Below are 72089 nucleotides of genomic sequence, written 5' to 3' on the forward strand. Positions count from 1 at the left end.
GAAAGCTGAAAGATTGACCTTTGAATTCTGTAGTGCCATTTCATCAACAGTGAGGTTAAGACATAATTGCTTACAATACAGGAAGAAACTCTCTATCAAGAAAATTAAAATTGAGTCATTACAGAGAAACTGAAATTCTAAGAAAACAATTCTTTCTCCTGTACCTGTGTTAGGCACATCTGTAAGGGAAGAAAAAAGCAGGGTGGACCACCTAGGTAGACTACTTTAATTTGGTAACTGACATCTTTGAAGAGTATTCTTCAAAATGGGTTCTCGAGATTGGTAGGCAGGAAAAGTCTTCTTTTCCATGTGTTGTGTCTACTCATGAGAGGAGGATCAAAAATTTTCATTAATAAAGGCTTTAAAAGCTCTTTTAAATACAAATTTACTGCACATGAGTAGTTGTGGAAAGCTTGAAAACCATGAAAGTAACCAGTACAGAAACTAGAGCATGACATTTATTATTCTACTACGTCTTTTTTTTAACCCAGCCTTTTGCAAGTATCCAGAGAAACAAACAGTCCAATAACAAGGTTCTCTTACAGTCATGTACACGTCTGCATAGCAAAGAGTGATGATCTCTCCATTTAAAAATATGTACAATAATTCAGATTCAGATGAATCAGAAGTAGATAAAAGTGTTGGGATAGAAATGGGTGCTCAACACTGGAGAAAGACAAAATAGCTTAATAGAAGTGAGGGGAAGAGAAGGTGATGAAATATAAATGCCCAGCTTTAAAAAGTACAAAAAGAAACACACAAGTATTACACATGCTTATTTTTATCCTGGCTGTGTTACTTGTGTTTATTTCCACATTTCTTAGCTTTGGCTCTTGAAGTTGTTTCTTGTCTTTGAGACAAAAAGATTTTTCCTTTGTGCTTAGAGGGTGTCTAGTGTTTCTGAATACTATCGAACTCTATTCAATAGATATATTTCTTTAATGTATTTTTTGTTTCATTTGAAATATGCTTGCCAGAAGCAGAGGTTGGTATATTTATAGACAGTAATTGGGCAGGAGGTCAAAAACATTATCTAATGTAAATTTTTTCATCTTTAATTAAATTCCATTTGCATGCACTGCAGGAATAGCTACAAAATTAAGTTAAATAGTTCTGTATTTTAATGTTTATTAGTAGAAGGTCATGATGACAACAGCCCCCTTTTGCAAGATTAGCAATTTTAGTTCAGAAACCAGTAGATGTTTTTTATCAGTTTCAATTCTTATGTATGTCCAAAGTTTGCCTTTTTATCAAAGCACTATAGTGCTTGTTGATAAGAAAATTAGCCAGCTGCCTCTTGCTCTTTCTTCATGAGATTATACAATTCTTTATCATCATAAGCAGATACAATGACACATTGTAGGACAAGAACAAAAAAAACTTAAATGTAACCCTTTATCATATTTCTTATTAGATAAGCAGATTAAGAATTCAGACGTCAAGATTTTCTCCAGTGCGATTTTCTGACTGTGAAAAATTACTCTTGAATAAAATCAAGGCAGGCAAAATGTAGGGCCAAATCCAGCTTCAATACAGTAAACTATATCTTATGATTTCAGACTAGAAAGTGTGGCTTTACTAGGAGTACCATGTATCTCTAAATCTAGGAGTGAACACATTTCATATTATAATTTCTAAGTGCTCTACAATGTAAGTGTTTTTGTTTTGTTTTCTCTCTTGTACCTTCGTCTAGAAGGATTGAGTGTGCTTTCCCCTAGCAACAGAACTTACAGTGTTAGAGGTAACATTACTAGTATGTTTGGATTTTACATTATAATTGTTCCATAGGAAATGAGCCTTGAAAGATCACTGAAAAACTGTCTAATCCATACCCTGCCCCAGGTAGTGAAATCATTCCTATCAGGTATTTGTCTAATTTGCTTTTTCAAATCCCCTATTTTGGAGAGTCTACAATCTTCTCTCTTAAACTAGTGCTGAACTTAATGTTGGCAAATAATTTTTTTGATATCTGATACTGTACCTTCCTTGATTTACTTTTACCTGCTATTCCTTGCCTTAGTCTCATGACAGGGAGTTTATGCTTTTCTCATTTTCAGTTGTCTGATCTTGGTACCCTCAGCATACTCTTACCCAGACTAATCAGCCCCGAATACCCCTGTCTTTGTTGTCATCTATCATTACTACCATTCTGCACTGATCTCCCACTAGTTAATTCTGTTTTATCTTTTCCAAAAGAACGATGACTTTAGTAGGATAAAAGGCTCTAGTATATGCTTTATCAGCATTGAGCAGTCTAGAGGACATACTTCAAGTGTCTTTCATGCAGTTCTTACCAGTCTTTTTCTTCAATAGTGCTTTGTTAAGCCATGCCTCAAGGTTTACTCTGATTTTTACATTCAGACTTATTTTCTTCTGGGTCCTTTTAGCTTAAGTATCCACACTGTACACATATGGGATAAATGTCAGGATCTCTTCCATTTTAAACTGTCCAAACATTTCTCCATGTAAGTCTGTTTGACTGAGCTAGGTACTCTTCCTGTAATATTCATGGAAACATGGAATCATAGAATGGTTAGGCTGAAAAAGACCTTAAAAATCATCTATTTCCAACTGCATTGCCATGGGCAGGATCACCTACACCAGGTTTCACAGAGTCTCAGCCAGCCTGGCCTTGAACCTTTCCAGGTTCCATGCATCCATGACTTCTCTGGGCAGTAGTATGCATTGGTCTGCAATAGGTCTTGCTGCTTCCATATTCCAGAGTATGTCTCCAGTGCTGTCCCAGCAAGTCTTTCTTATTGTGAAATCTGGTATGGAATGACTAGATTAAGCTTCATAACAAGATATAGTCTAATAAAAAAAATACTGAGTCAGAAAGCCGCTGACCAGAGTAGATAACTGATCTAGAAAGGCCTATGGACTGAGAAATTGAAAACATTCAAATTTCTTGTAGGAGGTACTAGACATGTCAGGGGTTATAGAATGCTGCATTCCAGACTGTTCAAGAAAGGACTAGGAGCAGGTGGTGGCAGTGACTCTGTTGCCCAGACATGAAGAAATCACTCTGGAAAGAGATCAAAGATGTTACAGATATTTTTTACTCATGCTGTTTAAAAAAATTAAAATAAAAAAACAATAGCTGACTTGATGTAGTGCTGGAAATGTCCTGTACAGTCTGTACATGGTGCCTCCCAGAAGCTCATCATGACAGTATGATTCCATGAATTTGTAAAGGCTCAACTAGGACCAGGTCATAACTGCAGAACTACTGGCCTGTCATCCTCTAGATCATTTTTCTTCAGCTTCTTGCTTCTCATTGTAGCTCTTTGCACTTGTCCATATTAATTGGCATCTTATTTATTTCAGTGAGGCTTTCTAACGTCACAATCATTTGGCATTCTAGCCTTGCCCTTTAGAAGGGTATCCTTCCCAGCCTGCCAGCTCATGCAGACTAACCAAGATGCACTGAAGATCCATCACTCAAGTAATTAAAAACCAAGCACTGCCAAAACAAGAACAAGCCCTGCAATAACCTCTCCAGTTGGATAAAATCTCTTTGTGAGGAAACAATTTGTTATATACACCTCAATATTGTATTCTGCCTAATTACATTTTTCTTTGCATCACTCTTACAGATATGTCTATGCAGGTAAATAGAAGACAGGGAAAAATCCCAAGCAAATTTGAATAATAATGGATTATATAATAATATATAATAATAATGGATTGACAAGTGTCAACACTGCTTGAGGGTGCATCCTTCCACAATAATAAGGAATATGCTTCCAGATGACCTTCCCCTTGCTAACTCTGTCCTGTGACAGCAAGCCATCAACATATCAGTCACTTTGGAGCCTGGGCCATCTCAAGTGAGTTCTATGTACTGAAGTTCAAGTGTGATTCCCTTTATTCCCTATACAACTGAGAGTTCTGTCTCTCTTCTTAAGTCAGAACTTCTTCAGGCATTTGATTGTGGACATAAATTTATCCCATAATGAATTATGGGATGCAGAGGAATCTTGGAATCGCACAGGACTTACTAACACATGTTTAGAGGGGAATAAAAAGTGGAAAGATCTAGGTGAAGGGAAATATGCATGAAAAGAATAATATGGAGATGAAAAGAGATGGTGGTGATTAAATAGTTTTGTATGCTTTTCTGCCCATGTCTTGTGCCTAACCACTGTCATCTGTACACCTTTTGAAATTCCTTTCTAGCTCTTTCCTTGGATGATCAATTCTATTTCATGTGTCTGCATGTGTGTGTATCTCAAGGTGAGTGCCAGCCCCTGGAGTGGATTGCAGAGGCCTGTGGTACCAGCACCTGGAGCGAGTGAGGTCTGGGTGCCGGCAGCTGGACTGGACCCCAGCCTGGAGGGTCTGTGTGCCTGGGTGCCAGCAAGGGAGAAGAACAATGAAGCTATTGGTGCTGTCTGTGGTGGTGGGAAGGACAGCATGTCAGTGCTCAATGGCCAGCTTTGTCCACGTGTGGTGTACACACATGCTCTGTGTGCATGTGCCTGGTGGGAATGTGCATCTTCAGCCTTGCCACTTGTTGAACCCGGGACATGGAGCTGCAGCAGAAAAACTTTTCTTGGACTCAGATCTGGACTGATAATTTAGCCTAGAAACAGGCACCTGTGGACTTTTGCAATGCATAAACCTACCCAGCAGTGGATGAACTTCCTTTGAAGCTAAAGAAACTTCCTAATTTACCCATACTTATACCTTGACTGAATTGTTGTTAGAAACAATCAAAGATTAAATGAAATAAAATTCCCTGCAATTTGATAATGCAGATGACACCCCATGCATATGATATCACATTAGAAATATCAAATAGAACTATGACCTCTCTATAAACTTCTTTTATTTTTTTGTAAAGTCAGTTAATAAACCACAACATCCAATAACCAGGATTGTAAGGAAAGCTGAGACTAAAGTATATTGTTTTCAAGAATTGGTTACTGTTTATCTAACTCTTCACTCCCTGAATGTCAATTCACATAGGATATGCATCTGAGAAATGTACAGCTTCATCTGTTACAGCTAAATCCTGGCAATATTATTCAATTACTTATGTCAGGACTATTTTTTTCCATGCTATAGCCACCTCTTTTCTAACATATCTTAGATATGTTTGCACTGGTCTCATTGTCTGTACTGTCTGAAGAAAGCTGACACTCATCTGCACTTCAACTGTTTTGTTCTTCATTTTAATTGGGATATTGTTACTGCTTCTATCTTTCCTCTCTCTTTTTTCCTCACTATTGTTCTGGCTGACATATTACTTGATTATGTTGTTGTTTTATCTGGCAGATGTCTTTATCATCACCATCCAATTAGAGGACAGTCAACGAGGATGTATGGAGACTACAGACTAAGCACAAACTATATTTGAACTATAAAATGCTTTCTGCAGCACCCACAGAATATCTCTTTGGGGCTATATCACTGCAAATACTAAAGCCTCATATACAGATAGAATAGACCTCTGAAAACTTCAGGTATTTCTCTGAGATTCTAAAGCCATTGTGTTGTCACCTAATTTTTGAAAACAAGCTTTGAATATGCAGAACATTATGTAAAAATGTTTACATAAAATTACAGTGTTTTCTAGTATTTTTAACATCTAGCATCCTCTATTGCAATAATTTCAGGAATTTTTTAGGAATTTTTCCTTCTAAGAATATTTGCCTAATACCTTTATTCCTACATTGAACCAACCAGTCTTTTCACTGAGTTTTATTTCAACTTTGGAATTTATTATTCTAATCATTAAAAACAAAATATATGAAAAATCTTCCAACCTGTTCCTTGTAGTTCCAAAGGTGTTCAACATTTTGCCAGAGCAAGAACTGAATCTAGCATCTTAAAGTACACCGGCTTGGGGAAAATATGCCCTCTTTGTGGAGTTTCCTGATTCTTCTAATTTTGTGTTGTGCATTACATTGCTCATTAAAAAATCTGGTTAATGACATAAATCCTTAAATTATGTTATGTAAGGAAAAAATAACCATTAAATCAACTATTCAACCTAATAACTGTTGTTATTAGGTTGTATGTATAGCATTCTATAGATGTATATAGTGCTACTTCTCACTGTAGAAACTGTATGAAGACAATGTAATTACTACATACATAAAGAACTGGAAAAGCCTGAAAATGAAAGAAAAATGTGCTTATCTCATGCCATGACAAGCTTACTGAGGCTTTAAATGAATATATATATTTATAAGATTGCCTTTGACAATTCACAAGATCTGATTATGTGGCAGGATGCTCTGACAAAGGATTTGATTATATGGTGCACTGAGCTGTGGCTAGTAAATAATAACCTTCAATGTTCATGCTTCTACTTGTTATTGTTAGAAAAGTGGCACAATATTGAAAATTAGTAAGTGCCATAAGGAAATCAATTATTGAGGCAGGACAGTATGTACCATTTGGAAAAGGTAAATAGGATAAGCCATTCTATTTCTCCTGGAAGGAATTTTATAAGTGGCTGCAAGTGAAGTGTAGATCCTTATGCATGAGTCATAAATGAGTCAAAGGGAACAACACAGGAAAACTTTTCATATATTTATCTAAAAATCAAACAAACAATAAACAAAATACTCCAAACAAAACAGGTAAAACCCTCACTCAAACCCATAAACCTTCTCACCACTGTCCTAAACAATAAATTGTAAAGGATAGTATCTAAATGAATGACAGAGTGAATGTCTCAGCCCTGAGGGGTCTCGCCTTACTGTCCCTTTCCCTTCTTCACCCTGTGGTCTAGGATCACATTTCAACTCAGCCCAAGCCCCTCCAAGACCCTCAGACTGATCCTGCAGTGGGAAGGGACTGCCCAGGGAGTTGTAAGATATGAATAAATGTTAAATATACTCACAACATAATATTGCAACCACATTCTTTAGCATACTTAGGCATGACTCTTACAGAATGATTGGAGCGTAGTGTCTGCAAAACCTGTTGACTTCAGGTGGACCAAAATCCTACAAATCCTACAAAAATAAAGGAATTATGTTACATAGATGGAAACCTTATACCATCATGTCTTATCATGTCTCATCATACTTTACTTCTTACTTACTTACCCACTAGAAACTCATTTGGCATTCTATTCATACTACAGAATATAGCAAAGACACCAGTCAGGAGTTATCGTACATGCTGGTAGACACCATAAAGACATGGAAACCACAGAAGCAAAGAATGACAGGATAATCTGAGTTGGAAGGGACCCATAAGGATCATCGAGACCAACTACTAAGTGAACACCCCATACCTGTCACTTCTTAACAGTTATCTTGTTGAAATGAATAATTAAAAGAATGTGTTACCCTTGTAGAGTCATAGAAATATAGACCAGGCCTGATTGGAAGGCACTTCACATTATCATCTCATCCAGTCTCTTGTGGCGATGGGAATCTAGATGATATTGCACACTGTTCATTCACATCTCATATAGCTGAAATATTTAGAAATACAGATTTAAGGCCCAACTCTTTCGTTATGCATAAAGCTACAGTACAGACTCATCATTGCCCCATACAGTTCTGCTTTTGCTATTTCTGGTACTATGAAAACATGTCGGAATATCCAGTTTCCCATTTCAAAGTGTCAAATTGTATCTTGTTAGAGAAACAGAAAACTTGAATTTACAAATAAATTAACACAAACCAAGTGGGATTAGCAGCTCAGATAAACCACATTTTTAAAGGACATATTTTAAAACAGTGGGAATACATATTGGCATGAAAAAACATATTTGAAATCACAACTGTTTAAAAAGGCCTTTACAGAATTATATTATTTTAGGGTTTATGATTGATATTTATTCAGTCTAAAACCAAGGTGTAATTCACAAATATGCATTAAATATTTAGCCTGACACAACTATATTCTGAAGAAAATCAAATCAGTTTGACTGTTCCAAATCCACAGAAGTTTTTGAAATGTATCTGCTGTCTCATCTCTGTTTAATTGACAAGTTTGATTGCTTCCTCATGTAGCCAAGAGTTTGCAGCAGCCTTTTGAAAGCATAGTTGTGCCATTTTTATTTCATATTTGGGCTTGTGCTGTCTAATAAATGATGGTAAGATTAAGTGAAATGAAGGAAATCATTTTAATCAGGAAATCTTGCTAATCTCTTTCTGCAAGGATAGTTCTGTCTTTACTTACTATGTCCAAATGTGGTCAGCTTCCAGGGCTACCAGTTGAAGGTTTTATTATGAATATGGCCTTGATCTTAAGATCCTTAGATCATGTCCTTTAGTATATGAAAACACTAGGCAGTTCGTAAGAAAAAAAACCAAACCAACTTAGTGTTTGCGTTTGTCTTGGCATGTGAGAAAAAAACAGTGCTATATATTTACTCTTTTTAAAACAGGATACAGTTTATGCTTTAGCTTATAGTTTATATACATATAGGTTTTAAATATTTGGATATGGTTCTATTATCTCCCAGGAAAATAAATGTCTCTTCTACTGCTGGATGAGACAGTATGGTGATGATGGGACATTGCTGGATGATGTCAATATGCACAAAATAATGTTTCATGTTTGGAAAGCATTGCAGATTGATGCTAATGGAAAGTAATGGGAAGGAATCCATACCATTTTTTTTTCCCCTCTTCCAGATATATGTCAAAAAATTGTAGATTTTATTTTCCTTGCTTCTTATTACTTTTTTTACTTTGTTTGTAGGTTTTTGCTTTTAAGAAAAGCATTTGTATACAACATTATTAATTATATGAGTATAAAATGCTTAGATTACACAACTAGTCAAAATTGCTACCTCATATTGCACTTATCTCTATCAGTTCTTTCTTGTTTTTGGAACAGGTGAAAAGAACAGTATATTTCTGCCCTGATTTCATAAATACAGCCCACATTACCATATTTTGAAGATGAAAGCTGAAATAATGACATACCAATTTTTCAAATACGTGCCATGGTGCTAGCCATTGTTCTGAACCTACACATTGCTCCATATTGTAGTTGTGCAGATATGTATAGACTTTGGGAAAAATAAATTGTATGATCCAGAACAGATTGAAAGACCTGCCAATTGGAAATGACAGGAATGTGTATAATATACTATTCTTCAAAAAAATTAAAACAGGCATTCTAATATTCGTGGTCCAAATTGTGATAATTCAATTTAAATTTTTAATTTTTTTAAAACAAGATTTAATTTTTTTAAATAACCATTTTGAACTTAAAGAATGAGACCTTCAATACTATGTAAATAAAATATTTTATTAGTTTCAAATATTTTTTTCACATTTGTAAGTGAAACTCTTTCTACCCAACAGTTTGAAGAGCAAACACAAGCCTTCACTGTTGTAGTATGTTTGAATTTGGGGAATGTGAGTAGAGGCTTAATTTATTAACAAGCTTATTAAGCTCATTATTTGGCCACTTTCTGAGAAGGAATAGATCACATTTCTGCTTTAAACTAAATACCAAATTTTGAAATGCATTGATTAATCAAGTATAAGTATCTACCAAGTTATCAATATACAAAATGTATAACCAGAATTTTCTTACCTATGAAGGTGAGACTCATTACTGCACATGAGTTGACTAAAAGGTGGAGCATTAATAACTGAAAAAAACCCCCAGATTTGTACACAAGCAGTAGAGAAAAATGTTTGGTTACTGATGACCAGCACACTTCATCCCTCAGTTCTACCTGACCATTTTCCAGTGTCTGCTTTGAGAACCTTGGAGCATTAAAAAAGTCTCACTGAGACATTTGGGCTAATGCTTCAGCTACACACACAAACTGATGAGGTGCCCATGTAACGTGCTACATATGCTGGCTACTCTTGCCCAATACATAATGGATAACTCTACATGCCTACTTTTTGACATCTCCAGTTCATATTCTTGACATATCTGGGAAGAAAGAGACTTTTAATCCCAAAATTTACTTGAAACTCAGCAAGATATTAACTCAGGGAGTGATAAATAGACCAATAATCATCAATGTAAGCACATAAGCCTTTTTTCTTAGCCTAAATCATAAAAAGTGTCTAATCCAAAAATTGTGCATGTTACCCAAGCTTGAAAAACTAGAAACAGACATGAATTTTTGCCTTTCCTCTTGAATCTTGTTTTCAGGTGTCATAGGGTCAGTCATGAAATAACAGTATAACAATTTACAAACTAACTTTATAAACCATGTTTCCCAAAGGAATACTATTACTTTGATTTCTATCCAAGTTTTATTTTGAATATTGCAAAGCAAATTGTTTTTGAATTCATAGCATAAATAGAATGGAAAAGAAGTCACACAGTTTATGAATCATGCTGTGAGCATATAAAAAATCCATTTGAAATCAAGGAGAAAGACAAGTGCTTAGCATATTAGAAAATCAGACATAGAAAGTGCAGCATTATATTGCATTTTTGGATAAAAATAATATTTTTCTATTCAAAATCAGCCTGCAATCAAGTTTCAGTGGTTGCCATTGAGGGTTGGGGAACCCCTAAATGTTTGCTAAATCTGCGGTTGATCAGAATCAAACATTTAAGGCACTGTATTAAATGCACTGGACATTCGCAGTGCCTTATTTTCATTTACTTATTTTTGTTAGAAGTGAAAAACTGAGATGTCTTGACAAGCCTGATGTTCTAGAGAATAGAATAAGGACACTGGAATAAAGCAGCAGGGATTTGCCTGCCTTTTATACTTTCATGTGAATGTTTCTTAAACTCCTATTTGTTCTTGCAAGCTGCCAGGAAAAATTCCACATATCCAATGTTAAGAAAACTCACAATATATTCTCTTTAAACATCAGCAATCTTTGATTGTAGGATTTTAAATGTTCTTTCTTTCTTTCTTTCTTTCTTTCTTTCTTTTGTTAACTTTCGAGGTCATGATGGCACTCCTGGTTAACATTTTACATTTTGATATGATTTTTTGCTGGAATTTAGCAGAGTTTAAGTGTTCTGCACTTGCCAAAAAAATAAAAATCTGCAGCATATATGATTTTTTAAGTAATGTGCTAGTATTGTCAACATCAACAGGAGAGTGACAATGAAATATAAAACAAAAGTGCAGACTTTTTCTTACATGTTATCTTGATCTACTACAGTATTGAAAATAAAATGACAATATTTTACTTGAAATGAGGAAACATATGTCTTTATAGGTGATGGACCAAAGCAGTAATAATTTTAATCACAAAGGATGCTTAAAGAGCATGATCCCAGACAAATGCATCAGAATCTTTTATTGTGTTACTGGCTGAGCTTTTTTAGGTAGATTATTGTAGTGAGAGCAGATGGTCTCAGTTTATGCCTTTTGTTCTGCACAATTATTGATGTGGATGCTAATATGAGACAATAAGTGGGCTATTTTTTGTTTATAATTGACACTAAATGGGTAATATTGAGGAAGCATTATGACAAACTGACAGATTCAAATCCATGTAGTCCTTACTAAAAATCATGCAAGTTCAGAATGCTGTAGCAAAATTACCACCATAATTATCCACATACAAGAGAAACAGAACAAAGAATCAGTAGGGGAAAAAAAAAAAAATCTTTAAATGGTATTTATGGTATGCAAAGTACCATAGACAGTACAATTTCAAAGAGACAGAGGTGGCATTTGAGCACCCATTAATTTTCATGTACTCAGAGCTGTATATGCACCTTACCATGGGCACGTGCCTTTCCCATACAGTTGTTTCGGTTCTCATGTTTACAAATACCTGCTGGTAGACACAGGGTCAGTCTCTGCGAGCACCAATTTAATTTCCCCCAGAAAAGAACAAGATTTTGCCCTATCAGGGCTGCATCTCCTTTGCATCTAATTAATTGCAAAATGAAAGCTGTCCAGCCTTGATAATCAGCAGTGTTATTTACTTTTTTATTTCAGAGTTGTTAGTGGTGAGCAAATAGGAATCAGGAAGCCTAAAGATCTTCTGTGCTTATTTGTTTCCCAGACCAGTGCTTGTTTGTTTGTTGTTTTTGTTTTTGTTTTTTTTTGTTTGGTTTTTTTTTTAAGTTTCAGTCTTACTAGGAGTGAGAATACATTCCTTACAGGTATAAGGAATAGAGTTTTGGAAGGTTTTAGGATCAGGTTTAACTAACATCTGTCAGAAATGTCATTGGGAAAACTGATCCTGCCTGAGGCATGAGAGATGGACAAGATAATCTTTTGAGGTTCCTTCTAAGCCCATTTTCTGTGATAATATAATGTGGTAGGTTTGGACCAAGAAAAAAAACCCATCAAATTCAACTTGGAATTTGAAGGTTTGAAATCCTGTCTGAAATACCTGACTTGGAATACTTAGATCCACACAAGTTTCTGCTGGTTCAAAATTACTGACACAGATATGAAGCACACATATAAATTTGTTACATGCACCCTAATTTTCACCTTAACCTTAGTTTTAAAATAGACATAAACTACTTGGAATGGATCTACTTTGCTTTTAGCAGTTTGGAATGAATAAAAAAGGGGTCTTTAAGCACAACTGATGTGAAATCCTGATTGTTTTCATATCAGCAGAGGTTTGCTGTTGCTGATAGATTTTTTCTCACAGATAAGTATTCCTATTAACAAAAGAAATGGTGTTATTCTACATTTTATAATGCAGATGGGTAATAGAAACTGTACAAATTTATAAACTCTAAAAGTAATCATAGGGGATTTTTTTCCTTCAGGAAACAACCTCTTCTCAATATATTTCAAATTAAGATAGTCAATTAACTCCCTGAGAAGAAAGTCAGGAGCCCAATTTTTAGCACCAGGATGTTGAAAGATGTTTGGAAACCACAAACACACGTGAGTAATTTGAGATGTACAAAAACCATTATAATAATAGCAACAGTATTTTAACATAATGTTTCTGTCATTTTGGTAAATCACTGAACCTGTTTCAGTGTTCTGAACAGTATTTTCATTAAGATAGATTATTAACCTTGTTTACTTTAGACAGAAGCTCACAAAATATAATTTAAGAGTGGTTTGGAAGAAGATTCATAAAAGTGTAAAATACCTTATTTAATATTTATATAGAACCTTCTAAATTCAAACATCCTGATCTATTCTGTTGAGAGGAAGTAATCTTTACTATAACAAACGCTTATGGCAGACACTGTGTAAGCATCACAGGAACACTTTGCAGGCTTCTAATACTCATTCTTTCTGGCAGCTGGACACATTTAGACTTCATATTCTTAAGACAGCTGTATATTCTACTAATTCTGTCATTCTTGTATGAAATTATTCCTTAATGATAATGTGCATTTACATCTAAAATCTCATCTTAGGATATTATACATTTCTGTGTTATCCTGAGGGGGTGTAAATAGGCAGAGCTTGGTTGAGTTCACTGGATGTTTGTCAATATGCATCTGTTTGGTAGATGGTTGCTTATTTTCAAAGCAATATGTAATTTAGGAGGATCAAAATGGGTTTTGTAAATAAATAATATGATATTTGCCTTTTCCTCAGATGACAGCTAAAATATACACCAAACATGAGAATGTTTATTTTTTATGATGAAAAATTATGTATGGGATTCTAGAGAGAATTTAACTAAAATTGAAATGACACTCTTTAGTTCTGCTGCATTCAGCTTCTGAATGATCCATCCCCAAGGTGAAAATTTCTCATCAGGGGAGATGTTATTTGGCTTTTTATTGATTTTGTTGTGACTTACCTTGTCCATATCTCGGTCTATTATTCCGTTGACCCTTGCATGAAAGCTTTCGGTAGAGAAAGAAGTTGTAGACAATTGTATGCTGTCTCTGATTTTAGCAGGGATCTGTATGCTTATATTTGTAATGAGTTCTTTATATCTTATTCAATTAAAAATCCTATCCCTTTCTTGTTGTATTTGCTTTCCTTACTTCGCTGGACTTTTGATTTTTAGGTCAATGTGCATGCAAATATTAAGATAAGTTATTATCCAAATACATTTAATAAATATGATCAAACTTTTTTGTAAGTTGAGGCTGAACTGTAGATTAATATCATTCTTTCTGCTGCATGAAGAGGAATGGGGACTTCAGGGCTCACCAGAGAATGTATCTGTCTCACTCACAATATACATGAGGCAGCCTTATTCCCTTTTTTTAATCTTTAAGGAAGATACTTTGTTACTCTGAACATAAAAAAAGTTATTTAAGAAAACAAGTCAGTATAATTTGATTTTCAACAGCTGGAAAAGCTGTACTAAGCTTATAAAAAATAAAGTTTCTGAATTAGTTTCAGAATTACATACTTTACATCTTAATTTTCATTTTATCTGACAAAAATTGAGAAACGCAAACCAAAAGTGGTCATTCTGTGCTCATTTTGATGAATTTAATGAATTAAATTATTTTTCTTGCATAGCTCACATTTAATAATTCTGCAACTGATCTAATGTGCTGCAATCTATCTGAAATGAATGAACTCAAAATGCAGTCATAAAATATATTAATTTTCTCTTGAGGGCAACTCTGTTGGATCAAAGTCCAGGACACACTAGAACACCTTCAAAGCGAGATACAGATACTATGAATTCCTAATATGTCTGTTTGCGACAAATCTTGGTATTCCATTATAAAATCTGGGCACTAACAGGAATAAAAGAAAGCCATCAACCCCAGAGGAATAACACTTCTGGCTTATGAAAGCTTTCTAACCAAACATCAAGAAGCTCCAGATGAGGATCAAAGCGTGTTAATAAAATCTATTGTCTTTCTGTCTGTGTTTTAACATCCTGACACCTTATTCAGGTAACACTATGCTTTCAAGGCAAACACCTGTTTTAGAGATCTTATATTTTATTTTTCTAATATAGTCTGGAAATAATTACCATGTTGTATTACATTGAAAACAACAAGAAACATGTGAGCACGTATTATATCACATATACACTTGAATATCTGTAAATATTTTCTGTTTTGAAATCACCATATATGTTCACTAAAGTCTCTGACCACTGTCAGGCAATCTGTGTACTTTTAATTTTAGATATTGCCACTAACACCTAGAAAACTACATGATGAGCCCACTGAGGCAGGTACAGAGATCCTCTGGATGATCCATGTATGGGAAGTGATAACCATCAATCATCCTTCACAGACAGCACTGCACATCTTTTTGAGTATTGTTCAGACCTGGGTCCGTGTGGAGGAGGAAGGCAGCAGTTGCAGCTTACCCTTGACTTTGTTTCTTCCACTAGAATTGAAATTTTTCTCCTGTTTCTGTCAGTCATCCTTTTCAAAGCTGCACATGTTGCAGATGTGTACAGTCCTTGGCACAACTAGAGAAAGGATTACTAAGGTGGAATGGCAGCAGACACTTCAGATAACATCTCAAAAGGCATTTGGGTCTAGTGCTGTGGCTGGCATTCCAGTAGATATGTGATTAGCAGCAATTAATTGGCAGTTAAACTCTTACACAACAAAAGGAGAAACACTGTCAGGATCTGAGATGGCAATTCATAATAGCTTCAAGAAACCTGAAGGATGGTGAAGAAAGAGAGCCCCAGTTTTACAGGTTTGCCCAAAATGCTGTTGCCAGCCTAGGTCTTTCCTAAGGAACCCGTGGCATCAGTTTCCAGAGAAGAGCAGGCCAGCCTAGCAGCCTACCACCAAAAAAAGAAGAGGGTCTGTTTCTCACATTGTGTCTCTCCCCCACTGCTGCCAACCACTTACTTCCCTGATCTGTTTTACACCCCTCCAGTCCTCATCTCACCAAACCTGTTACTGAGCCTGCCCAACACAGTAACTCAGGAAAAATAAAGAGGACAATTATGGAATTAATAACTGAATTGCATTTGTAATGTCGTGGAATCAGAGAATGGCTAGGGCTGGAAACCTTAAAGATCACTTATTTCTAAACCCCTTGTCATGGGCAGTGACAACTTCCACTAGACCAGGTTACTCAGAGCCTCATCCAACTTGGTCTTGAGAACTTCCAGGGATGGGGAGTTCCCGACCTGTCTGAACAACCTGTTCCAGGGCCTATAGTGCAGAATTTCTTCCTAACAGCTAAACTGCCTTCCAGACAGCCCAGCAGGTGTTGGGGAGGGCAGTTCCAAGGTCCAGAAGGCTTTATGGAGGGTCAGCATGATGTACATAAATGAGGCTGTGCCTTTCCAAGAACTGTGAGGGCTCAGATGCTCTGAAAATCTCACTGAGTTGACTTCTCAAATAAGATAGAAAACAGCAAGAAGAAAGAGGGGAACCAGTTCCAGACTTGCAGATAATTTCTGTAGTTTATACAGCAAGAGAATTTACTATCTTACATGAGTCCCCACAAGCAGAAATAAATCAAGATATTAAAATATAAGTAAATTTTATTAATAACTAATTTCCTAATTATTATTTATTCATATTTGTAATCAGATACATAAATATCACATATATAACATTTACATGAGGTAGTATGAGGTAATTAAAACAAACTTGTAGTCCTTGGAGCCTGAAAATCAAATTAAGTGTCTCTATTTTCACCCTACCTTATTTACCCATTTGCCCTGCTTCACAGAAACAGTTTGCCACAGGAAGGATGCAAACAACAAAGCCTATAAGCATTGAAAAATATGCTTAATCCAGCTCCAATGTAGGAGATTGCAATCAGAGACAAATTCTAATGGGATGTATTACAATTCTGTCTTTACTCCCAAGTCATTGGTGTAGTGCCCAGCAATAGGGGAACAGTGTGCCTATATCACCATTTCAGAACAGGGTCTGTTGCATCCAGCATTTCACCAAGGTGTCATCACACTGTTTCTGGCCATGATTTAAGACAATTTATACCCTGAACAATGTAAATTGGATTTCCTCACTGGGAAGAAATATTTGATTTTACTAAAAAATTATTACAACAGACTGTCAAAAGCATTTCTTAGTACTGGCAGAGAACATTCTATTTAATATGATTGTGTAGAAGTAATTTGCCTTTTAGTGTTTTGCTTACATTACCAGCCAAATACAAATATATTTTGAAAAAATATTTTTAAAAATATGTCAGCTTTGATGCAAAATTTATGCCAGAACAATGGTGGTCTTGGGCAAGTACCAATCAATTACTGTAATTTCTTTTGGATTCCTGGTGTCCCAGAGGTGTTCATAGAGTGCCATAGAGAAGAAAAAATAATCATAAAATATAGCATTTGATGAAAATTACAAAAATGTGGAGTTTTCAGATCTCACTTATTAATGTTTTACTATGCCCCATTTTTCTTCCCTATTACTGATCTGTCTTATTTTATTAGCATAAATTAAATAAAATTTTGAATGAACATATTTGCAGTAGTTCTCCAGAGCAAACAATATGAAATCTGCCAATTCATTTTGTAAATAGGCCTTGGTTACATTTTGCACTTACTCCATATTCATACTCCTTTAAGAGGATTTGCAGATGGCAAACTACATACAGATTGTTGAGAAAACTCTGGAATTATCATCCGAAAATATTCCCATAGTCACACATTCTCATTGATACTTCTGCATATTCATAAGCTTTTGGGAATTTGCACTGAGCACTTAATGCATCTCATCTACCTCTCCTTCCTCCCACCCCAACCTGCACAGAGACTGGATTGTCACTCACTTCCATTATTACAAGTACTCTTGTGCCTCAAGAATCTGCTTTGTCTTCAGCAATCATATGTTGCCACGCTTAGTACATTGCACAAATGTTTATGTAGACAACACAAAAACCTCCATGAGCATTGTCTTCTTTACTAAAGACAAAAATTTAACAATTTGAGAGAATTGAATGTGTATATAATTGACACGGTTTGAATGTTTAAGCAGGGTGAATGGCTGCACGGGAGAGAAAAAAAACCTTCCCCTGTAATTGTAATTAGTAATATACTATTGAGAATCAATTGCTCAAAAATGAACCAATAGTCTGGGAAGTAGTAGAAAAAACTGGATGCTCGGGAACCTGTTCTGCACTGATATTTTCACAGATGTCAGTGCCCTAGCTCTCTCTACTGCCAGCGAGATGCCCATGCGTGTAATGTTATTGTTATTTCTGGATATGTCATCACCTTATTAGGTGCGCAAACAATGATACACTTACAAAGGAGAGTCACAGAACTGCACTGTGCATTTTCAATCAGTTTTTACCTTTGAGTGTTGGGGGGAAAGGAAAACATGTATCGGCGTGGCAAAAGTTTCATCACTGGTTTAAAGTGAAATTTATGAATCTATGCTTGGTGAACCCCTCTCTTTTTGAGATTTTTCTTTCAAAAAACCCAGCATAACTTTAGAGTACTGACAAAGGGAAAAAAATGTGGCTGATTTTACAAAAAATGTGGCAAATTAAAAATTCATCAACGTTTTCAAGTTTTCCTGCCATTAATCTTGATGTTTCTGTGAAGGTTTGTATCTACTTCCAACTCATGCTTTCTCAGTTTGCATACTATCAAATTCAGATCACAAACATTGCTTGTAAATGAGGCCTGGAACTGTCAAGCTCTTAAATATATGTGAGATTTTATGTAAGTGTCCCTTTGCAGGTGGATTGCTCAAATGTCAGAGTTAACTTTCCATGTAAACAATTTCAGGAGGAGGGCCCAAAGAAGTGTTTGTGCACCAGATTTATATTATTTTTTTTCTGCACCAGCTTGGTGGATTGCAGACTAGGCTTGTGGACTTCCTGAGCAAGTGTTTATTAAGGAAAATATCAGCATAGCTGAGCATGGATCTGCAAGAGTAATAAACACATTAGCTTGTTCAGCATCTTTATCCTCTTATTTAATATATACTTAGGCATCTGAATGAAAAGCAAGGTTTAAAAATGCCAGTCATGATCATTTATTATAGAACACCAAAAGCCAGCTGCCTAAGAACTTTTCAACAAATTTTATTCAATATTTTATTGATTTTGCAATAAACATACAGTTGATGAAACCAATGTAGGCATATTGGAAGATGCATGTCTAACAAATCCTGCAATAAATTTGCTGATAGGTAACACATCACCAGTCAGCTTTTAGAAAATCTGCAGTGGGATAGAATTTCCTGTGCATAAAGGTTTATCTCATTTAGGACCAATAAGCAACAATGCAGTACAAATTAATCTGCACTTCTACCCTTCCATCTGATGCCCACTATACAATAACAGAGGCTAAACATTGGCTCTTCAGATATTTTCCAGATGCTTGGAATAAAGAAAATGGAAGATTACAGTGGCTGAAATAGGCAATTTATCTATACCATCTAACTTCAGTCGTATACTAAGTGAATTAGGAGCAAAGACTATTTAATGACAACTTCAGAGAGTGATGTGAAATACTGGGACTGCTCTCATTACCAGACTCAGGTACCCTGGAGAGCTCCAGGGAGTTCTGATAGCAGAAGGTGCTCCAGACACTCACTTAGGTGTCTCGATCAGATGGGAATATCTACTGTGTCAGCATCATCAGTTGTGATTCAGTAAATTTCTGTTTATTATTCGGGTGTGCTCAGGTGTGTCTTGTGCTGTTATATGAGCTGGCAAACAGCTCTGTTCACTTGGAACAATTTGTGGCTTCTGAAGCACTCCCCTGCAGCAGTCTGCAGCTCTGTACGAGCGACTCTAGGATCCTGCTATCTCCCTCAACTTGTTTTAATCCAGTGTCAGGTAGGAAGACACTTTTTTAAAACACGCAGTGTTTTAAAATTTTTTTTAAAATTGTTTTTTAAATTTTTTTTACCTTTCTTTTTCTTGGGGATTTCTCCTTGCTCATTCTGTTCACTTTTTCACTTCTAATACTAATTCACTTCTAATACATAATTGACATCTATGCGTTGCTGTGCCAATCCTCCTTGAAGAATGTCTACCTAGCCTATCCAAAATTACTTCTTCATTTCATTTGACCATAGTCATACAATATTTTTCCCTTTTCCCAGTGCAAACATAGTAATATTTATCTCATGTATTGTTTTTTTATTTATCAGAGCCTCCTCTCCAAACACATTAGTAGAAATTTTTGCAAATTCATTCAGAAGATTTTTATATTTGCTAGAAAGAGATAAGAATTCAGATGAGAATGAGATCATCAACTCTATCTGCCTGTTCTGAGGTGACAAAACACTGCCAAAATAGTGAGTTGGTACTCTCAAACATTTCAGCTGTTTTTCTTTAAACTCATTCTCCAAGTTCAATGCATTTTGACATAATCAAAAAAAGAGTATTAACAATATCCTACCTTGGAACTGAAGTTTGGTAATAGAAGTGGAAGCAAAGTGGGACACAGCTGAAGGACCCTAGACAACAGGAAATTGAGTTGGTTTTTGCTCACATGGCAACATCAGGCAACATGGCATCCTCAGGGAAGGGTAAGACCTATTTCATTATAATTACAGGCTGTAACAAGCTCTATATTCAGATAATAATGCATATCTTTAAGAAGAGTATCTCCCATACTGATCTAGATAATTTAAATCCTCAGGTGCCCGTATTAATTTCTTTTGTAGATGTGTGTTTGTAACAGGTTCTGGAACAAGCATTCTTTGAAAAATGAAATCTCTTCTGCAGATTCCTTTGGAGATGCAAGTGTAATTATTTTTCATTTTAATAAATATATTTCTTTTTCATAAATCTGAGAGTTTCTGTCTTCAAACTAGGCTCTCTGCAAAACTGACAGTTCTAAGATAACCTTCAGGTGGTCACTGAAGCAGCTGCTTTACAATGGCAAATTATCTGGTGCACTCAGGGCAATGATATTTTTTCTATTTTTTGTATTTTTGACTAATTACTAATTCTGTGTCTAAGCAGGTTAATGCAATATCTTCTACTTGCACAGCCTGGGCTAAAACTACTTGAGCGAAGATAGGGAGAGATGTTAACTTATGATGTATTTCTAAAAAAAAAAAAGGAGAAAATATATTAAAAAAAAACCAAACAACTTGGAAAAGGGATACTTTCTACTTGTCTCTTCAAAGAAATGTGGTTTTCAGGGAAATGAAAAATTATTTCTGGAGGGTCTCTGCTCTGTGTCTTACCTCATGACAGCAGCTGTGTCCTGACTTGTGTAAGCAGCCAGATGAAAGCTGTTTTTACTGCTGTATTGTCCAGGTGGGAGAAATAGATGTCCATATGATTATAAGCTCCTCAGCTACATCCTTCACCAGAGATGAAGCCAACATCCAACCCCAGCTATAATATGCAACAGCTTTACCAAATCAGCCAGTCCTGGTGCTCTGATATCATGCCTGAATTAGACTGATTTTGTCCTACAACTGTACAAGGGCCAGAGTGGAAAAAGGAATGCTTCTAGCAACCTTGAAGGAAGTGAGGATCTAAAATTTATTATCACAATCACAGACTTTCAGGAAAGGAGAACGGTTTTAACACCAATAATCCCAGAGAAGGGATTCTGTAAAAATGGCATGGAAAAAACCCAACAAAGTGTTTCAAAGAAATGTCATGATCATATTATCACCTTTAAATGCATATTTATATTAGTAGTAACTTAGTAAAATGTTTTAGTGGGTTAGTACATCCCCATGGTTTGTAAGAGTGCTAAGATAAGCCACAAGTTATTAAAAATGAGGCATTGTTTTCTGTTTGGATTTTTTCTTTTTTAGTGATAACACTTTTTTCCAGCACCAGCCTATTTAGACACATTCAGACAAAATTAACAGAAAGGAAAAAGTTGCTGTGTACCTGTAACTTCTACCAATTTACAGCCTTAGTTTATGTTCCTACCGATATAGAAACATCAAATGTCAGACATGCTTTCAAATAGATGTACGTGAATTTAACATTTTTAAGAAGCTAAATTATAGGTACGGAAGAGATTTTTCTCTTTCTTTCAATTCCTATTGAAATCTATTGTGCTTTCCATTTTCAGTGTGTGTTTATAATGGACAACCACAGTGGACAAAAGCAAAATTTTTCAGTACAAACCTTGTAGATGCAACCCACTCTGTTCCCTATAATGAAAATAATTATTTTAGCTTGTCAGCCTAAAGGCTTTTGACATCATTGACAGTACATGGAATATGAATTTCAGTTTCTGTGGGAAGCTGGAAAGAGGTTGAGAGATGTAAAGTGCTTTTATCACAAAGCAAATTCAGATATGCTCATTGATGAAGTTCCAGATTACTAAAAATATTTTATAGCTTTGTTTGCAGAAATGCATCAGTATCTGTGTGAACTGATTTTTTTCTGGTAAATTAAATAAAATTATTCCTTCTTACTTCTTTTCTTTCTCCCACTATATCTCGCTGTAGGAAAAAAATTAAATAATAAGATTTTTTGTTGTTGTAGTGCTTGTGATCTACTACCTCCTCAGACAATGCCTTTTAAATACCCACTTGTTTGTGCCTGAAAATCTTGTCCTCTGATCGGGCTCAAATACCTAACATTGTGCTAATAAGAGAAGGTTCTCTTCTCTTTTCATGACCCAAATATATCTGAATATTTAATAAGAATGGGATTCACAGAAAGATGCCAAAGGCCTGTTAGAGAGTAACTGCACTGATGAAACGGTGCTATGGTTAGAGAAGCACTTCAGCAGTTGTTTGGAATCGTTCACCTGGTCAGATGGTGTGTTTTGTTCGATCCTTTCCTGTCAGATGAAACTGAACATGCTCTTCAGGAGGGCACTGACCATTCTCCAACTAGCAATGGTCATTTGCACAGTGAGGTCCAGCTGAAACAAGTATGGAATAAATGTGCAAGGAATGATGTAAACTCCCCTATATAATCTAATTCTGTAGGTCTGTCCCTCTCTCTGGGTTATGCTATCACTTAATGCAGCCTTATCCTGTGTGTTCTACAACACGTGGCTACAAGACTCAATCCTTACCACATTTTTAGAGTCCACCATACCATAATCCCCGAGCTCTTAAGGTTGGATATTTTTTAACAATGAATCTGCCATCTGCACATGAGAGTGCTGTAAACAAGAAGCATGTGTGGGAATTTTTCTGCTACAAATATTCAGGGCACATAGCTCTAAGGAAATATGAGCTCCTTTCTTGTTTACTCAGAGATCTGAAAATCCTTCTCTCTGAAGTAAATCTCCTCACACATACACAGGCAATCTACAGATGATCAGATTTCACTGAATATTGATCTGATCCCAAAGCATTCTGCTTAAAATTTTGTGTGGACATTTATTTCATATAGGAAAAGTAAAGAGTGAAATTACTATTATACTCTGACTATTTCGTACAGGAAATACGACTGTATGATATTCAGATTTTCTCCCCTGAAATAGCATAAAAACAGTGTAAGAACTATTAAATTATTTGACTTAGTATTATATTGAAAATAAAAACTCTCAAGTTCCACAGGGAATAGAAATTTCTAGCATTAATTTTTTGGGTTTTTTGTAGGTTAGATCTTGGTTTGTTTATCTTTAATTATCTGTGGAATGACCTGAGATCATTAATTATTTCTCTGCAAAACAAAGTAGACCTAAATGATTTTTCTCCTGACTTAATAAATATACATAAGAATGTGAACTAATACTTAAAAATCTCCATATGAACATCAGCCACATTGAGCTATTTCTTATGGGAAATGAGAGTTGGGAGGAGTGCTTCCATGCATGAGTGGTTCTCTGAAGTCTTCTTTAAAATGTTTTTGGCGGATTTTTTACCTCCCTTTCAAAAATATAGAAACAGAACTACTTCATTAATCACTCTTTAGGTACTCACATGATCACATAGGCTGGGAAGGGAAGCTTCTGATTGACATAATCTTACTCACTGAGCAAATGACAATCAGGGTTGCTTGTTTTTTACCATGTGTCAACATAAATGCATTACTCTGTTTTGTGTGAAATACTTCAATCCATATGCTAAGAAAACAAAGAAACTTCTAAAATTAATAATAAGGAATTAGCTTGTTTAATGCATAAACTCAATGCATTCACCCAACAAATCAAAAGGCCAGTTAGAGATTCCTCCATTGCTCTAAACCTTATTCAGACTTTCCTAGAAGAAAAGTCCAAGGTGTTCAATCCAATATGCTGTTGAAAGTTACTCTGGATGTCTGATAGTAATGTTCTCCATCTTCACACATATTCTGAAACAGGAACCAGGCAAATGGCATTGTCAAAGACCACAGGGTCATATACATTTTTATTTTAGCTCAGTGAATATTTGAGTATTTTATAAGCAGTGGTAAACCTCCACATACAAAGACTGCAGTTACAAAGTGGAGCCTCCATATTCTAACGATAAAATTATTTATAGCAAATGGGGAAGTCAACAACAAGTTATTGAAATCCTTTTCCCTTGGAACAAGTTAATGCATTTCAATCAGATTCTTTCTTACCTGTGAGAAATACAGACTCGAATACGGTAGTCTTACCTGGGCAAAACGTCTAGCCATAGTAAGGGAAAGTAGTTGCTCATTTCCTTGTGAACTAGAATCTATAAATTGATTTCAAAACAACACACTAAGATTAAACTTAAGAGGAAGTCACAACTCTCTCTGAACAACTTAAAGGATAAGTAAACAGACAACAGGAAAAGAAGAAGATAATGGAAATTATGCTAGTCACTTCAACAGAAGGAAAAATAAACCATAAGTTTTTACTACAATAATAAAAAAAATTAAATTGCTTTGATAATTTCATTCCACTTTGACTATTATGATTCATCTTTAAACACCTTCTTTTAAGTCTAGCATATTTTGAAACACTAATTTCAGGCAGTAAGACCACAGAGCTACCTAAGTACCCATCTCATTATAAATAAATTTTCACAAAATGTGCTCTCAGATCATTGAGTATGCAGTAAACCATAATCATACTTCCATACTGTCTTCAACTGTATCATATATCAATTTTCTTTCTTCTAGCAAAATCATTCTTATTGTATTGAATTACAATGAAGTTTTGGTGAGAGAGTTTTTCAGTGTAACATTTCTTTCTGTTGAACTAAAAGGCTTACTGACAAGGGCTTCTTAGTGGTTAGCTCTTTTAGTAATATGCTTTCTAAATAAGAGGTTCTGTTTCACAGTCACTCTCTGCTTGCAGGGTGAACTGCTTTAGTTTAACTTCGAAATACCAAATACTCAAATGCTTCTGTACAAGAGTTGAACTAATTTTCCTAACTCCCTAGGGAAGGCCGTGGTAATTCTACCTTTCCCAGTGTCATGGAGGACTGCCCATCCAAAATAGCAATACTGGTGTTCTCAGTGTATCTTAGCACTTCTAGAAATGCTGAATGGGTTAAGATTACTCTTTACTACAAAAGTATCAATAATATCTACCCGATTAAAATATCTTTACTACCTGTCATTAACTAAAGCTGTAATCTTCACTGCAGTTAAAATATGCATTTACTAGAATTGCAAATTAAATATGCTAATACTTAGAAACAGATTTTAAAATGGTAAATTAAAAGTTGTTCATGACATCCTGCTTAAATGTAGAGAAATATATTAATATTTAATTTGAAAATATTCACAAATGCAACAAGAAATTTTTGTACGCTTGTCTTTCAATAGACTCCAGGGTGCTGATAGTATTTTCCAAAAGAATCACTTGGGTTTGTCTTCAAGAGCAAGGCCAAGCTTCTTGGAAGAGCACCCTGCTTGTATCTTCAAAACACCATTCAAACTTCTGCCTATATTTCCTCCTGTGTAGCTGGTGTCTTTATCTGTGTTTTCTTAAGATAAAGTGACACAGGGCATAGGTAAGAGTGATGTAAGAAGGCCTGACTTCAAACCATAGAGAACTGACATCCATAGTCTGGAGAACGGCAGCACTGAGCATATCAAGTGCTGCGAGTGCCCCTCTGATTGATAAGGTATGTGCTTCTGATGGAAATGGCATTTCCTAGCTTTGGAGCCTTCTTTGTTCCTACACAGTTTTGGTCCTCTACAAGTGACAGGGCAGGAAGATGCTCACATGTTGAAGATTCATTTTTTTAAAATAAGAAATTCCCCAAATATGCTGTAGTAGCCTTTTTTTTTCTTTTTTTCTTTTTCTTTTTTTTCTATTGTTTTTTTTTTTCAGTGAGGTTTTGGGCTTGTATAATTTACAATAAAAAATGGGTGAGGTATTTTATCTTATCTTGATTTTCAAAATTCTTCATGAATGTGCTTTTAGCTGGGCTATTTATTAGCAACAGATTTACTAATTTAGTCTCATGGCTGTAATCCAGACAGTGTTTTCTTTTCTTTAAACCACGGAGTATTTAAGGAAAGAAGAGATAGAGCTGTGTAGTTGACTGATGAAATAAAGCTTCATAAAACTTCTTGTATTACATGATTTATAATGTTGCAGACAACTGCTTCTGCTTTACAAAGGTTCATCTTCCTCATGAAAAAATACAGATTACTGAAATTAGAAGGACAGACACATCTGTTTTTTAAGAATAAATGAAAGTGGCATGCCTACTATGAGCAGCATGTAGCACTGAATCAGGGAAAACAATCAGATTACCTCAGAACAATCAGTGTTTATTTGTCAGTTATTGATTTATACAAAACGTATAGTATAAGCAATAATACAGGAGTACCTTCAAAGGCACCACATGGCTGTGATTCTGTGGTAGATATGTCATTGTTTTACAGACCTTTCTATATTATTTAACAAAAATTATTTATATATATATATATATATAAATATATATATATATATATATATATGTATGTAGGAATTACCTAGCTTACTCACCCTTCTTAGAGAAGTGTATTGACTTTGGCCCCAGGCTGAGGTCTTAGGCACCGTCAGATCCTATCCAGTTGTGCAGAGAATATAGTTTTGTGAGCTTTGAAACCTCTGAAGTTATGAGTTAATAAAAATACCACAATCACACAATCTGTATTGGAGGATCTTAAGCATGCTGCTGTACAATAATACTGTTTTCTTCCAGAGAGAAAATCAAGAATTGGACACCAGTAGGATAGCATTTATTTTTTTACTAACAGGAGGACTGTTATAATTAACACTGAGAAAATAGGCTTTAATGACAGTAAATGCTCAAAGAATTCATTAAAATGTCACACAAAGCATTTGTTCTCCTGGATTGAAAGTTGAGAGGCAGGGGGCAAGAACAAGTCAAACGGAATGCTATGAAATAGCCTGAGCCTGCCTGTCTTTGTGTTGTCATGGCATCCTAAAGCATTTCTGTATGCTAATTCACTTTTTTCCCTTCTGTTCTGATTTTAGCCACTCACACTTTACAGCTGCATTTGTCTAACTTCTTCTAAATAGTTTCAATTTTTAATGTGATGTTTCTTTTTCTGAAGGGTGTCACATACCTATCATTTGAATTCTGCCTAACTTATAAAGTTGAGACAATATCTGATACCACCCTGATGGCCTGGAAGAGTTAGATATGTCAAAAGAATAATTTCATTTTCATACTCAGGTACCCTTTAGTCTTTCTGTAAGGGTTCCTAATAGGCTAAATAATTATGGAGAATTTTATGACATTGGGCTAACCGGATTTTTACACTCATTTTTTTGTTTATTTTTTAACAAGAAGAAATAATAATAAAAATAGATTTATTTGCCTACTAAATCTATCTTAACTTATAATTTCAGTTAAGTGGAGGTCCTTTGAGCAAAATTTAATTCTGTTTTCATTAATAATTGTTTTTTTAATACTTTTTCCCAATCTCTCTTATTTTTAGCCACACACAGAGGAAAAAAGAAAAAATGAATAAAAAACCCCTCAATCTATTGTCATTTCTCATGTTGAACATTTTTCAAGGACATTATCCAACTGTGATTGTATGAATGTTGACCCTGCATAATACTAAGTCTTTTGGACTATGGAGTACTGTACATTTTTAAGGTATCTTACATTCTGACTGAATGCATAATCAGAATGACCAGCGCTCTTATTGTACCTTTTTAACCAAACCATTCTGTGAATTCTGTCAGCAAATAAGAATAACAAATTTCTTTTCTAACAGGCACATTTTAAATTACAATAAGGAAAAATGCCAAAGGAAATGCAGCCTTCATGAGAGACTGCAGTGTTTGCTTTTTGCTTCCATCACACTGTACCAGTTCTAAAAAGAATAGTAGATGATTTTTTTTATGTGGTATTAGATAATTGTATGCACAGTTCACAGAGAAATCAACCTGAAACTTCATAAACACAACACTTAAAAAACAAAAAATATAAAGGATTAAGTGATTCCAGTCCACTACTGAATCACTGGGCAGCAGCACATAATAAAATTACAGGATGCATAGCAGACACATAATAAAATACTGCCATTTTAATTAGGTACAGTTTAACTGGGGATAATATGGTCTAAAGACAAATTTTTTAATGAGTTATAGCCAGTTGGAAACTTGCCTTCTAAGTCAATGAACAGGTGATCTCCAACCTATATAAGGACACTGGTTTAGGATGGATGTAGGAGGAAAATCTTATGTACATAACAAAATGAAAAAAGCTTCTTTTTTTTTTTTCCTCAGTCTCATAGCAAAGTAAACAATGAGTGACACATCCAGGTCCCTCTGCACCATCAAAAGCTTTTGGACTACTACTGCTGTTCCAACACACTATGTAGAAATTCTTGTGCTTTAGGGCATAAGTCAGTCATTAAGCCTGCAAACACAGCTGGTTTCAACAGTATTCACAAAACTAATTTTCACTGAAATACAAAATCTTGACAAAATCAACATGTTTAAAGAATCAGGTCAATTAATTGGAATTTTCTACAGACAGAAAACTGGAAAGGCATCCAATGTTTTTGATACAAGTTACGGTTATACATGGAGAATATTTTTTCCTGTACACATCTTTCTGTGATCTTTGTGCATTCAAATTATCTTTTCACCATTAATTCAAGCTCTTGGCATTGTACTTATGTATATCATGTGGGCATAAGCACATTAGAAACAATAAATTATTTTATGTATGTCTATGCTGGAAATTGCTTATGTTCTTTTACAAATCACTTGCAACTATCTTGAAAAGGAAAACATTGCATCAGAAACATCCTGACACTGTGTAATCCTGTGTCATATTAGGAAAGGGACCAGTGACTTTACTTCTCTGTTTCCTATTTTTATATTTTGTTAAGTGGGACAAACCGGCAGATTTTTCCATTTGCTTCAACTTGCACTCAAGTTATGACTGAAGTTGTATTATTACAGTAATATTCAGGATAATTCATTAGTTGATCAGTGTTCAAAAACACAGTTTTAAAGACTAGGAAAGATTAAATAACAATGGATAGATCTTCTTTCAGGTCTAGGAATTACCCTCCTTTTCAGCCTTTGCATTGTCTCATTCCCCTCATATTGGCACAGCCTCTTTCCATCTCTCTTTATCTGGAAAATGGGGTTGAAGATGAGCTAAGTTGAAGCACTATGTTGTCCTGGAGTGTTTGTGGCACAAACTCTTTGGCAGACAGGTAATGAGTGGAAAAAAAGGGGAAAAGAGGAAGCATTGTATCACTCTACATTTTCCTCATTTTTTTTTGCAGTTATGGTCCAACAAAGACATCCAAGTAATGGCTCATGTATCTTACTGGGGTTTTTTCCACAAAGAGCTCAAAATTTAACTTGGATTAAGCATAAATTAATTCCTGATTCAATTTATTCCTCAACTAGTATTTTATATGTTTTATTTTTAATCTAATCAGTTCTCATTCCTTCTTTTTCTTTGAAAAGTCATTGTTATTGTGTTCCAAATAGGTTCAGCTGAAGCTGTGTTCTCTTATCACTTATGGACAAGAGAGTTAAAGCCAATCTGAAGCTAGCACTTTAAAAATTCTCCAAAACTGGATAAAAGTTTTGTTAGTGCTAGAATATAATCTTGCTTTAAACTTCAGTCAATGCTATAGACATTAATATAATTTCTAAATTAACTGAATAAAAGTAAGAAAAAAATGTAATAAAAGCTTAGTTCAAGTTTAGATACTTTGTCAGGAAGCACAACCTAATCAATTTGTCTTCTTTTTCTGCAAATAGGAGGTGGTGGTGGTGATGCTTCCTTTTACCTGTTGCCAACAACACTTGCAAAATTATAAGCATCCTGTGTTCACTATTTGCTGTGAATCACAGTCAACCTGTGTCTTTTTTACTAATGCAACCAGTTTTACAAAATGGGAAGAAATACTTTTGCTTGCTCACCTCTTACAGTCAGTCTTTTGAAGTGATCTTATAAAAGGGCATAGGAAAAGTAGAGTTTTATCATGTAAAGATGTTAGAGAACACTTATTATCTGAGAGTTTTTTCCCTTTTTTGGTAAAAAAAACCAAATGTTTTTGAGTGTAGAGCAAGATCGCAGCAAAAATGGACTCATGATTTTCTTGAGAGACCAGTAAATCTCTTGAGACACAAGAGATGTCTTGTGTTTGTTACATAGAGCAGTATCCTCTTTCCCCTTTCCCTCATGAAACATCAGGCTTTGCAATTCTTACCCAGTCTGATATGAATTAAAAAATAAATACTATCAATATAGTTATCTTCCAAGTCTCCAAAAATCTGTGCCTATTGAAATATCAGTAGCTATCAGCAGTTTTGTTGTGTTTCCAAAGAGGATTTTTCATGCCTTAGCCTGAAGAAATTGGTTAACTGGGAACATTGTTTCCAAGGAGTGAGTGGATTTAAAGGAATGAACAGTTTTGTTCACTGTGTTAATGCCAAACATCATGTCCATTAGTAGAACACTGGATAATAAGCCAGGAGCCTTCCAGCCATGCTTTCACATGACGCCAGCCCTTCTCACAGGAAAACAGCAGTGTTTTCTGAGACCTGTCCAGGAACAAGAGCTTTTTCACAAGGATCAGAGGGAGGCTGACATGTACATTGGTCGTCTGCTTAAAGGAATTATTCCTGACATAACTACTAATTAATGGTATTCAGATGTTAAATACAGTAGCTCAAGAGGTAAGTTTGCATTTCCTAAAAAAGTCTGGGGTATGCTTGATGAGTTCTTTAGCGGCAGATTTATATAGCTTACTGTCAGTGAGAGGAGAAAACACTAAGGCCTTCACTAAGCCTATTTCTTTATCTCCAGTAAGTTGTATGCTGTGACCATTTAATTTTATTATTGCTAACTGCACTAAGCCTTTGATTAATGCTATTATAAGCTGACTTTACACTGATTTAATTAAAAGTCTACGTCACAGTGTAACTACTGCCACCCGCACACAGCCACTTGCTCACTCCTTCACCTGTGGGTCTGGGGACAGAATCAGATGACTAAAAGCTGTGGGATTCATGGGCTGAGATAAAGACAATTGAATAGGAAAAAAAAAAAAAAAGGCCACGCACACAAGCAAGGCAAAACAAGGAATTAATTCACTGCTTCCCAGGGGCAGGCAGGAGTTCAGCCATCTCCAGGAGAGCGGGGCTTCATCATGTGCAACAGTGACCTGAGAAGACAAGCACCATCACTCTAAATGTCCCTCTCTTCCTTCTTCTCCCCCAGCTTTATACACTCAGCATGATGCCATATGGTCTGGAATATCCCTAGGTCAGTTTGAGTCACCTGCTCCACCTGTGTCTCCTTCCAACATCCCAGAGCCACCAGACTCTTCACCAGCATGGAAGAACGAGAAGCAGAAAAGGCCTTGGCTCTGTGTAAACCCTACTTGGCAGTAACAAAAACATCTCTACATTATCAACTCTGTGTTTAGCATAAATCCAAAACACAGTCACATACCAGCCACTATACAGAAAATTAACTCTAGACCTACCAAAACCATCACAGTCTCATATTTTAACATTTTCTCTGGCCCTTCATGGCTTGAAAAGTACTGGTTGGGATTCCCAGGTAAGTGCTCAATTCCAAAGTTACTTAGAAAACATTTAACTGAGGTTTTGCAGCCTCATTATTAAAGCTACCTGAACTTTCAGATCCTATTATCTTTTTTATATGGTGTATTCATAGTTTGGGGAAAGTGGTACACAAACTACCAGAGGAGCTGTCATACAATAAGAGGGAATTTGTAAAAATTCAGTCTACATATCTTTAAAAATACCATGCTCAAAATTTAAGTATGTTGTACTTACATGACGGACTCAGTTTGGTTATCTGTTCCACCTGTCACTCAACTTTGTCTCAAGAAGAGCTTTAGACACAAATGATTCCTTCTTCCACTCATCTTTGCTTGTCAAGCAAGTGCAAGGCAGACTTTTGCCTAGATGGGAGGTGTGATGTGATTTGGTTGGGTCATCAGCCAGATCATGGTAAGGGTTAGGAATTTGGGAAGCGCTGAAGACCATCTCATTTCATAGCTCAGTTGTAGTCTTAGGCTCTAAGTACCTAAACCTGTTTCACATTTTCTATTTGATTACTCTTTTAAATACCAGTAGAGCTGCACCATGTAGAGAAGCAAGCAAAAGTTCTAGATTGGGTTCAGAAAGAACTATATTTATGTTATCATTAAATTACCTTGTAGTAATTATCAGGGACTATCAGTGGCAGTGTAAGCTTGGGTGAAATGATGTGCTGATTTAGGTGTATTGCCTTTATCTCTGCCCTTTATGGAACCTGGTGCAGTTATAGTACAGACTCTGGAAACTGTAGCATATATGTTTTCCTCTATTTCACTTGGATAGGCAGTGCACCCCAATATTTTATCTGTTTATTGTTTTTGCTCTAGGCTCTTGTCATGGCAGTGTTATTCATGTGTTCCTAGGACACTGACATGTTGGGGGAAAAAAAAGGAGAAAAGTCACAGCTGTGTCCTCCTTATGCCAGGACCTTTAAGACAGAATCTGAGTTGCTAGAGAGATATATATTTACTAAATTTGGACCAAGAGGATATGTTCAAGGTGTCCCAAAATAGAAACATCAACTTCTTGGAAAGCCAAGCATGTTTTCAAATGTAAATGTCCTCAGTCAGCAGAAAATTTAAAGGAAACAAGGAAGGCAGAAGTGTCTGAATATTGTTAGGGGATATTCTGCTTGTGTATGGAATGAAAAAAGCACCATTCAAGTGCAAAGAGTGAGACAAATGATCTTGCTCAGAATGAAAAGTAGAGTGTATTTGCACCTGTTACAGAACACTCAACACCACAATAAATTTGACAGGTTAAATTAAGGATGTCTTCTTAAAAATAAGAAATTTATTAACTCCTCAGTCATTAAAACTCTTCCCTTTTTGGTGCACCAGTCTTGGACTAAAAGTCTTGTGAGTACTTTGCTCTCTATTTCATGGGAAGGTTTTACACAAAAATAGAACTGGGCTTGTTTTCTGCCAAATTTGATTCAAGCATCTGCTTACAGGTACAGCAGAGGGAGGTGTATGAATAAATGTACAAACCTGGAAGGTGATTAGAAAGAAAAGACACATGAGATGCAGCAGGTCTGTAGATGAGAGATGATATATAGAGCAGCAATGGGAATAAAAGCACACATATTCACACAATATAGCTTGCAATGTGACATGAAAAGTTAAATCATGTCTCAAAGTCCTGCTAGTATCAAAGCCAGTAGTTGACTTGATAGTGGTTGGTATAGTAAGAGTTTTTGAAGGGATAAAGAACAATTGTGGTTCCAAAATTAATGGTGAGAAATCTTGTTAAGTTCATCTAAAAGAGAAAGAAACAGGATGTATGATTTCCTAATGGCTTATTATTAAAGATTTAAATTTTAATTATTATTAAAGAATCAAAAAAAACAGGGCCACAGTAGAGAGATTTTTATCTTAAATGTCACTAAGCTGAAATCAGCAGCAGACATAGAATACTTAAAATGCAAATAAATACATTTATATTTTTTAAAAAATTACTAACAGAAAATCAGAGAGATATTCCAATTAAAATTTCATAAAAGTACATTGCATGCATTGTAACTAGTCCAATGTACACAAAACATGATATTTCAAAGAAAAGTAATGAAGTTGCCAAATAAACCAATGAATTTCTTAAATAACTGCATTGCAAACTTGTGGAATGCAACAAGTCAATATATTTATGAATAAAAACAATTTGTCAACAAAAACACCTAAGAGCTGCAAAACAATTCATTATATACATAATTCAGTACAGCCCCCAAAAATGCATTAGCCTATGGTTTGTTTTTTTTTGTTGTGTCTTTGCATTTGCTTTGTATCTGGAATGGAATTGTTTGTACTACTTTAAAAAGAGGAGAAAAAAAATCCCGAAATAAACAAAAGCCATATTTATCTATTCTGATGGGATTTGAAACATATATATACTTAAAATGTCTGGTTTGTACTCTGAGTGTATCCAATTTGCAACAACTCTTTCACGCAAAGAGGAAATTAAGGAGCAGATTGCTAAATGGAATATAAACATGATTTCACCCGGGCTTGCTAATACATCAGGAGGAAAGCCGACACTCTCCCTTATTTAAAATTATTCTAAACAGTGCATGTCAAATATTTTAGACATTATTGAAAATGGCTGTCACATAAAATGTAAAAGAGCTCCACATATATTCGGCATGGCTTTACTGTCTGAATGCGTGAATCTCTACACTGACACAAAATTGCTACCCTGTCAGCATGTAAAAGGACGGATCATTTAATCTCTTTAGTGATGAAGTTTAAAATCCACAAAGCACAAGCTATCAGTCCTTTGAGATGATTATGATGCCTCGAACCTGACAGCTTGTGATGACAGCTTTCACAAATTCTGGAAATCAAATTGTTCCTGCATCTAACAGAAGAAGGCAGGTGTGTACATAACAGAAATGGATGAGGTTAAACATGGGGATAGTGTGATCTTTATGTTCAGTGTAATTGTTAAAAGTCATACCAGGGAAAATTATAGATTTTGGTTTTGAACCTCTTCATGATATACACAGATGAGGGCACCAATAACCCATATGGGTAAAAGGTTTGCCAGGAAAGGAATATCAAGATAAACAGATGGCTGTACCATTGCCATATGGCTCCTCGGAAATTGGACGACGCTATGGCATTTTGCCACAAGATAGATCTAGTGTTATTTCTGTGCCAATATTTTAAGCAATGCAAGGAAAGAATACATAACTATCTGCAATTAGCTGTGTTATGTAAATATATAAAAACCTAACTGGTTTATGGGAAATTTTGTAGACTGATATGTTTCTGAAATACAGATAGCAATTCACTAGAAAGTTATTTGCTTCAGCTCTTCATTTTTCATACTTTTTACTCAGAAAAAAGTGTTAAATAAACTAAGTTGCTGTGCTGATGAGGCTTAATTTCACAGTTTATCTCTCTCTACAGAACAAAGAAATTGTCTCTGAAACTCAGTGTTAGGGTGCTAAAAAAGCAAAGGAAAGCAGAAGGAAACTACAAACCATTCCAAATAAGATCAGTAATTCCAAAACTCAGCTCAGCTGGATAGCTGCATACATAACCAAATTATTCAGATATGACCTTGTACTCAAGGTCAAAGGTTTGGTGTAATCATAGAATGAGTACTTAGTAGGACTTTCTGATGGTTCAAACACTGCTGGCTGACATATCAGATGTATTGTTGCATTTTCATGTGTGTTGCACTCAATCAGGATTTTGCACTGGCTTAGACATACATCAGTTTTGGTTCATACTGGTATCCTTTAAAAAAACAAATACAAGTATAACACGAGGTATAGATATGCAGGACAGTATAACACAGAGGTTATGTCCACTTCATGGAATGGAAACTTGGCTTCTGATGTTATAATGGCAATAATAGGGCTTTCAAAAAGAAATTTTGGGGACAATAACTGAGTGTAGCTATTGCATTATTTGTATACTTAAATCCAAAGCACAAAGTTTACATTTTTATTAATAAATTACACTCTGGGCAGATCAGAGGGAAAGCTTCACTTATAAGGACTGTAATGACTCTCAGAAAACTGTATTAAATAGCACCTAATATTCAAAACCATCAGCATGTCTTTAGGGCACAAAACCGAGCAAGAAGGCAAAGAAATAAATCCAAGATTAAAACCTCCATGTCATTCTTCAGTGATATTTCCTCCAGCATTTCAGTTAGGAGTTATTCCTTCCAAGCATTTAGAAACTTTTTGAGTATTCTTTTTAGCTAGAATTAGCATTCAACCTGATTGTCTCTTATTTCAAATCCTTTCCTGTAAACCATAAACATAAAATCACAGAGCAGTAGAAATAACCAGAAGATAGGTTTCACAATTGACTCATGGGATGCTAGCCGTGATGGGATTTTTTGTGTAAGAAAATAAATGGAGAGCAGCTGGGGAAAAACAAAGCAAGACAAAACCCCAAAACACTAGAAAGTGGAAATATATTAGAAAAGCATATTGCTGACCTTAAAAGATAGCTAGCAATTTTACACAGCTCCTGTTACTCTGAGCAAGCTATAGACACAAGCTGCCCTCACAGAAGCTTTGGAGAACGCCTTCAGACAGTTCCTTTTAGAAACCCATGAGGTTTTCAGAGGATCTATGCACACTTCAAAGTTTTGATCTCTTGAGCTTCTCAGTGGCCGCAGAACTGCATAGCCTGCAGTACAGGTCTTTTTTTGACTCTTCATTTCCCTGCAGTATTGTAGGCTTCAGGGGAAATTTCAGCCATAGCTTTGAAGCACAGAGATAGTTGAGCTACTGTAGAAAGCTCCATGGGTTTTTTGCACTCAGCAAAATGTTTTTTCATGCAGTTACATTATTTTCTTTAAGAGGTCTTGCATCCCTACCCACATTTCATTAGAAAATTGGTTCTACTGTAGAATATTCAGGAGTAAGACCAAGGCACATTAATATTTCAATTTTTTACTGAGATATCAAGGTTTTTGACAGACACATAGTAAGCTGACCACATGTTTTTGGCATAAATTGATAACAGGTCTTCAAAACCAGCTTGCTCTCCCATCTAATTATTATTACTGCGAGTCACTGTTAAATTCCATTTATATAATACTATATTCAGCTATGTTCAGCAGATTTGTTCCAGTTGGTTGGCTCAACAACAGCTCTTGGTCACAGTCTTTTAACACCTTATTCAAGGGAGGAGAAGTAGGAGGGAAAAGAAAGAAGGCAGAAAATGAGAAGAGGATTGAGAAAAGGAGTAAACTTGTAGGGAACCTAACTTAGTCGATTATTGTGGCTTGTCTATTCAGTACAATGAGAACAGCATTCTCTTAAAGGAAAATACCCTAGGCATAATAAAAGTCATCTTTCAAACACAAAATGCTGCATTTAGTGGCCAATACAAAGACATCTGTAAGGATCTAATTTTAAATTTTCACCAGAATTCTTTTCACTTTGAACCTGGGAGGCAAAAATAGAATCCATTATCAAAACAGTATGTTTACTTAATGGGAATACAACCTCCTTTTTCCCTACACATTTTCTTTCAAAATGGTTTTGTTCAAATGACACATATCCTTGAGATATTTTGCTTATAGTGAACTATTAATGCCCTACTTTTAGCTAGAAAGGTTTTTACTAGTGTTGCTGGTATATCTGTGAGCCATTCGTTCTGTGGTGCTGTAGCCTGAAAACTGTATTTTGGCTGCTCAAAATTCAGTTGTTAGTTTACAACTTAATCAGAAAATCAGCTCTAGGATGACCTTACCTAGACAGAAGACTGAGTACTGCTTGAATCCCTTATTTGTAGCAATGATTAGACTGGACAAGAGAATAGACATTAATAGCAATCTTAGGGAATAAAGAGGTATTTTTCTGGGAATACATAAATTGAGTTATTTGTCATAGCAAAATGAAGGCCAGAAGGAAAATTACTTTCTATAGCTAGACTAGAAGGAAAATAAGGGAAAACCTGTTTGACTAAAGGACAATGTTAGCACAATAATTGGTTATAAACTGACTGTTGAATGCTTTCTGTCTTGCAGTAAGGACCTTTGAGCCCTAAAATATATTGCATAGGGTGCTTAGGGAAACTTTTTACTGCAAGCTTTAAAGAACAGCATAGACAAATGGTTTTTTGCACTGTGAGCCACACAATATGGGGAAAGACTAGGTAACTGGAAAATCTCTGAAACTTCCTTCCAGCTTTATTTCTGTAACAAGATTTCATACAAGAACAGAAGATTGGACCAAATGTGGTGATCAAACTATTGCTTCCAGAACTGCACTGTTATTGTTAAGACAAATAAAAATCTCCAAGCTACTTTTTAACTGCCAGAAAACTATATCTTCTGACAAAATTCTTAGCTTTGCTACCCAGAATGGATATTTTAACATACAAAACTAACGGGACACTTTTCAGAAAGTTTTCAGGTCCCAAAAGGAAGCTTTCATAGCAACTGGAAGAAAGGAGAAACATTTAAAGGTGTGTTTCAGGAGGTAATTGCATAAAAACCCCAACCAAACAGGCAAACAAAAAATACACCTAATCACATGAAAGCTTGAAAAAGACAAAAAGGCACTTCAGAAAGCTTTGTCCACCCCCAGACAAGAGTCTTTTCACACATCACATGAGGATATTTTAGGACTAAAACTTAATTCTGGGAAAATTTTTCTTGGGTATCTATTTAATGCGATGTTTATGTGCTTTAATTTCTAGATGCCATTGCATACAATATTAAAATATATTGTGAGAATTGCATTTTTATAGGTTTTTAAAGTTATATTACCTTTTATTTATGTTCTGGTAGCACCACAGATCTAATCAAAGTCAGAATGTCAATACATAGTTATAGGCAAAAAAGGGTATGGGTAGTGGAGTTAAGTAGTATCTGTAGTGGAGCTAACAATTACAATCATGACTATTTCCTTCAAATCAGGACTTAGAAAATTATTTGTGGGCAGCAATTATTGTACTTTTCAGTTTGTGCATCTACAGTCTTTGTTGTGTGGGAATTTCATACACTTGGCTGAATTTGTGTGCTCAACTTCAGGATTCTGATTGCTCTACTCATAGCTGTCCCCCAAAGCCTGTCTCTCCTAAAGTCGAATTTTACTTTGTATGGGGAGCTAATAATTGCTATAGCACAGGCACAGATCACTTGAATTTTGGGTGTATAATCAGCACTCCTCATGTACTACAGAGACTGAAAATGATCTGTAGAATGTTTTCTTTTCATCAATTTCTTCACTTGTCTGGAACACGGACTTGCCCTCTGTGACTGAACCTAGGGAAAATGCCTGTAATGTCCTTGCAGCACATAACAGGCTGTGGATAAATGAAATCCTCAACTGTAGAAGCTCTCAGTTAGCTGTACCCAGAAGCAGCATGAGGATTCTTGAGATGTAGAAAGCTTTGCTGCAGATGCCTAAGGACAGAGTGTTAAGACACCTAGGGTTTTCAAAGACAGTGTGCTGCATTAGAAATTGGGTTTTTGTTTGGTTTTCAACTTAGGCTATAAAACTCTCCCGGTGTTTAAAGGAAACTTATTTTCATATATTTGGTGGGTTTGTGCTTTTTTTAAATTCTAAGAAATGTCTAAAATTAGTTAAGCATCTGTTTTCTTCTTTGTTGGAAGCAACTTTTACTTTTAAACAGCTGTTTAGCCTATGATAATAGTCTTCCTCCTGGGAAAGCAGTTCATCTGTTGCCAGATTCTATTACCTTAGGACAGTTTGTTTTAAATTACTAAATGGTTAAGTTCTGCTTCTACATATTTGTGCCTGTGTGACTGTTTCTTACTCTCTGGCATGTTGGCACAATTCTTGTTATGTTTATTAAGCTGTTAATCACTTGTTAGAGCTTTGCCACTGGCTGACCTTTTGCTTTGGGAAATGTAAGATAGGAGATATGAATGGAGTGGTGAAGTTCATTCAGCTTTCTTTTTTTTTTCCCCATTCACCTGTGTATATCCTTCTTCATTGTTTCAGTTCTTATGGCCTTCTAGAAAAAGAAAAAACTGTACCATATTATTAAATACAAGAGAATGCAGAAGGCTGGTTTTCCCCAGCTTTTACTAGATAATGTGATGGAGAGATTCTCAGGGCCTCATGAGTCAAACAAAGTTTTCCAGAGCCTGAGAGAAAACACTGTAATGAAGGAAGCAGAAATTACGGGGTTTATAGTGCTCTCACTGCTTTTGTTTTCCTCAGGTTTTTGTTTTGGTGAAAATTATAGTTTTTTTACAAGCAGCTTTAATGTTGGGGTTGAATAAGACGACAGAGGCTTTGACTTAAGGTCATGGGAAAAATCCCTGTAGTCATGGAGAGTAAAATATTACCCACATTGCCCCTCTGGGTGTTACTATGTTAATGTTACTAGAAAGTTCTTTGTTTCCCCTGTTCTTATTGGTTTATATTTGTTGCAGTTATTTGCATATTCCTAATCTTCTCTCCTGGTTGGTGCCCTTCTCTCAGACTCCGCCCCTACATTAATTTATATAAATTACTGTAACCCCCCCCACCCCCTTCCTTGCCTTTCTAATGCACCCCATAACTTGTTCACATTCTCAGTCAGTGGTTCTCCGTGGTTTGTTATTTTCTCCTAATTAAAGTGCTTTTCTTTCAGGTCACTAGATTGTGCCCACTCCTCATTTTATCTGGATGCCTAAAGGGACCTTGGCCCTGACATCCTGAGGCAGCACCCGCTTGTCTAATGCAGGCCCTGGCTGCTACACTTTAACAATTCCTCAGTTAAGATACCCTTCATCTTCTACTTTATAACTATCCTGAAATGTAGTCCATGGGTTCTATAAACATATTTTGTTTCTCACCTTTTCAGGAAAATATTATTTATAGGAACAAATGCTTTAACTCAAAGATTCAGGAAGATGCCAAAACCGTCCTTCTATTGTAAAACAGCAAATAGCAAGAAGTTAGTTTTATGCAAAGTCTAAGAGATCTGTTCCTTATTCTTTCCTGTTAAGACAGCTTAAGATCTGCAAACCATTGCCTGTTACCACATTAGTTTTGAGGAAAAAAAGATTCAAATACCTCGATCTCTAGATCAGCTCAATTATCTATAATAGTTTGTTTTTCTGGTTAAAATGTATCAATTTTATATCTCCGTTCCTGAAGATCTGTCTACAGCATTTGCTCACAAACACTGCTTTAGCAACATTTACTGACGAAGGAGAATGAAAATGTGTGACCATCTTCTAGGTGAAGAAATACTATGCAGAGCTGCAATCGTAGGTTCAACTTTCCACTCTCTTTAATAACAGCTTCCACTTTCCTGGTTTCCATCATTAAGAAAATTCTGTCTTGAGTCATTCAAGCCCTTCATCTTTGCAATCTTAGTTTCACTTCTGTGTAGGTAACCATGGTGTTGCATCATAGGACATGTAAGCAATAAGATAATGTGAAAAAATGGGTATCATGTGCATCGAAGTCAGGAGACTTTTTTTTCCTATGACACTGCAGAGGTTATTTTTTTGGTGAGGAATAATGCCAGAGATGTCTGTCTCCTTTTCCATCTTCTCACAAATTTTTTCAGCTATGCAGTCATAGTGACTAAGACTTTGTGGATGAGACTTTCAGAAATGTTCAGAGCTAGCTTTCTGCTGCTTCTTGAAAGGATTGGCTTTTTGCAGCGGAGCAGTAATGAGAGTCAGCACTTTTACCCTTTTTTAAGAGCTCCAGTTCGCACAAAAACAGCCTGGACTGATCTGATCTCCTAATTCAGAGTCTCTGGTCCACAGCACCTTGGAAGGTCCTGAAGGTGTCCTGCAGCTCCATTTAGATGAAGGCACTTGAGAACTAACCTTCACTCTCTGTGTTCAAGGAGTTGGATTTTACTGAGCGCTAAGAGGGAATTTCTGCATCTATATTGAATTTTCAAGTATACCTGTTAACCACTTAAAAAAAAGACAGAGTTTGCCACAGAACTGGAAAAAGTCAGCCTTAGATTCCATGAATAAAGTGAAGCTGATACGCTTTTAAAAGGTCACAGCCAGTAGGAGTTACATTGGTTGACAGGTACTTTGGGAGGCTATCTGGTTGTGCAATTGCTGAACAGTTCATCTTCCAATATCACACTCTAGAAGTTTGTTGTCAGAACATAGCTGAGCCTTTCTGTATTCCTCTTAATTACTTTTCAGGACTGGGTTAATATTTGCCTAAAATACTGGTGGAACCTAATATATAAAACCTTACATTTCTTTCTAATTAGGAAAAAAAAAATAATAAAAGGAAATGTAACAATATTCCAGTTCAGAGCCTGAAGGCTGAGACCTGGAAGATGTAGATCTTATTTATATCTTTTTAAGATACTCAATTTATGCAAATTGTACTTATTTTGGATCATTCTTATTATATAGCAATATTATAGCAATAATTAAGAGCCAGTTTAAGACAAGCTTCCACAGTGCTGGGTAGTACATAAAGATCCTTTATCAAACTTCAGTGGAGAGAGAAAGGAAATGGGAGTTGTTTCATAGAGATAACTCAGCAAGGCAATGAATGTTATTTCACTATTTTTTTTCATATCTCTTTCTTTAATGACTTACTTCAGAGGCAATAAACACTAGCAATAAATTAAACAGGGTAACAGGGCTGGAAGAGATTATAAAGTGGAATTAAGCAGGTATGAAGAGACTGTGAGGAAAATAAATAAAGCAATTAGTGAGACAGCAAGTCATCTAAACCTACAGATTCAGTGAATGTTCAGGTGACCATGCCTTGACTAATTCTGTGCCTATGACCAGGTATTTTTCCCTTCTGCCATGTGGTTTTGGTAACAGCAACTGATTGTACTTTTGTGAAAACTACAGATAACAGAAACCTTTTCCTTCCCTTCTCATGGAATTTTTAGTCTTCCCATTTGGAGTCCTCTCTAATTAACAAAAACATCTTTCAAAATAGAATGCCAAGATAGAGATTGACCATGAAATTACTAATCAAAACCCAATCTAAATACAAAAGTGTTTATTAGGAAGAGAGCAGGGAAAGGTAAACATCAAGAATCTTGAAAGTCCTTCTTGATTCCTGCACAATCCTTTTCAGCCATAACTGATATTTCCAAAAATGCTATGTCAGCAGTGATATTATAAAACTATGAACTCTAGAGTGTTATTAAGGCTATTTATTTTGTTAGGAATTTTTCTTCTCTAAGGTGCTTCTAGATTTAAAGCACTATATAAGCTATGCAATCTATATGTATTCATGTATCTGCTTACAAAATGCATATGAATTGTGAAGAAATAAAAGCTAAAAAAACCCCAACATTTTAAGCCTCCATTGTGCATCTATTCCTTAGGCCTTGCAACTTCTGGAATATCAGTCAAAGCTGTGACAAAGGGACATATGATTGCCGATATTTTCTTCACTGCTATTCTTTTTATCTCTGCTGCTGTCTATAAACCAGGGTTACTGGGTTACTGTCTAGTAAAATTGTACTTGAAAAGCTGAAGTGGTTCCTCTCACAGGGCAGGAGGGTAGGTATCTAGCAACTCTTATGAACAAATATTGTTACACCAGTTCCTGGCTTTCTCCCAGAAAATTTCATCCATTAAAGTCAATTCATGTTTACAAGAACACAGGAAATGGACACAGAGCTTTTAAACTCCCAGTCAGTACACATTGTGAAAAAGATACTTTAAAGTTACAGAGGTACAGCCTGACACAGCTTTTTTCTGCCACTACTTAGGCATCATCTGTAATGGCTCATCTATCTGGTTACCAGGTACTTTGTCTTGAATTGTTGCACTGTGCTTGTTCCTTCATCACATTTCCTGTTTGCTTAGAAAAATCTGCTTGTTATATGAACTCACACATCCCACATGTATGATACATATGGAACAATTGTTATAATAAAAATAATAATTTTGCCAGTGAGCTTTCAGCTTGCAAGAGATTGTGTCATTCTGCTTGCTATGTTCTCCTCTTTTAAATGTAAAAGAGTGCCTGTCTTGCAGACATTAGAAAGGTGACTGCTTTCTATTCCCATTCAAAAGTTGCATTTAAGAGTTTTGAATTCCAGTTCAAATGTTGCATGTTCACTGAAATTTCTTCCACAGATAAATATCATGTATTTTCTTAAATATTCTTAAATAAATTATTAAGGTGGAGAGGGATGTTCTTTTTTCACGGCATGTAAAAACAGCTGTTTGTACTGTATTATTTTTTCCTATTCATATATTGGTTGTTAAAGACATTTTGGAATGTTGAGATGATTTTTTCCCCTGTGAAGTGTAATAAACTGTGGACTGGAAATACATGAAACGTGAGCTTTTTAATTATTTTCCCAAAGAAGAGTAAGCATAATGTCACACAGGCTTGCTGAATCTGCAGTGAGCTCCCCACAGCTGGACAACTGCAATAGCAATTCTTGCAGCCAACCGAGGTTTGACTCACTTGTTTCATCTGGGATGTATATAGAAACTTCCTGGTTTATCATGAACTCACACTAGTGACAATGTTTTTGTCATTAAAATACAGTATAGTAATTTTTTTTTATTATTTACCCTTGGAAAAAGAATTTTCTGCCTGTTGAATCTGGCAAAATTTAAGATAGAGACTTCAAAATTGTTCAAAAAAAAAGTTGAATAAAAATGAGACATTTTCTTATTTTTGAGTGATACAAAGAACCTTCTTCTGCAATTATCTATGGGAAGATGTTATTGAATATAGCTTCTTACGTATGTAGATCAGACAATAGATATATTCTAGATAGGTTGTATGTATGACAAAATTATTTGCAATAACTTAGGAGGCAGCAGAATACAGTTTTATTCTTTATCATAATTTCTTTATTTTCCTTTATGCTTTGCCTGCAAGAAACCACTTGTTTAATCACAAACAATGGGTCAGACACGCCTGTAAAAATAGCACAATTGTAATGTGGTTCTAAATTGAATGTTTTATCTGTAATATGATGTATTGTGTAACCAGACATAAGCTGCATCAACTGCTTGGATACAGGGTAACCATTAGAAACTCCAGTTAGGGCATAAGGAAGCCTTTTGTATCATTTATGATATTTACAGACTGTATTTAATACAACTGTAAGAAATCCGACAGGTTCTGCATATATCTGCCCCTTCAGATAGATCCATGTCCAGAGTTTAATATTAATCAAACTTCAATTCAATTTCTGAGTCCAGAGCTGGTTTGTTTTGGGTTTTTTTTCAATTGAAATTAGAGCAATAGGTGTCTAAACAACTTAAATTTTCTTCAGATTTAAGGCATAGTGCTAAAACACCCTGCCCTGTTTGGCCTTCCAGAAAAATTTCCATTTGACTTCTCTTGTCATGGTCACAGGTTTATCCTATACTCTTATTTTGGGACCCTAATGTAGGCAGAGGTTTGCTTTCTGTAGTTATTTTGGTTTCTGTACTTATTCAAATTTCCACTTGGGTGAATCGAGACCTCACCTGACCTGTCATTTTCCCTCTCTGTCTCCCAGGATGGAGGAAATATTGCAGGAAATTTATTGTTTTCTGGACTGACTAAATTTCTGTCTGATCAATCTTTAAGAAAACAATTAAAAAAAATATTTCTTGCCGCAGAGCTAAAGAGGCCCATTATACAATTCACTTGGGATAAAAGGAAATCTAGGGTTAACTGCATTTTTTAAAATATGGAATTTAGCATAATAGATGGGTCCCTGAAGTCTTTTATACTAGACTTGGCTCACAAACAAATTTTTCTTATGTAATTACACTCCTTTAAATACATCATAACAGTTTATCCAAAAAAATTTAAAAAAAAAAAAAGGGCTAGATTCTGCATGGACTTGCATGGACTCTGTTCATTTTTACATGCTCTTTTTTGAAGCATTCTTGTGTGATATTTTTATTCTGAAAATAGTCACATAAAATCTCTGCAAGCTCCCTTCACCAGACTAGACTATTTTGTTACAGGTAAACAAGGTATGAAAAGCCACTGTTAAGTAGGCTGTGGCTGATGCATGGAAACCAAAGCAGATTTTTTATTATGAAAGCTTTATTCTCTGTAAATGTCAAGAAATGCTATGAGAGTAAGGGAATTTTGCAACCACATTGCAGCTTTTCTCACAATTGCTGCTTGCTTTTCAAGACAAGTTTGTTTGCATCTCACAATTAGCACTTTTTCTCTTCATTAAAGAAATTTCCCAGATGCTTCTGAAACTAAAATATGCAATCAATTTAATTCTCCTGGGAAAGAATAAAACCTTTTTTTTTTTCCTCAGGCATCTTTCAATGTTAGTCGCGAGTATTTAACGACACAATGGTGACCGAAAGATTGAGTTTGGAGTGTTGTGGCTCTTCCAAGAAGGGTGTTTCATGGTTTTAGGTCCTAATCTCCTCCCACTACTGAGATGTCTGTCACTCAGGCAAAGGAAACTCTGAAAGTTAATCTTTTATTTTTTTTGGCCATCTGTCTTCTGGTTGAAAAAGGCTGATATCTATAAAAACATCATTTCAGGTAGACCTGGAGAATGGAAGAGAATAAAATTTGCATGCTTGAGGCACACATGGTAGAAAAGCCTTCCTTTTATGGCTTCTTCGTTAGGGACAAGATAGTTTGCATATAAAACCTGGCATGCAGCTTTGTCCTCGTTGGTCACTTTTGTTTAGGCATCCTTGACAGAACTACATGGAACCTATATAGTACAAAACAAGTGTTTATTAGTATACCATGTCAATGTTTATGACAAATATTCTAAAAATAAAAGCATGAATGTGCTTCCTACCTGCCCAACAGGCATCAGACGAGCCTGAGCAAGTGGCCGCTGGTCAATTCCAGCTGCATCATCTATGCATTGCTAGGTGACTAAAGCTCATCTGCATCCCTACAAAGGAGAACATATCCTACATCCCTACAAAGGAGAAAAGAGATATCATTAGGGGTGAGGAGGTTCAAGCAAACCCACACCTTCCTTCCAAGCCCATCACAGGAGGCATCAGTCCATCAAAGACTCATCTCCATTAGTGCAGAGATGCATGGGGACACAAAGTCCTTCAGCCAAACAAATTAAGGACTTGGAACAAGAGTTGCCTGTCCAGGACCTCCCCAACAGCTGTCTCAGAAAAACCTGTCCCACAGCCCACGGTGCAACACATCAGAGTCACCCAATACAGGAGCACCTTTTGTTTTGATGGGGGTCAGGGCTTAAGGCTGTGAAATACATTAAGGGATGCAGGGAAAATGTGTTTCAGGATTTCACAAGAATTCTTATGGCTGTATTTAAGTGAAGGATCTAAGTGGATTGGGAAGGAATAACTGGGAAAGTAGAGATGTTAGGGAATTTGAAAGGTCATGTGCTGTTTTCTGGTTGATTGGTTGGTTGACTGTCTGTTCTTCAAGCCTAGTCAGTACAGTCTGTCTTATAGATTAAATTTCTAACTCTTTTCAGTGGGCAGGATCACAGGAGTAACTGGCTATCGGGGGACCAGTGTAGTTGTAGATAGCTGCTGGTGACACGTGGCACGATGGGGTCTGGGTGTCTCTAGAGATGAAACCCCCAGTGTGTGTGTGTGTGTGTGTGTGTGTGTCTGAGGGGAAAAGCACAGAGGGAATGTCTACTGGGGGCCTAATGTGGCACGGGGGCTGTGTGTGAGTGAGCAGCATCATCAGTGCCAGGAATCAGAGTGGGCTTACAGACTCTGGGGTGTGTATGTCCAGGTGACAGTAACTGGTAACAAGTAGCCCTAGCCAACAAAATACATTTTTGTCTTACACCAGCTGGCCCTCAAAACATGTTGGTTTTTTATTTCAGTGGGTAATTGTCTTCCAAAACTATAGGTTTTCATGGTTTTCATAATGCTCTGAATTACTATTACCAATTTCAAAAACTAAATTCAGTTTTTATTTTCACTTCTCTTGTCTTACATGGCTTTGACTTGTGTATTTGCACAGTTCAGTAACAGTTTTGTTCATTAGAGCTGACTCAAAAGTCATACTGTTGTGCTTCACAAAGCATAAACTTGCAGACAGCTGAACCCATGAGCTATGAGCTGTGAGTCACATATCCAGAATCTTTCTACATAAATTTTGCTTTTTCTAAATTTTATTTTACTCCATGCTCTTTTAGGCAATGATGTATTTGTGTATTTTCCATCTCTTGTCACTTATCTCTTAAAATATTACCTATACCCACTTACTTGACTTTAGCTTCCACCATGTGACTAATATAGTAATTCCCTTGATATTAAAGATTACACTGAGGTACAATATTTTCCCTACAGGTAATGTAAAACCATGTCACTTCTCATGTGACAATTAGGGCTGCACAAGTGTTGAAATATATGTTGGGGGATGCATATATTTGCTACTTAAAAAACAGAGAGGAAAGAGAGAGGTAAAACTTCATATAAAAACCAAAACAAAACACTTCTTCTACAGAGAGGGAGCTCTAAAAGCAGCACACACAGTTTGAGCATTAGTGATTAGATAGTACTTTCAAGCCTATTTGTTTTGAAAAATCTGTCCTTCCTACACAGTACCCTTCAGGATGCAATGTAAATTGAACTGCGGGGCACTCTGTAGCAAATCTACAGTCATTATCTCTTAGTTGATTCTGTCTTGTGCCTCATAACTTTTCAGTGGTACATATGAAGCTCCTCTCATAAAAGCTATTACTTTGTCTCCATGATACCTGTTGATATAAGATGATGAAATAAAGATGATTATTCATCCCAGCAGGCACCTGCTTTGACCTTGTTGTGTGTAGTTTATCACAAACATTGCTGTGTGGTATTTCAAGTTGAAAATTAGGCAGATGCAAGAACATAACATATGCCACTGGGCCATTTTATATCTTCTGGCAGTACACATGAGAAGTTTATAATGCCACAAAAGCAACATTATACAGATGATGCAGCAAATTTAAACTAAGCCCACTGCTGAAATTGGTCCACGTGAAAATGGGACCTAACTACTTACTTTCTCACTTTGAGAGCAGAAATTTTTCAGGGACCAAAGTAAAAAGATCTATCAAACAGAAAATGTAAAAAACTAAGTATATGTTTTTACCTGAATCCAAATGGCTATGGTACATTTGTCAACATCAATGTACGCTTATATTTAATATTATTTTCTAAAGATTTCTGTAATTTGAGGAGAAATAAACATTTTTCAGTGAAAAATGTTAACACCTTCAAATATAGAATTTTCCCCTTTCCTTTTATGAGCAATGCACAAATAAGATAAAAATAGGGGGAAAAAAAGTATAAATATAACAAATACAGCTTTAAATATATATATTGTTTTAAAAAATAAAATATTGTGTCCAGACTTGTCCAGGAACATGTTGTAAGGATTTCACTCATACAACAAAATCAGATAGATTACAAAACCTTCCTTTTTTTGCTAATTTTCTTATGACACTTTTCTACAGCAACAATGGTTTCCTCCTCTGGTTTGTAAATTTCAACACTGCTCTTTAGAACAGCTAAACACATTCAACAGAGCAAACAAAGGCAATAGAACTGGAAAAATAAAAGACTCATAACTTCTATGTTTCATTTCACAAAATAAACAGCTGTTTTTCAGGGGACCACCCAACTCCTGAAATGTTATTGATTAAATGACAGAAAAAAATTGCATTAACGTAAGGTGCTTTATCCTGATATTTTGGTGATTAATATATTCAGAAGTGACAAAAATAAATACTATAATGAACCTTTGAGAGTCCCTTCAGCAATTGTTCTTTCCAACTAGACCAGCATCTGAATAAAGACCCTGAGATTAGCTCAGTTGATTAGAGCATGGTGTTAATAAACCTAAAAGTGTGGGTTCAATCCATGCATATGCCATTAACTTAAGAGCTGGACTTGATTATCTTTCTGGGGCTCTTCTATCTCACAATATTCTGTGATCTAGAAATAATAAAAAATCATATTTCACATTCATTTTAAGGCATTCACATAAATCAAAGTGCCCTGAGAAGCATTTAGGTGTGTTTGGTAAACTGTGACAAAAATGAAACTTAGGTTAGAATTAATGTAAAAAGGTTACATTCTTTTTGCTTCCCTGATTAGCAGAATAAATTTGTTACTCTCCCCCCCACATGCCAGTCTATGTTACTAAACAATACATATGGATTGCATGAATAAAAACTGGACTCTAAAACTGCAATCTAAGCAAGATTAAACATCCTATTGACTTTCAATGACACACTTCTTAGATCAGTTATGTACATGTAAAAATCTCCTCCCAAATCCTTAGACTGAGTTTTGAGCTGTACATGGAGGTCTATAAATACCTTGCCTTCAAATTAATTTAAAATTTTTGTGGCATACATGAAGATAGGGTAATTTTATCAAACCTAGTATACTCTTGTCCAGGCTAAACTGTTGACTTCTTTTTATTTTTCTAGAGGCTTTCTGCAAAGAAGTTTGAGAGATAAGTCACTTTCAAAGGATAATTCATGCTGACCTAAAATATGTTTCTGGAAGGGTGAGATCAAATCCTGTTCCTATTTACTTCTAACATACTCTACAAACAGCACTGTGGGTTCCTAGTTTGATTTTGGTCTGATTCCAGTGAGAGCACTAGCCCTGTGTGCAGCATGGCATTGCATCATATGTTATATACCCTTAGACCTATTTCAGTTTCCATTTGATTTAAGAGAGTCTTTCATAGATGCTTAAAAAAATAAGCGCTGGATAAATAGCTATCTCTTTTACCCCAATTCATACTGTGGAAAATGCTGTCTTTCTAACAATCAATATTATTAGTAATTTACTTGTTTACGAAGAAGACTCTTTGTTAATCCAATGATCATCATTTAATTTAGTCTAAGTATTGGTTTTCCTTGAAGAGTTTATTTACCTGAATTTCCACAGGTGTATTATATTCCCAAACATTTTCTTAATTGGGTCTTCACAGAAAAAATGTTATCAAAAAGAAGAAATATCTACACGCCCTGGCCAGATTCCTAGCTAAAGTTGAAGAATAAGAGTTGAATAGATAAACGGGATGGGAGCTTATATTCACATCTTAATAGATGCCATTACTTCACTGTGTTTATTCATTGGACAATATAAATGGAAAAATGCATCCTTGTTGTAGAAAAAGAAAAGAAGGAATATAGAGAGAATAAAGCTTAAATCGTCTATGAATATTTCAGTCATCTCTTGCCTTCTGCTTTCACACCTCATACTTCCTTATTCCACTAACAACCTTGTCAGAAGTCTTTAGTTTAAGGTAAATCAATAACATTTAGAGGCAGTGGGCCTAATCTTTAGTGAAAATACATAAAAACGATTATGAAAGACAAAATTTGGTAACCATTATATAAAACTACAATAAAAATCTCCCGTTCCAAGAAAAGTGTATGCAGAAATAGTGATAATCTTTCATAATGCCCTGTATAGAAAAGGCTGACTTTATAGTTGCAACTGGAGGGCATATTGTGAAATGTTTTAAACAAAAGAACTAACTAGCAATAATTGTTTTGTGTTAGCAATAACTGTTTTGTGTATTCAGTAAGCAAGAATGCTGTGTGGAATTCTAAGGCACAGATGGCTTGTCCCCAAAACTATCACACGAGACAATAACATAGGATAGCTTATATGTGAAAGATTGTTCATCATGTCATATTCTTTTCTTGAGGACATATTTGAGCTCCTGCATAAGTGTAACAGCACTTAAAAATAATGAGGAAGGAAATTTTAAGAAAGAATGTAACTGGGGACAAATTTAGAAGTCAAGAAAGGTATGCCTGTTTACATCAATGTGTAATCCACCACAAGAAGTTTTTTCTAAAAACACAAAGCTGCTTTAGGGAGCAGTATAACTGAAACAAGTTTTTATCTTTTTAAGGAGCTGATATACAACCTATTTAACGCACCCTCCATTTCCTCCTTCACTTTCCACATAAATTTTAAGTATCCTTTGCCTGGAAACACCATGTTACATTTGACAAAAAAATAGAAAATATTTGGAAAAGCAGTAACCTTTATTTTAGAGACTGCTTTTATGTGCATTCACGCATGCTCTATATTCCCAGATGGTTCAATCCAAATACCTGAAACATTAGAGTTATCATGAGGAAAACAGAGCCACAATGGGTACTGAGAAAAGCGAGGTGGTTTTAATTCAGAGATGTGTCCCAACATTTAAGTGCTGTTCTTTGACCTACACATCAAGACTCTGCTTTCACAATGTGCACAAGCATATAATTAAATCTGGCTTTTTTCAAAATGCAGTTCCCAGCCCCTGTACTTTTGTAATAGCTTGTTCTTCTGTCACACTGAAGCCCTGATTTCTGACTGTCTGAAAAAGTATTATGTTTTTATGTATATTGGCATGCAGGAAGTGCCCATCTTTCTGAGAAAACCTCAATTTTGAGAAAAAGAAAAAAAAAAGGTAAAAACTAACTTTTTATTCCCATCCTTTTAGAGCATGTGTAGAACATACATGATTAAGTCAGGCTTGGTTAAAATTGGCTCAGTCCTAGTGTCTTGCAACAGTATTTTAACAGACTTGGAACCCCTCCATACTGTACACTTGTCTTCAAAGTCATACCACAAAACACAGCTCTCTGTTTAATACCCTCTAATTTTTTAGAAATGCTTATTCCACCATGTCCTCCTCTCATGAGGGACTCTGTATTATGTGGCATTTTCTCTTACTGGTATGTAAAATGAACCTGTGGGCTCATTTTTCTTAAATTATTCTGTTCCCATTTTAGCCTAAGAGTACTTTATTTTGGAGTCCTCTGGAGGAGTATTATCCAGTTGAACCTGTGTGCTCTAGAAGCTTTTCTGAAAACCTTAATTCTATAGTTGTCCCTGGACACCATCCTCCCAAGGAAAAGGGCTCAGTCCCAGCTGAGTATTTCCATAAGATTTTGACCTGGTTTGGAGAATTGATCTTTGCAGAATTTTCAAGGCAGATTTCTGTTCTGAAGGCTGAGAAATAAAAAGTATAATGTGACTTATCCTACCTTTGAACAAAGAATTCTTCTTTTAGCTACCAAACAAACAACAAAGCAAAGAAAAAAAATGATTTGAAAATTTAAATGTAATGAAAGTATAACCTGTGAATCAATTAAATAATCATAATGTTACTGTATTGTATAAGACTACATGGAAAGGTATTTTGATATGTTATTAAGACCACCTAGAAAAGAATGTAACAAGATTCTGGGGGAAAAACCAAAGCTAGACAAAAACAAATAACCCAAAATCAAAAAAACAACTTCACCAATATTACCCCAAAAACAATAACCCCCCCCAAAACCATAAACTAGGGAAAAAATAAACCAAAAACCAAAATACCCTCACTAGTAAATTAATAGAAGGTTTACATATAAAAAAATAAATTATAAGAATATCTTAGAAAAACAACCTGCTGTAAAGCATTCAGCAGTAAGAACATTTTTTTCATAAAAGACAAACTAAAGTCCATTCAGAACTGGATCTATGTTTCCAAATGTTTGAGAAGTGATGTGTGTTACGACTGAAGGAGAAACACAAGAGACATGGGTCAAAAAAGGAAAGTAGATAAAGAATGAAAAAAAACCCATTATTCAAGTCTATGAGACAGGATATTGTCTTGTATTGACTTGTTGTAATCAGCTTATTATCATTTTTCTTCAGCATGAAGATTATTTGAAGACATGGAAATAAAAGAAGGAAAATAATCAAAGGGATACCCATATTTCAATTCACTTAAAATATGTCATATAAAAACAATATCACATGTCCTGTTAATAAATATCCTTTTAGCAGAGAAAGCTCTGTGTATATAATTCATCTACTGTTACACAAGATGAAGAAATATAAATATGTAAAAATTAAAATTTTGAGAGCTGAAAAATAATATAAAAAGTTAAAAGAAATACAAATCCATTCAGTCTCCAAACACTCAGCTTGAAAGGAAAGCCTTAAGCCTATTTTTTAAAATCAAGCCATAGATTTTGTATTCAATAATACTGATTTATGTGTCCTATTTGATGACTAGTCAAAACCCTTTCCCACAAGTAGTTACACTTCAAGAGGGGCATTATGTTCTGTTCTATTAAGCAAGAAAATATTTACAAAACAATAATCAAATCAATATATATCACAGCCTCAAGATCACTTCCAGTTCAGACAAGTTTGAAAAACTGGTGCTCTAGACATCAAAGCACTCATCTAATAAATCACATACAGGCTGCCAAGTAACTAGCAAACCATCCATATAACAACAATGAATAATGACCTGTACAGTTTATAAAAATGTTCTTAGGAATGTCCTTAAATAAAAATCATGGCAAACATAAATGAAGTGCATACAAAAGAACTCTGAGACCACACTGCTGAGTGTAGCCGTAAGTGATATAATGATGGTAGTGAAAATCAACATGACATGTTAGAGAGAAAAACTGATGAGGGAATGTATTTTCTGTATTCCTTGATGCTGTGGGAAAACATATACCTGCTGCTGCTTCTTAAATTGATTTCAGCTCAATACTATACCTGTTACAAAATGTTATATCTTGACTTTGTTTACGTATACGATGACCAGAATTTAAGTGCCTTTGATAGGAATATCTAGCCTTCTTAACAGGAGAGGGAAATACAAGTAGAATGTATATTTTCTGTTAATCCAAAGGTTATTTTCTACTTTTTCCTATCTCAACGTTAGTCTTGACGTTTCTGCTGCCTTTAGTTGATTTTAGAAGAGTTGATTGGTGTGTTGCAACTGGAATAAAGAACAAAAAAATAATTATATTTCAGAGGAAACACTGTAAAGAAGGTAATAAAAGGAAGAATTGAAAGAGTTAATTAGTCAGACACCCTAGACTGCAAAGAGAGATGGAGACCTAAAACAAGCATACCTGTAGCACGGTCATATTTGTATTTGTTTTCCATTTTTTCTCCTTTTATAATTTATAATCCTGTGAATTCCTTATTCATTCCTATCTGAATCACAAAAAGGTATTGTATGGATTTGTCAGCTGTTATTAATTACATTGAAAAGGAATTGAGTATCCCACTGGACACATTTAAGGCTTTCTTTTAAAATGTCAGCTGAAAATTATTTCAGAACAACATATTTTCAGAATAACATATTTTTAGAATAACTTCCATTATAAACAATGAAATGGGAGGTGATCAGAATAGGAGTGACCTAGAGAAGCATTAAATAGAAAAAACATTGAAACAAAGGCTAATGGATCAACCTGACACTTAAAAGCCTTTACAAGATTGAAATTATGAGTAGAAATAGTGGACATACTTCTTTTGTGAAGGGGTGGGAAAATAATGAGGTACCTGCTGAAGATAAGTTTTATATGTAATTATATTAGTTTTCCCGAGGTTCAGTTCTAGACCAGGCCCAAAAAGAGTTCACTAAATTGAAACTATAGAAAATGTAAGCCCAAACATCAAAACAGAAATAAAAATTGATGTATGTTACATATGCAGCTGTCACGTTACTCAAATGTCAACAGTCAGCTATGTTGTTCCTGATTAGTAGAATATAAATCACTGTTTAACTTCCGTTGTATCACAAAAAATTCCCTCTTAAATATCAAAAAGCTGTTTTCATTGTGAAAGGCAGTATTAATGCTCTTATTCCTCCAAGTAGTCTCATTTTCATAACTTTTACTTTCTTAGTAACTTTTACTTTCTTACTCAACTCCTGCAATCCTGTTTTCTGTAATGCTGTTAAGTGATGGAACGTTTCCTGGAATTCTGTATGTTAGTCAGGTTTTGTGGTATAGAAGATCAAGGAAAGAAACACATGCATTCTGGTATCATCATGTCTCATGTCTCTCCCAGAGATTACATTTTTCTTTGCTTTTATGTCTAGCTTTTTCCTTTATTTCTCTTTTGTCATGAATGATAATACTTTCTGAGCAAACAAATTATGCCACCCATCCACAAAAAATATATTCAATCTTGATTTTATTTTCCAATAGTGGCACTAAGGTGTACCAAGATATTTTTTTATGTATCAGAAAAGATAACCTGTTTTTTGTTTCAGTACTTACATTGATTCTATTCTGGTTCCAGACACTTATACCATGCCCATTGCAGTGACAGCATAAAATGGAAAAGAAACAATATTTTCTACTGTTTGATTATAGCTGAAGCTATACACTCTTTATTTTTCTGGGAGTCACATATAGTAGTAGGTCTGATACTGCAGACTACAGATACAAACTGACACATTACGGATGTACAGATGCCTGTTGACACCACTTTCAAACAACCCAGAAAGTACCAGTAAGAACAGCTTTAAAAAATTGCAGAATTGCCATATCATGGTTGGAATTTCATTTCATATTATTCCTGCAGAGAGAAAAACAAAAGTTGGAAGATATCTAGTTAACTTTCCACCACCAGTATAGGGAAGGCCATATTAAATTCTCTGTCTAGAAACAAGAATCGCAAATTTCATCCTTTACTGAGATATCACCCATAAAACTGTTTGTCATATTTTCCATTTAAAATTCTAATTGCCGTAGTATAGATGCAAAATGTATTTTGTAAGAAAAACTTTTAAATATTTCTACCTTGTATGCTGGCATATATTGCTTTCTAACCGTTAACAGTAATGGAAAAAAATTTTGCCTAGAGTGGAAAAATTAAGAGCTTGTTAATACAGCTCTATTCTTCACAAGGACAAGCAACTAGAGGTAACTGAAGATTTTTCAAAATGCATGAATGTATGTATAAGTGATTCACAATCAAATACTTTCATTTCTTTCCCTTCTCGGGCTTGAAGGAAGTTAATGCCCATTACTTTTTTTTTTAATTAGCAGTTATTTGTTGTGTTCTGCCATTTAAAATTGAAATGATGTAGTGTAATAAAACATTCTTGTATTTGTGGACCTAAAGAGTTGACAAAGATATGTGTCTTCTTTCAAGAAGGATCCATGCTATTAGGAGAAAACAGTACTTTATGTCAAATTTACTACTGGCTTTATTTATGATAAAAATATACAGTGAAGTCTTCTGTTTAGTAGAAGCAAAAAGATCACAAATTTACTTAATCTCATTTCAGTTGTGTTTCCTAAAAGTCTATTTCAATGCCTTCTCTCAGGACATAACCATGACTTCTTAGACTTTTTTTCCTCTCCTGCCATGTGTTGCCCTGAAAACTAAAGCCTTCTGATAGAGTTTTCATCGTTTTAGTTACTTTCCCATGAAAGTCCTATAAACATAAGTTGTTTACACATTCCCTCTAAGAAACGTCTTTTGATGGATGCTTCTCATGACCAGTGTGCTTGGGAAGGTGGTAACTTAATTATCCAATCCCTGGTCTTTGTTGAGAATCTATAAATACTGGAGTCAGAGTATAAAAGATGGTTTTTTTTGTTCTGACATTGAGAGTGTTCGTGTGAATCATTTAGTGTCCTTTTGCATCATGCCATGTGTCTTTTTCTATAGGCATATCCTTCTATTTGCTCCTGATCTGCCACATGTCCAAAATCCTAGCTGGTTCCTTCTCTGTTTTAACAAATACTTACACTGTGCCTGAAACACAGTGTCTAGAATACCTGATGGCATTAATGAAGACTGTAATGGATTTTGGATCAAAGATTTTCTTGGTAGCAGCCATTTTCAGCTCTCAATATTTTTCTACAATTAGCTGCCTTTTTATAGCAAAGATTTCCAAAAAAGCCTTCTAATCTGTGTGTAAGGTTTACAAAGCTTATACCTTTTGATGTTGCAAAAACATTTGCATGATGGACATATCTTGTTATCCATACAGCTTTAATTTCTGAGATAATTTTGTTCCCTTCAAATGTTCATCATATTGCATGAGGTAGTAAGATACCGTTATGCTTATTTAGGAAATGGGAAAAAGAAAAATGGAAAATATAAATCTAGAAGATGTTCTCTAATTCAGGCATTTAAAATTGTTTTAGGAGGCTAAATGTCTATCAATGAGTTACCTCAACAAATTTCACATACCTTCTACTATCTACTTTCAGAAGTACGTTAAAAATCTAGGATGCATGGCTCTTATTCAGAACAACTTGAAATTACAGAATTACAGTCCCACTATCCATCCAGTTGTCAGTCTCAATGCACTTCTCACTGTCTCCCTGCTCCCCTTTGCCTCCCTACCTTTTTGTCTCTCTCACACAAACTCATGCACAGAGGATTATTTCTCTCATCCACAAATGCCTACTCTCCTTTTTTATTCAGTTTACAAGACTGTTGTTTTTCCAGCAAAAAATTCAAATTTTATTTGTAATCTTTCTTTTGTTGTCGACTTGTAAATTCTCAACAAAGTACTTTTAGATGTATCATCTCTCATATCCAAGGTTGCTGGATGTTCATTATGACATCTTTTCATCATGCTGTATATGCCTAAGCAGTAGATTTCACCCCTTTCCCCTGTATCAATTTCATTCTGCCCATAACTAAGCACTATAATTCTTCTCCAAGTCCTATCCTATTGCATATGTAACATTACATGATATTAGTTTTGTAGCAAAAGTTTCTGTCATTATTCAGAATGCAGAAGAAACTTAAAGTCTCTTTGATGCATTGCAGCTCACATCACATCATATCACTTTGAGCCACACAAAGCCATATGCTGACAGAATCAGACATAACAAGACACAATGCATCAAATCTCTTTAGTTTTATATTCAAAGTGCAAAGAAAAATGCTATCACAGAGGCTTGTAAGGCTGCTTAATAAAACTCATCACCAGAAAGCTGTGCATCCTGCGGTAGTGCTATACTTTAAGTGCTTCAGTAGAGCACTAATATGATATTTGATACCATAATGGCAGTACAAACTTACTGACGTGGTGAAATGAAGTGTTACTAAACATAAAAAGGCAACTCACTAAATAAATTTAGTGGCACAAGTTTTCTGTAAGGAGCAGTTTCGGTGACATATAGTATTTTCCTCACCCCTTACCCTCCTACTGATTTTTCTGTTTACATCCCTGTTAACTGGCATCCCATTTGGAGTACATGTTATTTTCACAGTACTCCTTAAGCTAGGCTCATCCAAGAACGACCATCTGTTCACATTTTAGAGCCGCAAAAGGGTGTGATTCTTGCCTGCCCAAAGTTTCAGACTCCTTCCTAAGGATCTTTCAGCCCTGAAATCTGTTCCTACCATTATCTACTAGGAAAACATTATGGCACTTTACCCTGATTAGTTTGCCCCACTGGAGCACTTTCAAGTTTTTGAAACATAGAAGACAGCATTTAATAAGTGGCTATTTTGTTGGGGTAGACTAGTCAACTACTGCACTTATTCTTCAATAGTACGGTTAAAGGGCAGTCTTTTTCTACGATTCAGGATGGTTTACTAGCTGCCAGCTTATTGATAATAATATTCAGAGTAACAATGACACAATTATAGTAAAATCTGTGAGAATATTACCATATCTTGCAAAACTACTGTGAAATGGCACACTTAAGTGCTGAGCATGAATGCTATGCATTTTCTCTAGAACATGACATGTAAGTTGCACAGTCTTAAAACATCCTTCAAAATGTTTATGTACAAAAGTTTCTTTATAAGAATGGGAATTCTACAGAAATTGATCAGTTAATTTGACCAAAGAAAGCAAGCAGCAAAACTGAATTATGAATAGGAGGACTTCTCTTTTAAGAAAAAGAATCAAATGAGAACCCTTGAGAGAAGTTAGGAAGATGTCATGATGATGACATATACTTGAAACGAAGGAAGCAGCTTTCTAGTTTCGAGCTGTCATTACTTCATTTACCTGTATTTACTTATCCAGTGTTATAAAATACAAAAAGATAAAAAAAAAAAAATCCGGTTTTAATTAACAATCAAGTGGTTAGAAAATTGCATTAAAATGTAGCTATCTCTGTTCTGAGAGCTTTCAGAAATAGGATATTAGTTTAATTTCAAGCTTGTTTGTCATGGTACACAAAAATGAAAGAACTAGTTGGAAAAAAAAGGTGCCCTGATTCTCCAAGAAGGAAAATAATAGAGCTTTTCAGTACATCCAGCTGATGTACTGAAAACCCTACAGAATGGCTTTGTCTGTGTGTCTCAGCACAGTTATGTCATGTTTTAACATTAAAAAGTCAATCATCTGACTTCAGTGTAAGCACCGATTGTGCTAGTGCCAAAAGACAAGGTTTGTCTTTCACTCAACTTTTAGAATTTAGCTTCTTGCCTTAAAACATGGCAATGAAAATAAACACTTCTACCTTTGTAGGACGCTGATTGAAGAAAGGACTCTTTAAATAGCTTTCAGCTAAAAGCAAGTTCAAAAATTGTATATTGATTTAAAAGCCACAACAGCAGTTGAAAACAAGAATCTTAGAAAGATGTGGCACTTTTAAGAGCTAAGCTTTATTCTTTGTCATCTTCTGCAATTGTACTTTTTCCAGGGCCCTTTCTGCATGAATAAAACATCTCTCTTCAAAGCTTTAATTCCTTGTATATTTACAGTGTCTTGTCATAAATAAAAACTAAGGGAAAAAAAAAAGTAAAGTAATTCTTAGATGATTCACAGTAGTCTGTTAGTTCCTGGCACTTTGGCAAATAGAGACTATGGAAGAGCAGAGGCAGTAGCTGGACATGAGTATCTCCTGTTAGCCAGGTGAAAAGAATCTTGGTTATCTTAGCAATGTGTCCACTGAGAACAAGGATTAGTGAAAAAAATGACATCTCTGATAACAACATCTTCACTCAAAAGCAAGGGATTATGGAAGTATTTATACTCCAGAATGGGATTAAGGAGACTCAAGAGAGGAAAAACAAACCTTTGCAGTAGCCCTGCAGTGCTGTAAAGACCTTATGGTTTAAATGCTCAGCATGAAGCTATCCATCTGTAAACAAAAATAACCTGAACTGCAAAATTTGGATGCATATCCCAGCATTGCCTCAGAAGGATACAACAAAAGACAGGGACCTGCATTTTTATGTCTATATGCTTTTTTCTGTCTCTACATAAATTAATTTTGGTGTCCTTTATGGTCTTAAATTAAGTAAATTGCTGTGTGATGCTGTGTGATAAAAGTACAATAAACTACATCTTAGCAGTTAAATGAGCACATTTAATAAAAATAGTTGGGAACAATAAAGACATTAAGAACTTGAGTTCTCATTGAAAAATTAACGGTAGAAATGCCCCTGGACTTTCCATGGTTTTAGAAGCAAAACTTCAAAACTGTGGAATGTACTTGAAAGCCACTGGACCAGTCTATTAGCTATGGTCCAGTGAGCTATCTCCATGCATGCTTACAATTAGCAAGACATAGAATTCTTTTGGAGATGTGGAGTTTCCAAAAATGTAAAATACCACTTCATAATGATTATGTCCCTCCTGGAACAAAGCATGCAAGGGGAGGTAAATAAGGACTGATCAGTAAAGAACGAATTTGGAGGAAAGAAGCAGCTTCTCAGTTTTGAAGTAATTCAGAAAAAACATTTTGCTTGTTTCTTCTAAGACAAAACAACAACAACAAAAAAGACACTAAAACCATCTCAGGAGTTTTAAAATTATAAAAGCCTGAAACAACAGACATTCTAAATGACCAATAAAAATCTCACAATCTTTTAAAGGTTTCTTTTTTTTTTTTTTCACTGATGAGAGAGTTATTCAGTAGCTGAAATCCTCTATTTTAAGATTGAAGAGATTAAGACCAACCAAATTGCCTTTTAGTGATATATTTCTTAAACATTGAATTATGCTTTACTTTTCATAAATCTCAAGATTCCAGCTTTAAAAGTGAGACATTCATTTATAACTTAATTATTTGATAAGATTAGAAATAAATTATTAATCCAGATCTCACAGAAATCTTTATTTCTTTACATATTAAAAAGAATCTTTTTACCGTGCCTGTGGAAAGAAAGACATGGCAGGGAAAGAATCTACAACACATTTTCAATGGCAAGGAAAATCCATTTCCCATATCCTTCATGTCTGAAGCATTTCTCCATAAGTTCTGTTGGATATCTTTCCCATTTTCTCTAGTTCCCATGTGAAATGAGCTTTATCTGACCACGAAAGGCCAGGGATGAGAGAAGAGCTAATCATCACTTGTTCTGGAAGTCAGAGTATTAATAAGTTGCGATATCCATCTTGGAGCAGTACCACACCATCTTTTCTGCTCTTACCACACCAGTTCCAGGGCTAGCTTCGCCCTTGCTGCATGGGGGATGTTAACAAAAGGCAAGGGCTGGTGGCAGCTGCACACTCTAGAGAGATGTCATGCTCTCTGCCTGTACAGCAAAGCTGAATGGAATATGTGGGAAGAGGTACACAACAGAGCCCATGAAAAATCAAACCGAAGTGGATAAACTTGAACACACAGCAGGGAGATAAACCGCCAAAAAGGTTTCATGTGGATATTCATCTTCTGTTAGGAGCATGTGGCTGGGTGAGTGTGTTTGAAAACCAGAGGAAACTGATGGTCAAGAGGAAGGACAGGTGGCCTGCTGGGGTGACTTGAGAATACAGTGAGAAAATTCCCCTGCATACAATTTACCAGCACTGACCTGGTGAGATGGTGTTCATTCAGCTCTGTACTGTTCATTTCAGACTCAGTTAAAGTGCCATGTTTTGTTAAGCTGTTTGAGACTCAATGTTGCATCTTCTCAATACGGGTGAGAGGTTCAGAGGAATGAAATGTTCAGAAGGACTTCTAATAATGGATTTAAGTCATTCTTAGATATACCTCTGATAGAAAAAATATGAAGGTAAAGGTAGAAATAAGATTAAAGAAGGGCTGGAGAATATGAAATAAGCTTCAGATTCCATACAATATGTGTGAAAAATAGAAAACCACCTTTCTTTATGAATAGCACAGATCAATAATTGTGCTGCTGAAATACATTTGTTTTTGTTGCTGGCAACAACTTTAAGAGAAAGGCTGAACTTTGTATTTCTAGTTTAATGAACATCACAGAATAGCCAGATGTTCAATAAGGATTGTAAAATAAGTAACAAGATGGAGATTTGTCTCTGCATTGATTTGAATTTTTGTTTTTATCTGTCAACTCATAACTCTCAAAAAATTCTGAACTAGCAGAACTTGTTTGTCTAAACAACAAAGATATGTTGTTTAGATACAGGTCTATTAATTCTTGGAATACATAGCAATTTGCCAAGAGTCCCATTAGTGAAGATTTGTGTAAGATTATTGCTATAGAATTACAGGGGTAAGCAACATATTGTCATCAATGGCTTCATTCACAATTACCATTAAATGATAATGTTTCATTTATTGTTAACTGGAGAGAGATTTCAAGCAAGTTGCAAGTTAAAAGTTCTATTTTATTTTTGGAAACTCTTAGAAGTTCAGCTTCCTGTTCCTTACATATTAATAGGCCTTAGAAAAAAGACTTTCCATTATAAATATAAGGTTTTGGCTGCTGTTTACAGACAGAATGTGTCCTAAATCACACAGAAGGGTGCATTACATCTACAGAAACACAGAAATTTTGCAAAAACAGAGCATAAGCCCTAGTGGGCAGATTTGCATGACTATCATCCCACTACACTAGAACACAGAGCTGAAAACCAAATTATATTTGTATGGGTCATGGACACACCAATATGTGGATTTTTTTCTTCCAATGGGCCTTTCCTTTCTCAGTCAGTCCTGGGTACTTAGTGCTGAAGAATAGTGAGGGAGGGGCATACCAGCCTTTCAGCCTCTACATCTCTACTTTTTGATTTGAGAAACGTTTTTAAAAAAGAATAGAGAAATGAAGAAATTTTGCTGTTTTGCTTTTTTCATAAAAGAGAAATAATGCAAGTGTCTTGAAAATAGCAATAAGCAAAATTATACTTTACTTTTAAATTCTGTGTATTAAAGGTCACAAAGTCCATCTACATTTTGAATATCTTAACATATATTTAAGTTACTTTCAGAGACTGCAATTTGCTATTTGAATTATATTTAATTATGTTTTTAATAAATTTTCTGTTGTGGAAACACATTGATTCCAAAGCTGCACTGCAGTTTAAAAAATTTTGGGTTTTTTGTTTTTTTGTTTTGTTTTTGGTTGGTTGGTTGTTTTTTGAGGGGTTTTTTAAATTTTAATCAGTAGAGGCTAGAAAACAAAAAGCATATAACAAGAGAGAAACATACTAAAATGGAATCTACTATTGGTTCACTCAAAACTTACAGTATAAATGAAGCAATGGACATTTATCTAGTTTTTTCAAGGCTTGTCTTCTTTTTCTGCCTGGAAATTACTTGGCTACTTTGACTGTTCACTTACGAGTTTTTACCTCCTGCAGCCTGAATGACATTGGATACAGATGAAGATATCTGTAAATTCTGGACAAACAGCTGAGAACCAATATTTCAGATCCACAGTATGGATGCAGTTAAATTTACTATGCACCTGGCACAAAAGCAATCCAGTCATATCTTTTAAATAGGATATATTCTGGATGAGTTATGTTCTGGGCATCTGCAGTTCTGTGGCAGAGAAGAAACAAAGAGGAAAATCAGGAAAGCTTTGACTTTTATCTCTTGCTACCCTTTCTATTCATACCTGTTAATCCCACACAAGATTTTGCCGACTTCATGGTGATGAGTAACTTTCAATGTTTGTGGGATGATTCACTAATTTTCCAGTTAGCTCATTGCATTCATGGATTCTCCCTCTCTTGCTGATTAATTCCATCCATCTCATAAATAACTGACATAATCCACTGATTCCTCTTGTATTGACTCAAACTTTTAATTTTGTTATAAATAGACTCATTTCTTTTTGGCATTCAGTCTTTCATTACTCTGAAATTCTCTAGTGGTTTTAATTCAGTTTTCATATGTGCCTGGGAAATTTTAAGTCAGGGAGCAATTGTCTTCAGTTAGGCTTTATTTTTAGGCTCATCCAGCCCTGTGCTGACATGTATTTGAATGAAAGAAATCTCAGAGAGGTGTGTATATGAATATTTGGTCTTACTGTTCTCTTTTGTAGCTTATAAGATAATCAAACATGCATTTTAGCTTCCACATGAATGAAGACTGTCTAACATTCCTATTTTTATTGTGGTTGTTCATGTATTAGGATGGGTTTTTTTTAGCTTATAGAAAAATGGGTGGTGCAAGTCTTATGCTCTAGACTAGATTCAAAGATTTTTAAAAAACGAGGCTGGGAATACAGCAAGAAAGAATCTGGAAGATGGGAAGAAACAAATGGGGAGAAATGAGGGGAAAATGAGGAAACCTACAACTTTGTGAATTCTCAAATCAGGAAGAATCTGTACAAATTTCCTTTAACATCATGCATGAAGCCAAGTGCCTCCATAATCCAAAGGAACTAATAGGAGAAAAGACACTTAGCAAATTTCAAATATTAGAAATGATGAGATACAAAAGATTTCAAATTAGTCAGCACTGGAGCTTGAATATCTCAAGTGCATTACAGTTGGGTCCACAGCTATAAAGCTGAATGTGTGAGCAGAGTAGCTTTAGGGACAATGGCATACTCCTAAAGACAAGAAATGAATCTACTCATTAACAAATGCTTGCTTACTTCACTGGGAATATCAGCACTCTGACTTCAACGGATAATGGATTAGCCCATTTTATTTAGCTGTTCCCACAAGGACTGAATCATCCATAGCAAAGCTCTTGAGAATGAAAATATCTGTGAAAACTTCACAGGACGATGGACCCAAACTGAGAGTCTTTTTTTCTTTTTTTTTCTTTAAAGATTTAATATATAAATAGTTGTGATTGTAGTGACAGGAATTTCACAGTAAACATTACATGTAGACCTGCAGTCAGTTGCACATTCAGATTTGCTGTAGTACAATCAAGATATTCCATAGTACAGAAGCTGGGAACTCTAAAAACTCCTCAGTAGCTCCTGTATTACTGTAATTTAGCTGTTAAAATAATTTTCCTCAGTCATGTGTAATATGTTCACATGACAACATCACAATATAGTGTGTTCGCGGTGGTAGAGATCGGTAGTTTTTTATGGAAATTGATGCAATTTTGATTTTTCTGCTGTAGACCATGCAGCAACGAAAGTGAAAGTTACAAAGGAACTGACTCTTTCTAGGCTGATTATTAGATATTTTTCCCAATATTTATTCCTAATAGGAGAAAGTGTATTGTTACAGAGTATCTGACTGAGTACATCTTGAAGAATTTCATTTAATCATTTCAAAATCTCTGAAGATGCACCGTGTAGCAAACTAGTTTTGGGCCTAGTTATCTTTGGCAGTAGTATCAAAGGTAGTTTCCTCAATGCCTGAGAGTAGACGAAAGAAGAGTCAAAAATGTTATGCAACTTGTCCATCTTTTGAACTACAAATATATGTGGTAGAAACATCAGAAAATTAATTATTTTCTCTCTTTTGTTTCTGGAATCCCTACCTATATTTATAGGATAAAATTTCAGTGATTTCACTGAAGTAATATTGAGAATAGATATTACAGTATGGCTCTGGGAATGTAAAATCATCAGATACCCTTAAGGAAATTAATATGCCTTTAAGCAGTTCAGCATTGATTATCCAAAGCAACAAAAAAGCCTATGCATGAAAACAGAAATGACTCGATCTGGTTTTTAATGGTAATAACTTAAGTCAATGGAGCAGCAATTTTAATGTCCAAAGCCAGAGCTACCAAATAATAATTTTGGAGTGAGTTCCAAGGTATTTCTTCCTACTTTCCTCTTAGCTACACTCTGGTATCTATTTTCTTTGGTGTCCTATGGGGCGCTTTTTCTACTGAATATGAGTTTGAATGAACTCTCTTTACAGTGTCAGAGAAGAGTTCTTAATTCTTCTCAGAGCTCTGAAATGTGAATGTATTACACTTTAGTAAGTCATAAAACTGAACAAATACTACCATGTAAAAAATAATTTTGTAAGTGAGTTTAAATATTAATGCTCTGTATGCCTTATTAAAATTCTTCGAATTAAATAAAAGTGAGTGATATTTCCCTAACAGTGTTTGCAGAAGACAGTTTTAAAGCTAACAATCTTTTTTATGCAAGAGGAAAACAAAACATGCTTAATCCAACAAGAAAAAGAAATGCTACACAGAAGGCCAAATAGAACCATGAAATCTTTAAAGCTGGAAAACATTTCTAAGACCATCAAGTCCAATCAATTAACCTACAATCTGGAATTCATTATGTTCTGAATATATTTTGGAAGGCTGCTATGACAAAAGCCCCATGGCCAGACACTCCAGGAGGAAAATAAGTCTTTTGACTCTCTTTTTAAAAAGAGAAACAAGCTTCCACAGAAAATTTAATTTTCATAAATCAGTTATTTCTGCACATTTCCTTTATTGGGACCTGGCATGTCAGCGTCATTGTATCTGAAATGTAACTTTGGGATATAATAACCTCTTGAATAAACAGCTTATTGGGGAAACAGTTTATTTCTCAACAGTGAGAGCTTTAATTCACCTTTAATTCCTGTGTCTATTCACGTCTGTGAACAGATGCCTTTATTCACCACTATTCACCTCTATTCACCACTGTCACATAAACAGAGTTGAGGACAGTGGAGTTGAATTGTGTCCATGGAACTCTTACATTCTCAGGAGCTCAGTAAAGCTGAAACCTTAACCTCATTTAAATGATCAGTGTATTGAGGGAGCCTAGAGAAAGGGGCCACATATAAAGGCAGCAGCTTAGCAAATTTGCACCTTGAAATTGACAGATGTAAACATATTTTCTGCAGTTCCTTGCATGCAGACTCTGATTTAGATGTTAAAACAGTAGAACATAAGAGAGCAGGGTAATTACATTGATAGGTTTTATGCAGATATAAAAATGCTTAGTGTGTGATTAAAGAGTAATCACGATGAATGCAAAGATTGGTGGAAGAACCCTACCAATATCATCAGTGAAAATGGCACTTATTGAACTGTCTATCCTAAAGCTAGCAAAGAAGGAAATTTGGTCATTGTCCCTGATGGGAAATTCACCAAGAGTCACAGAATCACTGAATGTATGAGGTCAGGAAGGACCACACTGGGATCACCTGATCCAACCTCCGTGATTAGTCAGGGTCATCCTAGGGCACATGGCACAGGATTGCATTCAGACAGTTCATTAATATCTGCACTGAGAGACACTCCTCAGCCTCTCTGGGCAATCTATTTCAGTCCTCTCTCACCTCTGCAGTAAAGTTCTTTCTCACATTTGGTTAGAACTTCTTGTGCATCAGTTTCTGCCTGCTGTGTGTTGCCCTATTGTTTGGTCTAGAGAAGGCTGGTTTCTTCTCGAAACCCTCCTTTCAGTGTCAACAAAAGAAACTCCACCGTGAAAGCCATACAAGGTAGATGGTGTAGCTGCCTGCAGAAGTAGAGAACTTGTTAGAGGATACAGAGGAAGAGCATTTGGCTACTAAGTAAAACTTACTATGAGAGGCTCATGATCAGGACCAAAGGCTTAAGGATCAGGGCAGAGCCAGGAGGAGCAAGCATGGGGAAGATGTAGCATTGTATGTGTTCATGAGTGTGTCAGCGAAGGAGCCAGTCTGTGTGTGTGCTGGGCTGTGTGTGCAGGGTTCTGTGTGCCCTGGTGCACCTGTGTACAGGTGCACACACCTGGCTGCCTGCTGGGGGCACATCCTCACTCTTGGCAGGGCTTGGGGACACAAAGCTGTAGCACTATCACATCTAGCAGGCTGGAATAGGAGAAACCCACATGTGAAACAGAAAAATCACACACAAAGGACCCTCTAACTATTTAAAGTTAGGGAGGGTATGTTTATTATGGCCAGGTGGCACTCAGAGTCACTCACCTCTCAGAGACGTGCATGACCACCTTCATTCCCTATTTATTCCCTACAGTTTTACATATGCATAAATTACACAATACATCTATACATATTCATGGCATGACTCCCACTCCCACCTCATAGGGCAATGAGCGCCACACCCCTCTGAGCATGCTCAGTTCTCCTGTTGGAATGGGTTTGGGGTCCTTTTTCATGAAGTCTTGCTCAGGCTCCAATTTTTCAGCTGTGTCCTGTTGGCAGTTTTCCAGGTCCTCTTGGACATAGTTCAGATCCCTTGCCTGCAGGTGCAGACACGGATCCTTCCTTTCCACAATAGTCCATCCTTCTTGTCTCCTTCTACAAACACAGCTTAAGACAAGTAAATGGTATGTAGTCATATTCTAATTAGGCTTTAAGACAAGTGGAATAATATATATATCCTCAGTCTATTAATTTCTTCTTGCCAATCATTGGTTGTGTATTTCTTTTGCAAGCAAAGGGTGTATAGCCTAACCACACATAGTAATCATTAACTACTTATATTGCTCTTATCTTGGATCCTTCTTTTATAGATATATATATATATCTATATATAAAAGATATAGATTTATATCTATATATTTTCTATATATATCTATATATTTTTTTTTTTTACTTTGAATTTCTTCAAGTTATTCTAGTTAAAATCTTAATTTCTTAAATTTCTTAATTCACATGTAGTCTGAAGTCTGCCTTTAAGATTAGGTGTATATATATGTATATATATATTATATATTTATATTTGCATATAATATATATTATGCATATAAACTCTGTTCTTAAGTGCCTTTTGCCTAACAAGAGGTGCCCCTTGTGCACTGCTCCGCACTATGTGTATGTGCTATAAAAAGGGTAAGTAGGAAAATGCAGAGCGAGATGGAGGTGTGTGGTAGTTCTTCCTATGAAGGAAATACAATTATCTTAGATTTCTTGTGCCAGCATATTTAATTGCTGAAAGGTATCCCTCATTTATCTGCTTCTCCCTTTTTGCTGATGTTTTCTCTTGGCAGAAAGGTTTTATCTTAAAAGCTAATATTGGTCCACATGTTACAATGAGAAAAAAGTGATAACGATAAGAAGTACCACCATTTAAATGAACAATACTACTATCTGACTAAAATGTCACAGCCGTAAATATGAAATTAAATGCATATTTAGCAGTTGTAAGGAACAGCATGCAGTATATTAGTCTAAAAATGTTCATATTGGGAACTGCCATTTCTACACAAAGAACTTTATCACTGCTCAAATTAGTTCCTCTTTTTTCCTTGTGTTTGCTATCTTTGCACAGTCATACCCACATTAATATCAGTATTTTTACTTGCCAAAACATGCCTTATTCGTTAATTCAATGTAGGTAATCCAAATGTAAATCCATGCCTGCAATGAGATTTTTACTCTTTTGAATATTATTAATTGAATCTGTACTTTCTAAATGTGAGCAATGCTTCATAATAAATCTATGATAAAACTGAGCTCAGCTGCAGCTTCTGCATTGTATTGGCCATGTGGATGTGCAAGCTATGGTCATCTCATCAAAGCCATTATGTACAAAAAAAATGAAGAATATGAAACAGAGCACTGTCTTTACATAGTAAATATCATTAGCACCAGCTGGGCCCTTTGCTTATGAGTAGTTACAGAAACATTTTTGGAATTATCATAATCCCCCTGCTTTTAAAAAGCCCAAAATTAGTACACAAATAAGTGTAATATATTTGGTGAGAAAAACAGTGAGACAGTGAGACTTCACTCTCATGAAAGGACCAGGATTGTCCAGGTCCTTCAGGCAGATTTAATTGTGCATGTATATATATATGTATATATATATATATCTACTGGATTTACCTGTCTAAACACAAGCATCTTTTTGAGATGTTTTTAGGGCAGTCTCAATGGCCTAAATCTGCTATTCTAGAAAGGTACAAGAAGGTACAAGTTTCTGGTAAGGACTATGTTGTACCCACAGGTTTGTGCAGCTATCTTGACTATCTCCGATCATCTTGGATGGACTGGTAGCTGTGTTTAGGTGACTGATTTGATCTGGTAGTCAGTACACTGAAGGAGCTCATCTTACTCTGATGCAGGCACATGAGATGAGATTTGTTTACATAAATACAACCTCCTTGTAAGCTTTTAGACAAACAAGCATCAAGCTAGCAGCTGGTCAGCTAAACAGCTCCTTAGATTCTTCTAACCTCATTTACCATATCCTCATTGATTATGGATGTATGTCCAGTTGTCAGAGAATTTGTCATTAAAGGTATTTCCCTCAAGCAAATATTTCTTATTTGATATATTTCATTATTCAGGTAAATTGAGTCCTTTGTTAAAATAAGTCGATAATTGTATTGTTAATTTAAAATAAATGCATTACACAATATAACACTGCAATACTGAACCACCCTAAAATGTATTTTGTTAATCACTTTCCCATAAAATATAACTCCATATGTAGAGAAAAATGTAATTTTTTAATATTGGTCTATGACTTGTGCCATGTGTTTCATAGTTCATAAGTATGAATTATAAATATTTCCCCTCCAAAAAAAAAAACAACCAACCTATCTAAAAACACACACAAACAAACACACAGGAAAAAAAACCCCAAACAACAAAAAAAGCCCCACATTGATACTTCTTATAGATACTTCAGTTTAACTTTGACATGGACTGCATATTTCAAGGAAAAAAAACTCTGTTATGAATATTGCTTAATTCAGTTTTTTACCATAAAGGATATTTACAAGGAAGTAGAAAACTGTATTTTAAAAGTTGACAAGTAACTGCAGAAGATTAGTCATGTGTTTCTCATACACAAAGAAAATGCATATTGGAAACAAAAATTAATAGTTAGTGGGCAATATGTTTATCCTATGGTTATTCTTGAAACTAAGAAACCACAATATATATACTTAGTTTAAAAATATCTGAGCTTTTGCTGAAAATTTGTGTATTAAGTAATTTGCATCTTCAAATGTGAATTAAGATAGAAATTTTAAGATAACAATAGAAGCTTATATTAAGAAATTAATTATTTTATAAGCATTTGGTAGGATTTATCAGAACTGGTGTTTTATATATTTAAAATAGCTAATAAATATATTATCATGAGAAACAATAAGCAATTGCTTTGGAAAAGTATGCTGAAAACAGCGTTATAGACTTTGCTCAATGCAACATCCATGAAATTTAAAATATTTTAATCCGTAACCACAAATACTGTCCTTCTGGGCAAGAAAAATGACCCATTTTCTAGTGCAACAAATTGAAAATTAAGAAAAAAACATGTTAAGAATGAAGTGTGTGGTGGGTTTTTTTTTTTTTTTGTCAATAGTTTTCCAATTCAAGCTATTCTGTGCTTTTGTGGTACTGTGATTTCTCATCCAGTGCCAAGGAAGTAAAATTATCTCTAAGATGACTCTGGGTGTGAGCTCTGAAACAATTCTGTTAATTTTCTACTTCACTTTCTAAAGCTGTCATCACTAAATCCATGCGATCATCCCATGGCTGCCTCAGCACTCATGCAGCTCTCTATCTCCTCCTCTGGAAACTTCCACCCCTCCTGCTTCTTCAGTACCTCTGGTAAGGTACCAGGCAGGCTGATTCAGGTTTCCAACAGTTTACCAAACCTTGAACAGTGAAAAATTTTTGCGTTGAAGAGTAGACTTGACAAATGCTGTGTCATCATTAGATGACATTATGACACTGCTTAAGATATATTAGTTCTTAATATTTTGAAGTAGTTCAAAACACAATTAATTGCCATTTATTCCCGTTGCCATAAGTGTGTAACA

This window comes from Cyanistes caeruleus, chromosome 5 (assembly GCF_971803275.1).
Source record: "Cyanistes caeruleus chromosome 5, bCyaCae1.hap1.1, whole genome shotgun sequence".
Classification (NCBI taxonomy): Eukaryota; Metazoa; Chordata; class Aves; order Passeriformes; family Paridae; genus Cyanistes; species Cyanistes caeruleus.